This window comes from Paramormyrops kingsleyae, chromosome 12, assembly GCF_048594095.1.
Source record: "Paramormyrops kingsleyae isolate MSU_618 chromosome 12, PKINGS_0.4, whole genome shotgun sequence".
In the NCBI taxonomy this organism is placed as follows: Eukaryota; Metazoa; Chordata; class Actinopteri; order Osteoglossiformes; family Mormyridae; genus Paramormyrops; species Paramormyrops kingsleyae.
Window position 1 is genome coordinate 4,853,881 of NC_132808.1, and position 71,922 is coordinate 4,925,802.

Below are 71,922 nucleotides of genomic sequence, written 5' to 3' on the forward strand. Positions count from 1 at the left end.
CAATATATACACGTACCTGTAGCCCATCCTTTTATACACCCAATGTAAGAAATGCATCAGTAACTGACTTCAGTATCCATTTTCCATATAGGCCTACGTATATTTATTTACCGTTGTTTTCATCGCCTTTAACCAACAAACATTATCAAATGTAATCAAGGAAGCACTAATAATTTGGGGGGAAATGAAAGAAATACTTACAAGTAAGGCACCTACGTTAAAGACAATGGAATAAAAGACGGGAATGATTCCTCGGTGATAGGTAAAGGGTTAAAATTTTACAAGACAAATTAAGTGCCTTGACATACTATTAGTTAGCAGTCGTGCAGCCGACCAATCAGAAAACAACATTTTTATTTCTTATCCAATAGAAAATCGCAAGGGATTCCTGTCAGTCACAGGTGAGGGACGTTAGCAGAACTGGGTGAAAAGGGGCAGGAAACGGCTAAGGGTTTTGACTAGAGAGCAGTTTGGCAAAGGGGAGGGATCGCGCAGAAGTAAGCATTGCTCAGCACGTTGTCTGAAAGATTCGGGGACGCAATGAAACCCCGAACCCCGGCAGTGAAAAAGTAGGATCCAGGGTTTGATGAGGAATAAAATGCTCTTGAACTAATCTGTGAAATATCGCTGGTTTAAAAAAGAAAAGACTTGTAATAAAATGGCCGTTCGCAGCAACACTTTAACGCCTTTCTCCATCCAAGCTATATTGAACAAAAAAGAGGAGAGTCGGCACTTGAAAGATCTGGACGTATACTTTCCCAAGGCGACGTGGAAAATATTTGGGGACATGGACAGCACGTCCGAGGACTTTCCATCTCCATGTAAGAACGAAGACGGAACTTGCATGGCAAGCGACAGGAAAGGTTACGACTCAGACTCAGGTCTGAGCGATGAGAATGACAGCAAGAAAATGACGGTGTGTAAATCTGAAAAGGACCTGGATCTGTCGGCTTCGGACGCTCTGGATGGCAGCGTGCAGGACGACATGGATGAGTCCGCCGCCGGAGACATGGCGAAAGGTCTTAGCGACTGTGAACTTTCTGCGAGCGTCTCCGGTGAGTTGGCTGTGCATGATGAAATCGTATATTACAGTGCAAGAGTACCAAATTAAAATAAAGAAATCGACACAAATAATATACACATATATTTATGTTATTGTGTTAAAATACCTACCAGTATTGTTTATACATTTTGGATGCATTCTGGTTTGTAGATGGAGCATTATTAGGTACAATGCCTGACGTGTTATCAGATAAAACAATCAATTCTCAAAATAACCCCTTATCATAAGTGATTAAATGTAACAGTGTATAAATAACTGCTGTGTTTGATGATTAGTTTCCTAGCCATTTTCCAATTTGATATGCAAGACAGTTAAAGTTTTATAAAGAGACAAACATTTTTGCAGAGGCCTTGCAGAGAAAGTCGGTGTTATTCTGTCGTTTTTGAAGTTTTTAATTTTAATTTAATTTGTTGAAATAAAACATAATTCATACAGTAATGTATTTGCATATATATTTTTTAGATTCCAACAATCTAGACGATTCCACTTGCGATAAAAGCGTTGATCAGCCGAAACAGAGGAAAAAACGCTCCAGGGCCGCTTTCTCTCATGCGCAAGTATTCGAGCTGGAAAGACGCTTCAATCACCAGCGGTACTTATCCGGACCAGAGAGAGCAGACCTGGCGGCCTCCTTGAAGCTGACAGAGACGCAGGTTAAAATCTGGTTCCAGAACCGCAGATACAAAACCAAGCGTCGTCAGATGGCCGCAGATTTACTTGCTTCGGCCCCGGCCGCGAAGAAAGTAGCGGTGAAAGTTTTAGTGCGGGACGACCAAAGACAATATAACCCCGGAGAGCTGCTGCGGCCCCCGCTCCTGTCTCTGCAGCCGTCGTATTACTACCCCTACGCATACTGCCTTCCCGCATGGACGCTCTCTGCCTGCGCTGGAAATCAATGAGCTAATGGGACATCATGAGAATATTTATTTTTCACACAATAAAATAATTACAAGAGACTATAGTTTGTTTTAAATAAAAAAACGAACATGACTGCTCAATGGATCGATGTAAACTGCCTCATGGTATCCCTGTTTTACAAAGTCTCGGTGTTGGACTATTGTTGAAAATAGCCTGTTGTTTCTGAATGTATGGACTGCTATACACGTATTTCAAATTGTTTTCGTTACCCAATGAGTTTTGTGTTCCAACATACAAGCCATCTGTTACTAGAGCTCCCGGTGATGACCCAGGTAACAAATTCTACTGTTATTGGGATTGAGCTGTCGGAATGTTTATACACGCACGTTATCTTCAGGACAGTAAGAGCTAACACCAAATAACACGTGGGCGAAACATTGCCTGAATGTTCCCCAAACATTGTATTTCTAACTAATTCAAAGAAAACAAGGATTAAAAAATAGCGTTATCAAAAGTATGACGAAGAAAGAGGAGCATTGCTGATTTACAAAAATAAATGCAACTTTTTACGTGAAACATTTCAAGATCATTGGGCGTTAATTTTTCAGGAAACATGCAAGAACCTTGACTGAGCTGAGGAGGGAGATTCTGGTGGGGTTCGGTGTTACCTGTTAACAAGCGTTATTGCTTTCTCTTCTTCCTGATGTTGTATGGTACCGAAAATCTATATTTGGCACTTTCCCACGCCTAGAGGTAGTTTATATTTTGTCTAATTTCAAAGCTGATATGTTTATCGTTTTGAAAGTGTGTAAAGTTGGATCATCCTGTAGTGATCAGCAGAATTATTTGCGATTTAACTCTTAAAATTTACTTTTCTATAGTTGTGAATTATTCTGTTAACTGAAATAACACATTAAAACTAAATATATTACAACATCGAAATACTCGTATTTTCAGCGTTTTGTTTATTTAATTGATGGTATGTAAAGTATATGAACATTTTGTTTTTGTAACAAGGAAGCATTTCAATCATTTCCATTTGGGATTAAGGATATACCGATTGGGAGACAGTGATAATATATCGGCCTAACATTAAGAAAACCTAAGTATAAAGTGAATTTGCATTAATTACTGAGAATCACTTCACCTATTAAACAAAAGCAATGAAAAAGTAGTCTTCTATTTCATGTTTAGTTTCTCAGTCATACTTATTCTATTTTAGCTTGCAAAGCGATTAATAATACATATTTCGAAAAATCAGCCAATGTTGAGAGAGAAACAGTAACATCAAGTTCTCAAACACCTGTGTTTGAAAATTCACTGATTTATTGAAAGATCATTGCAACTACATTGATGATGTACTGCGTCAGTTATTTTACACAGTTAAACTCCATTTGCACCGCAGGTCTGCAGAGCAGAAAAATCGTATACATGTGACATGCGTTTAACATGTGTGTAACATACGTTGCCATGACATTTTAAAGACACATCTCCAAAAGCCTTGTCTGAATGCCACTTAGCGCCCATGCTAGCCTACAGTGAATGTTATTATGGATAAAGGCGGACATTTTTTAAGAATAGGTCCTGTATGTGCATTAAGCCTTATATGTTTTATTGATCTTTTGTGTTTATTAAATTTCAGTCCATAATTATAAATAATATTATTTGGATAAAATGAACTTGACCGTATCATAGATCCTGCTACGCTATATAAGAAAAACATCCATAACATAACATTAAGAATAATTTTAATAGGAATCCCTCATATGTCTTGTGTATCACAAAGACCGAAAGTGCACTCACTATTTTTCACTGAATTTATTAAAAAAATTATAGAATTCTGTGAAATATCAATAGTTTTAGTAATAAAAAGTCTCTAACTGATATGTCGTAGAAATAGTAACACAGCCTAATTCCCAGTACTTGATAAAAGATCCACTGATACTTATATGTATTTTTAAATGTTTTTTTAATTTAAAAAGGAAAGTTTATTTTAATGATACTTAAAATGCGCCAGTAGCGTGCCACGTTGTAACTATCACATTGAGTGTTAAATATAAGATACGTTTTAGTGCATGTTATTTACATGCTATATTTTACCTTTAATCAAATTATTTTCATTTCTAGCTTTTCATACATTTTGCACTGACAGTGGCAGCCAAAGTGGATTTCAAGACGTGGTTCAATATATCTGAGAAACTTCAAGATAAAGCCTTCAAGGGTAAATTACGGCCGTTTGACTTTGGGCATTCTAATTTGTTTAGTTCTGTGTTAAGTTATAAATGTATATATAACGCGATACTGTTTATATTTTGGATAATTCCTGCATTCAGCAGATTATATTTCAACAGATTTTGTAACTAGTGGTGACATACTAACATCTTGATATAGCTGATTTTACGATCAAAGTGGTGCGCAGCCTAGCTATGGCGCACGTGACGAAATAATTTGAAATAGTTAATGGGATCGTAAATATCAACAACAAACAGCCAGTATTAAGACTACAGAGCGATTTCAAACATGACTTTTTACATTGTAATTTTATGAATGGGACAATGAGATCACAGAGTTTTGCTGATCCACTGGCAGGAGAATACCTGCCTGTACCTGATCAGGCAGTAAAGCTTAGCAGTTAGTTTTCACATACATTCTTATAGGCTACTAAACAAAGCATTTTAACATCACACCTCTTAAAAGCTTTGATACAACCTTGATACAACAAGCGTTGACCGTCAGTACTGCATAATATACATGCAATAATTTCGTTTACATATAATAAATGTAATATGTTTTATACTTTACAGAACAAGCCCGATTACGCAAATATTTAAGATACTGGCTGTTTTCACATTTTAAAAATACATTTTCCATGCTTAGTTCCACTGTGTCCTTTTTTTTGGTTTTGTATAACAGTCCCGTTTTTTTATGCAAAAGTGTTGTTTCTTATAGGCATAACTCTTATTATTTTGAGTGATACATTAACACATGTAATTCATCTGTAATTAAAATTTAAAAATCAAAGAAAAAATTATATGTTCCGTTCAAATAATTATTAGCGACTTTTTAAAGACGCAATGAATAACAGAAAATATGGCCGCGTAACATTAAAATCACACCTAAATGTAGACCATGCCTGCGATTCCAGTCGTGTTGTTTGGGCGCTGTTAAATGCTTTCTGACTACCTCCTATTCTTCCAAGATAGATATTCATTCTGTAAGCCGGCTATCTAGTTCTCCAACGATGTTTCCATTGTTCATCAAAGTCAATTGCAGGACAAGAATCCTTTCACGGAAGAATTTGTCGAGTTTCAGTAAAGACCGACTCCAGTGCCCTGCCACTGCAATGCCTCCATAAAGACACATCTGGTTTAACTCGCTTGATGAAATTATATATTAAAATGTGCTTTTTATAACACCAGTACTTAGGCCTACATGAGTGCATACATACATAAATAGCCTATCACACAACGTGTGATAAAATATTCACGCACCAGTGACACATAGTTATTTTCAATAACAAATGTCAGTGATTAGGATGCACGGAGCATATAGAAATATTTTGCAGGTGTAAAATGAAATCTTACACGTTTAGTCTTCAGTTTGTTTATTACGCATTTTCATAGTACTGCGACCGCTGGAAATAACACATCTTAATTTCTGTGGGGGTACGTCCGTCCTTCGCTCAGACGGAACAGTCTGTACTTGATTATTACATTTTAATCGACTTCATGCTCTTCGTTGCATACAAAGAAAAAATATGAGTGAACCAGGCTATAATTTGGGCAGGAGGGAGGCTTCCGGGTTCAGCCTTGTAGCCGTGGGACTGTCGATTTCAGTCCCAGGATGTGGCTGATGATCTGCGCCTGTGAAGGTGCTTAGTGACTCGCAACTATTATGCATACAGGCGTGTGTCTTGGTAAAAAAATTTTTATCAATCTAAGTCGCGTTGAATGAAGTGCTGACTAAGCAAAATAATAATAGGCCTTTTATTTGAAGTTCAACCATGTTCGAATCTAGTTAAGGAATTGACAAAGGTATACTCCTTGTCATATTATTCAATTCATTTATTTGGTTTGTTTATTGGACAGGGACAGTGCTCATTGATCAATAGAAAAAAAGTCTGTAAATGGGCCAGAATAGGCCTATATGCAGGCCAATTTTCATCTTCTGTCTCTGGGCAGTTCTTAAAACGGCAGCCTAAAAATGGAATTAATTAGAATTAAGATCAGTGGTCATTGTCAACACACCACAACAAAGAAATGTGACCCATATGTGACTTTCGTGACATAGCAGGGGGCAGCTAATTCAGCTGCCCGGGGAGCAGTGCTTGAGGACGGTATCTTGCTCAGGGTACCTCAGTGGTGACTTGCTGGTGGGGGATTCGAACCTGCAATCTTTCAATTACAAGTGCGCCACCCTAACCATCAAGCCACCACTGCCCACGCATCACAAATGTTTAGTGTACTGCTTAAATTCTTACAATGACAAAACAATATGATGGACTTCAACTATTTTGTGCAATCAATGTAAAACTACAGCCATATGTTTTCTCTATTGTTTAGAATGATTTTCTAGCTGTTATTCTCTCTCATGGCGCGTTCAAATGACAGGAAGGAAGGAGAAGCACCTAGCAGGTGGATCCGCCTGCATGGGCAGGCTAAAGCCGCTCACTGACTGCGTGTCGGCATACGTCTGTTTTACCGGGGTTTCTTTCAAACCCCCATTTAAGCCTGATAGCAAAACTTTTACTGATTACACCAGAAATTATATGTCGATCAATTAAACATGGACGTTATTGAAAAAATGTGTCCAATATTGTGCAATTATACGCGTAGAATATAAATCATAACATTTTAACATTAATTTATCAAACGAAATTCTGGACCAATATTACGTGTGTTAAATAGCACTACATGCTGTTCTGAATTTAATTTCAATGATAATAGATTCCTCAGAAACTACATAGAAAGCATTGTGCTTCTGAGTGGTATTTGTGTGCCATGTGTAAGGTAACGTCACAGAGCACAGGTGCTCCTCAACCTTGAAACGCGCCAACATCATTAGTGGTTATATAGCCATATTCAGCCAGGTAAAAACGGCGGGCCCTGTCGTTAGCATGTGCTTGGTCAGACATATTACCACAGTATTTGCAGATTACAAGCCCCTTTCACGTAAACGAGAGACACCAATAGTATATGTCCAAGAGAACACACATACTGACCTTTTGGGCGAGTAAATGAATGGACGATTAAATGGCAATCCCTTAAATATTTATGCTTACTCTGACAGAACCTAACGGAGAGGTAAAGCTGGAGCACACTACTCCCAGGACAATAGCTACTGTTGCACGGCACGTGCCCTTTCACCTCAACACTGCAGCTAACTTTGGTGGCGCATGTAAATTGAATAAAATTTAATGACTATGGAATTCAGTCATTTGCCAGTACACATAATTTCAATTATAATTTAGGAATTGTGTTCATGCACTGTTTATTTAAATAGGAACACGTTTAAACGATTTGAAATACATGACTAATGGTTGGTGCTGAATCGGTTCCTTCTTAAATTGTCCCTTGTATATAGTCGTACAATAGAAATGTGATAATTTTCCTATAAAAAGCTATCCAAATTCACGTAGGCTATGTTGTGCTTAACCACAAAAATATTGCATATAAATTATTTTGACTATTGACAATGTTATTAATTTAAAAAATACAAATTGAACTAGCTCATCAAAAGGAAATTGTGAATGTTAAGTGGATTTGTTCAGGGGTGTGTTTACTGTCCTACTCCAGTCTGTGAATGAATTATTTTAAATCAATAAATATTAAACTGGACATTTATTAATGAGGTCGTCATCTAATGAAATTGAATTATATTTATAAACGTATTTGTATATTCGGGACATATTTAGTTTTAACAAGTAAAAAATCAGTATTATCCATAATTATCCAGTGTATTCTAGCCAATATTTATCCGATATCCTGAAATAAAAATTCCAATGGGAAACTAATCCAGTCTATTCCATGTCTATATGCGGATATACAACCAATAATAATATTATACTACCTGTACAGGTATTTAGGTGAATACCAAAAAGAGAAAATGTTACCTTTTACATTACAAAAGAAGGCGGGTAAAAGTTAAAACACACGCGGACAAATGCAGACTTTGTCCTCAGATCACTCAAACGCACCTGTGTGCTTCAGCGTCTTTAATATTTTTAAAATAAATGCTGAAAGGCATGGAAGTACATATTTATACAAGTATATTTACACATATTTTCCATTCGCTTTATTTATTGAACGTTTCGGTGTCATTTCGCATTCTAAAATCGAAATTATATTTGTAATTTTAATTTTCCAATTTTTTGCCATTTTGCTGATCGTCCTAAATAAGAAAGATAATTTAGGAGGGACCGTCTGCTGAAATACAATTTAAAAGTTCAGTGTTAAAAGCTGTAATTTATTCGCTGTGACTATTCTGTTTCACCATAGCCTAGTAAAGATGAATGTTCCATTTTATTTTCATAAGATTTACAACTTTAACATGGTATCGCAATTTACCGGTTTATAAGAACATCTTTACTATCATGTGAATGCCTGTATATTTTTGGTAAGATTTTGCACGTCAAAGACAATTTCTTTATACACGTTAATAGAGTGCGCTTGACACACATAATGGCACTTAATCAGTGAAATTATTTTCCCTAGCTTGGAGACATGTTCCAGTTGTTGTTCTAGATCACATTTCAGATTTAATGACAGAAAATTACCATTTCAAATGTTACATTTTTGACACTTAAACCCGTGGACCATATGTTTCCGCCAGTGCGGGATAAATCTATTCTAGAATATAAGATAATGAAATTATATTTAAAGATGTCAGGTTACGATGGCATAATTTCAAAGGACACATTGCTTAGTGTCGCCGGTGGGATTTTCACAAGACTATTTTTTTCTAATACTGTTGTTTTTAAGACAGCGGCAAAAATGAGCATTAATTCAGCCTTTCCTATTGCTTTTCTGTGGGCTACGGCATTGGATGACCACTGAATACTGAGTTCTAAGAAACCATCAAACGTAATTTAAATTTTCTGGAGCCCGGGACCCGGAAAGGTGAGTCAGTCAGTAGGCTACTACAGACTATGCGTCAAAACCGTATAATAAAAATGGTACAAAAAAAATACCGCCATATTTTTTTACCTCGTGTCGATTTAGATTTTTCATTTTGGAGGGTCTTTGGGTTCACATTTCCTTAAATTATAGTAAAATAAAGCAAGTAAACCAGTCAAAATTGGAATTAAATGAATAACCAAATTTCCGTTAGTAAAGTGTAACTAAAGGCCGTTCATAAATTAAAAAAATGAACATCAGTAAAGACGGTTGTGCACGGTTGTAATATAACGGAAATCCGTGTTACATGACACTAAACGAATGAAGTGGTGATATGATACATGTCATTACTTTTTTTCGTTGAACTGAGTACCGGACAGTCTAAATGGACAAGCAAAAATCGGTTGGTAACCGTTAAGACTGAACCGGAGAGCAGTTAGCGGTTAAGACCTTAGGGCCTCTATAGAAAAGTATCTCCCACTTACAAAGTGCCGGCTGTAGCCGAAGTGGCGCCCTAGGCGAGCGTCAGTGCCGGCGTCCCCGGGTGGCAAGTCGGCGCCCGCTCAGATGTCGGTGCCCTAGGCAGTTGCCTATGCCGCCCATAGCACCTGCAGGTGCCAAGATGTTGTCCTGTACCAAGACAGGACGGTATACACGTGTTTTGAACACTTTCATTGATGTCATCTGTGGTTGTGCATGCTTCTTATTAGTTTGGGTTAAATAATCTCGGTGATGAAAGATTATCCATTGGCAACACAATATCCACCATATTCATTCAGTTTCTTGGTTTGACCTGTTATATGACATTTATATTTAAACAATATGCTCTCCTTGTTCAGCATTACATTAACAAGAATGTATCTTTCACGATTGTTTTTGTTATTTTTAAACATTATATTTCGAGAAAAGAATTACTGAAGTACCCAATTTCATGTTATATTCAAGATAGTAATGTTGGAGTAAGCACTTCTAATTCATTCGGTCTATATTAATTATAGTCAAGATTTTTTTTGTCACATGTACATAGGGTATTAAGTCAATTATGTATGTTTTTATGAGAGAAGTATTTGAATGTCTCCTTATCGACATTCGAAACGATAAGCGCTTATAGTATAGATAACGTCACGTTTGACAGCAGTCCAATGTGTAGCAGCACAATACAGATCATTTTAAATTTCAGCCGTCGATCTAAACAAATCAGTGGATTGACGTTTGTATTTCCAGTGTCTTAAATAAAAAAAATCGCGATGATGTTGGTCAAGGAAAGGACTAAAAAAAGCTGGGTTTTGGGACAAATTGTTAAAAGCCTATAAAGTCTCATGCATATTACACACACACACACACACACACACACTAAAAAAGAAGCTGTGATTTTGTTGGGGAAATTTCCATCGAATCGAGGACTACACGTCAAATAGAGCAGAATAGTTACCTTCCATTATATCAAAACGAAATGCACCAAATTAGCTGTTTATTACATTTACACATTTTGGATTTCATTAGACAGAAGTACAAAGAAATAAAAATGTAAATACAAGATTATAAACTATGCAAAGGCGCCCCATTCGTCAATGCAGCGTTAGCTTCCCAGACCGATGCGGGTATCACGGACGTAGCTTTATATTGTCAGACGGATTTTAAAATGTCAAGGGGTTTGTCCGTTCACGCACCTCACTTAATCTGGTTTTTCACTGCACACAACACTGGGTGTTTAGTTTGTCGCATACATCTAGCCTGCTTATCTGTTAGAATACTGCGTGTGATGTCCTCGTTATCTCTAGGCCTGTGTTGCGCTGTCGCCTATATCGACTGCACTGGTTATCTGTGCGATATCCTGCAAAACAGTTAACATGCTATGAAAACAATGCTGCCCTTGCTGCAGGTGGGCTCATCGTCTCCAGTGGACGGCGAAAAACTAAACTGCGGCGCCTCGATTTTCACTGCATCATCTTGCTGTTTTGTGCCCGAGGTAAGACACGATCTCTGAATGGTTCAGATGTTTTTGCACAAAAAGGGACTCTTGTGCTTGGGTGGGGGTGGATGGGGCTGGGATGCCATTCCTGTTGCTTGCGGTGGAGGAGACGTTGTGGTGGTAAAGGTCTGAGTTCTTCATGCAGGAGTCAACGTGGCTCCTGAGCAATGAATGTTGTGTAGGACCACGCGCAGAGGTGGGTTGGGGGACAGAAAAAGGCCACAGATAACGCCACCTTTGCAGATACACGTGACTTCTGCGTGTTTGTCTAACATATATATATATATATATATATATATATATATATATATATATATATACACCATATCTACGGATCCATTTTATCCAAATAATTCCTGCTGCTTCAGACAAAGAACAAAGCCCTTTGATATAAACACTCAGTGACAACTTTAAGGTGATATTCTGTTTCGTTTGTCCAACCAGTTTTGTTTCGTTTAACTTGGTTGAACTTAAATTTGTTTTTCAAAACGAATGCTTCGCTTTAGGCTGAATTTATCCTGCATTTTTTTCAGCTTTTACTTTATGAATTACGGTAATGTTTGCTATCTGGCACTTCGCAGGCTAAAAAAAGAACGTGCGAGAATACGAATCGTTTTTATGTGTGTGTGTTTGTGTATAAATTAATCATTCACTTGCAAAAAGACTGATATAATTAACAAAACCCATATAAAATTATAACAAATAAAAATTAACCATTTGCCTCAAACGTAAATACAAAATTTGATACTTTTACAATTATTTGCACAACAGTCACACCAAAGCGCTTTACATGGGTGTGTATGATACATCGCAGCATCACTAAGACAGAATAATTCAAAAACAGAGAAAGGAGAAAGACAGAAATTATTTCCTGAAACTGTTTCACGAAAAGGCTATTCTAATAGAGGCAAATCCTAGAATTTCAATCGAAATAAATATCCCTGTAAACCCAAAATGTAACGTTAGGATAAAATTATACTTTTATCCAACTCTAGGCGATATTAAAGTAGCCTACGATAGATGATATTGTAAAGAGACAAAATCTGTGTAGTTGTTGATAATAAAAGCACATCATCTTCTCCTTTTGTATATCTGAAGGACTTTAAACATTTTATTTCACAGCTAAATTACAATCATCCTCAGCTGCAGTTCACATCGGCCGCATAGGAGCCAATCGCGGACCGTTCATCTTTAAAACATCGTGCTCTGAAACAACACAGAACACACTGTACAGCTATAAGTGATCTTATCTTGCAGCGTTCCCCCTCTTAATGTACCTAATTTTAAAAAAAAATCATAAACACACTGTTCGCAAAGTGCTTTCCTTGAGCCGTCAGGTTTTGTCTAGCTTTGGTTTCCCATTAATGCCCATTTATGCTCCCCAACCCCCTCAAATTAAAAACAAAACAGTCCAGCTATGTCCTCTGTTTGTCGTAACTGTCATTTCTGCTTTTATTTATTACTATTTTTTTTCTACATTTTTTGTGACTTAATAGCTTGTGCCTTGGCCTTCGTATAACTTTTAATAATCTGTGAAGCAAAAACATTTAGGCTAAGCCGTTTCCTTTTTCGGAATAACCTAAAGGTCTACATCACATGTCTAAATAGGCCTACCAAATAAATTATTCAGACAGTATAGAAAAAATACTTCCAAAATAAATAAATAAACGTATTCAAAGTTTTATTTGGCGTATGATGCTAACAGAACACACCTGTAGCACAAATACTGTTGTCTACATAGGGCGAAAAAAAAACAATTAGTAATTAATGTGTTTTTGTCTTCCGAGTTGTGTCGTTGCTGCTTGTCTCAAATATGTGTGAACATTTGATTTTTTAATTTTGGGTTTACTTTGATTCAAATCTGTATATGACTGAAAACCTACAGTCAGCGGAATATTTTGCAATATCAAACTTTCCTCGTCCTGTTTCCCGCAAGAGCGGTTCATTGCGGTTCAGCGCTCGTTCATAAATATACTCTCCCATTTGACCTGGACACCTCTATTTGGGTGGCCATGTTAGACATTTAATATATTTTCTGGAATCCTTACTGTCTCAGACGAGCCCTCTGATTCATCATGATTAACATAGCACATGGTAAGGTCATCATGTAATCCCTCCTATACGGTTAACGGAAGATCCAAAATAACAAACTACCAGAAATAAGAGCCACGAACACTGCCGTGGATTGTTATAAATCAAGATATGTATACACCCGGCAATCAAATTACACTTAACATATGCTTCTTTTTTGCTTTTAGTAGTTGTACATAATTCACAAATAAATGTAATCTGTCTATAATGACAATATAGTCACAATTACTCCGTTTCAATTACAAAAAAGGCTCACCTGATACGTAACTTTAAACTGTACTGAACTGCAATTATAAAACGGTCAACATTTGAGTAATTTAAACCCAATTAATGTTTTAGAAATATGCTTTTCAAATTTTAAAAACATTTTCTGTCTATTTTTCTACTAGTCATCCGTAATTCTAATGATCTTGTTAGGTGTTATTTTTAACGGCATATGTTACATTTATTACCAGCTCTGCATAATTTGAAGTAATTAGAAAGTGTATGAGGCATGTGGATAATTTATTTTCTTATGGATTAGCGCATGGTTAGAGGTAGGCCTGCGACTAGCGGACGTCGTTCTTATGCACCTTGATTGTTGTTCAGCCAGTCTCGCAAATGCACCTGCATTTTCCCGTTTCCAGGTGCAAGTTCCTACTGCTTCCAAAATACCCATTAGAGGTTTGGTGTGTGCAGGAAAAATGCATTGCGGTATTGTATTTGAGGCGATAAAGCCGCCGTGTTTCCACAGTAACACAACTGTTTAAGCTTGTAAAACATAAACCACCCACAAAATAGCAGGTATAATGTCTATCCAGCCTTCTGCACGCTGCATGGGCATAGATGGGGCGACGCTTGCTATAGGTGAGCAAAACTTTAACATGCCGATAAGATAATCAAGTAACTCGCAAATGACTAAGGAACCCATCTCTTCCTTTTTCCTGATTTGTCCCCAGATTATAGTCTCATTTCTGATTGTACTTACTGTCTGGGTACCAAAAACAGGCAAAGAGACACGACATAAATGGGAGAGTCTGAACTTTCTTTTTTTTGGGGGGGGGGAGGGGGCCTCTTTACCTCCGACCCCGTTTACCATAGCGACGGAGACGCGTCACAGCTAGACGCATCCATTTACCATGTTCACTAAAAATCACGGCATTCTTTAAGAAATTACACTTAAATGTACACTGGCATTATATTTGCGTTGATTTACATTTTTGCACGGCATTTCAAAAAATTGATCCGTCAGTTTATCGGTAAACTAAGTAATCGTCTCCCTGGGTGAATACAATGGTACATATCCAGCTCCAGCTCCAGGACGAACATGGCGCCTGGTTGCTTAGTGCTGGTCATTTTAATCTCTATCTGATCAGGTTCGTCTCCTGTCCGTATCACAGCCCTACGTCCCTCGGAGCGCTCCGCTCGGTATCTGTCGGCACCATGTCGGATTCAGAGGAAGACAGCCGTGATCGGCAGCTGAAAGTCGTGCTGATCGGAGACGGAGCCTCGGGAAAGGTGGGAGATTTTCTGGTTTACGGAGAGGGCGCATCCGGTCAGGCAGCTCCGGCTACACGCCAGCCAGCTTTTAAATACTGACTATGTGGTTTAAATGTAGTACTTCCCCTCTTGTCGGTTCATTGACCCAATCTGTCCCCATGGGCGGTGTAAGTGCTGGGTGATGGTCAGCCTATGCCGAGACAGCTGTCTATTCTAGTTTGCGTTATGAATTATTAGTAACGTCGCGACGTTGTTTAGTTTAGTTTATAAGTATGTACACATATATATATGCACGTGAGATGTCATTGTGCGAGACATCCTCTAAGTGCTTCATTTAAAGCACTCCTAAGAACTCTGAAAGATGGACATACTATGGACACATTATGCGAAACCGGGTGTTTTTGTTTTGATCTCCACTACACATAGTAGTATATGCTGCAAAAATCAAATTAATTTAATTTAAACAAAAAATGTCCCAAATTCAACTTTATAGAAATGTTGTTGGAAGGGGGATGAAAATCGATTTGGAAAATGCATCCTTGTGTTTTGAAACAGGGATGCTGTTTATGATATGATATACGGTGTCGTTTTTTATGTTCTGTTGTTTTATTTTAGAATGATCTGATTATACGAATTAAATCGCTTTGTTGCATAGCGGGTTCCCCTGGTTACGGTTCAAAGGCGGCGCTTACATTTGGGGCGGGGTTTATGAAGGCGGTGTAACTCATTTGCGTATGTGACTCGTTAACCGCTGGTGATTCGGCATCATCGTGGATTGTCAGTCACCAACTTCAAACTGTTCACCATAAGGGATCAAACTGGATTTGCAGTGGGGTAAATAGCACCCACCTAACAAGGCCTTAAAAACTCACTTTTCCATCTTACTTGGCGGAGTCTCTTAACCTCGGGAATCCTTACAGTTATCGGCGCTCAGATTTTGGCCATTCACTCCAACCACTGCCGTGCGATAGCTCTCATGTTCCGGTGTTCTATCGACCAGTGCTACCTATCGAAACGTGCTACCGAGCCTTTCTGCGCATGTGCAATTCCACCGTTTTGGGATTAGGTTTAGGTTTTAGGGTTAGGGTTAGGGTTAGGGCTACTGATTAGCGCTACAGTTGCCTAACTCGACAAAGTAGCTCAACTCATCAGAACACCGGAAGCCTGTATTTAATGAATACTTACTTGGGGCAATATATAAAACCCAGCAAGTTTGGTATTATCGGTAATCAGAACATTTTCCCAGAAGGTGAATTCAATAACTAGCATGATTAGAGAGATTATAAACATTTATTCATTAAATGCGAAATCCACCTTATTTAAACAGAAAAATAATCAGCAAATCTCCATTAGTTAATATTTTAATATTCTATTTCTGTTGATGTTTATTTAAAGTAATTAAAGTAAGCAAGTAGTTATTTTTTAACCCCTGGTTCTTACGCCCCTGCATTAAAAAAAAGTTCTATGAAATTTCAAATCACAGGAGAATAAATAGCTCTGGAACTTCCCAGGAGCGTACAGGGGTTGCTCTCCCTGCAGATTTCGGAGCTAGGTGTGGCCATGCTATGTCCACATCGCATTCATAAAACATGCAATTTTACAAGCAGAGCCTGTCCCAGTTTCCAGTAAAACCGCTACCTCCATCACGTACGGCAAATAAGACATTGATTGGTAATGTGGTGAATCTTGCTGTTCATGTTACTTTCTTATTATGCACAGGATCTGAGGATTAACATCCTTAGTCCTCCTATTCTGACCCTTATTTATGTATGCATGCGCAGCACTAAGAGCAAACATGGTGAAAAACCTCCACCAAAGTCCCTGCTTGCAGATTTTTTTAAAGAATCTACCTGTTTTTATGATGATTCATTTCCTGTAACTTAAGTTGTTAACTTTGCAAAATTATTTTTTTAATGTTCACAAGAGGGAAGATTAAACCGTTAATTCGTTAGTTTTCCCAGTTGTAGCTAAACCGTAAAATTTTATCGGGTAATTAATGAATTATGATTTGTTTTAAAGTCATGGTTGGAGCATTGCTGACTGTCCCTAATTGAATCCCAGGTGAGTTTGGGGGAGGCAGTTACAGGGTGGCTCTCAGGAGGCGAACAGCAAGCCCTGCGAAGAAATTTGCACCAGTGCAGTGCATGCTGTTTACAGCAAAGTGGGCCGGTTGTCATGACGACCCCAAGCAGTTTCCTTCAGAATGAACCTCCAAACCCTCAGCGGATATGAATGCACTACTATGGCTTAAGTGCTTTTGGTTCTATTTAACCCCCACCCCTACTCATTTTTTTCCCCAAAAAACCCAAATGTAATGTTATTTAAACATAAGAAGAAATAAATGGCTTCAGTATGAGGATCTCTGTTTTTCCCTTTTCTCTTTAAACAGTGAATTAGTGGCGTGGATTCCTGACTGAGCGCGTACAGAAGCCCTCATTCTCGTTGGATAAATCCGCCCCCGTGCCCCCCCCCCCACCCCACCCCCCATCACTATGGTATCATCCTGGATTCATGCCAGGTGCCAGCTTGCCTCTGAATGATTTACCTGCCTGCATGTTTAAAAAAAATTAAATAAAACCCTGGTTGCTGATGTTTGAATAGGTACATTGATTGACGTTTGGCCTGGAACTACCCCCCCCACCACCACCACCCTTTTTCTGCTTCTTCAAATACAAATTTACTCAGCAAATTGCAATCGGATGAGTTTTTCTTGGAGCGGCCCACTGTTGTAATTCCCCTCGCGGCTGTCAATTCGCAGACACTGGGAAATATTTAACTTTCCCCCCCCTACCTGAAGTGGAACCTTCATTTAAAAAAGAAAATAAATAAAGCATAGTGGTAGTAGGAGTAACAACAGTGTGCCAAATGTATATGTGTACACTGTGTGTGTGTGTGTGTGTGTGTGTGTGTGTGTGTATACACACATATATATAAAAAGGGCACGTTTATACCGCACGTCGGGCTGCCGGAGGTGTAGCGGCGGGTGTCTGGGGGGCTGGGTCTCCCTGTAGTGACATGCCCTCACTCTCAGCCCATCTCCCTGCCGCCCCTAATGGCTTCCACAGCTCCTCGCTGTCACAGCACAGGTGACGCTAATGTTTTGCCAGCAGCAAGCGACTTCCACATCCCCCTCCTTGTTTGCTTTTTTTTTTTTCTTTTCTGTTCGTCCCTTTTCTGATCCTTTGACGATCCCCTCCCCTCCCCCGAGTTACCGTGCTGCTTACATGCCCAGGTTGCTGCAGAGCTACCGGAAAGCTGTGAAAATGGGGCAGTTAAGCCGATGCGAGCATGTGGGAATGATTTTTCTGTCTTATTCCCTTATTCCAGTATTGTTAATGATCATTTGTGCTACTAGAACCAAGATCAAGAAGCACTTTTCCCTGTTGTGTCGGGCACTTGGAGTCCCATACATGCCACTCTGTTCCCATCTTTTTAAAATTTTTTGTTTTAGGCCAGCTGGATGGCAGATGGCTGTCAGCCGACAGGCTCCCTGCCGCCTCTCCTTGGCACGGTCATCTTTTCCTGCCGCTCTTATGTATTTTTTTTTTTAAAAGGACCTTTTCAGGAATGGTTTTGCGGCTGCCTGTGCTTCGGAGGGCTCGCTGTCTCTCCGTCTCCAGTGCCCTCCTCTAAAATTAGCTCCCGCGTGCTGTACTTTCTCCCGCTAAACGTTTGTCTCATTTTATCCATGTCTCATCCATCAGGGCGAATTAAACTTGGCAGTACCGCTCCGCGCTGTGAATTCCCGAGCTTTTACAAATCAATCATGTCTCCTTCTCTCTTTTTCTTTCTTCGTTTTCTTTGTGTGTGTGTGTGTGTGTGTCTGTCTGTGGGTAATAGCCATGTGTCTGTTTTTCCCGCGGCTCTGCTGCCCATCTTGTCTGAGATGTGGTTATACGTAAGTCCCAGAGTGATCTGCTTCTCTTTATTCCAAAAGTGTGATTGACCCCCAATCATTTAGGGTGCGTGATAAGACGGAGACGGCGTTTCCCAACAGAATAACATTTATTCACTGGAGGAACCTTGATTTTGGACGTTTATGTGCACGTGTGTGTTTTTAAGGCTGGAATTTGGTGCTTACTGTCCTCTTTCAGACATCACTTGCCACCAGATTTGCTCAGGAGGCCTTTGGGAAGCAGTACAAGCAAACAATAGGACTGGACTTCTTTCTGAAGAGAATCACTCTGCCAGGTGAGATGCCTTTGGGAGGGGGGGTGCTTATTTTCGCACCTGCAGTAAGGGTCCCACACCGAGGGATCCTCACCCCAAGCTCCCCCCTTACTCAGTGGAACAAAAAGACACTAGAAGCTGTCAAGTTCATAGTAATGGAGAGGGAGTAAATGAACACGCCCAGAGAGGCAGTAATCTCAGCAGAGAATGTTCAGATTAAATGCTTTAACACTGCGGTGAGGATCTGTGATAGTGATGGACAGACGGTCCCTGGGCCAGTGAGGAGCTGAGCTGTCAGTCACAGACAAGGGAAAGTACCTGCCGGGCCGCGTGTAATGCTGACGATGCAGTTAGCAAGACGTGAAAAGTACATTTCATATAGCTTTATTGAAGTTAACGCACCTAGAAATATTTCAAGCTTCAGTCATTTTTAAAATTGAAATTGTGTAAACTTTCTCCGTAACATAAAAAAAAAAAACTTGAATTATTCTCCTCACTGTTGCTGACTAATTTGTTTCGTTTGTTTTTGAAGCATTTTCTTTCTGCTGAAAGTTGTTTTGGGAAAATGCTACTTTCCTTTTTAAGGGAATTTTGTGAAATTTGATAGCCTGTAAAGTATTGATTACATCGAGAATGAGATGGAAGTTTAATGCCATAAAATATTCTTAATGATCATTTCAAATGCTTGAGCCTCTCAGTATCAAAAAACATAATTAACTCTAATAAAAATTTGGTCACAAAAAAAATCATGATTAAAACAATATTTAAGGCATCCAACTTTTTTTCTCAAAAACTAAAAAGTAACATTGTATTCAAACAGAATGAAGTGATTGACTCATTTTAGTAATATCAAAATCTAATTTGCATGCAAAAAAATACAAAAACAATTTGAAACTTAAAAAATCTGGCCGTGTGAATGAATTTAAATAACATTTTAAGAAGAATAAAGCACATTGCGTTTGTATAATTCTGGTCATTAATTTTTAGATTGATAATTGTATACATCACATTTTGGAGTAATTTTCTGTGAAGATGTTTTGCCAGGAGAATTTTTTGTGACACACTGCCACATAAAACGAGGGTCTCTGTACACCATCCCATAATAGTCTGTTCTATTTGTCTGAGCTGTGAACCTATGAAGAGCAGTTTGTCTGAGTGTGTTTAATATGGGGCATGGCATTTAAATGTGCTGAGGGTGAACCGCAACACGTCCTGACACTGCAATTCTTACTGTGATGTATGTGCAGGGCTGTGGCTGCACATACATCCACAGCCCTGCACATCACGAACGTGGGAGAGGTGTGGTTATGTCCTTTACTACTTTATGCTGCAGTACAGCAAAATGGCTGCCCTTACGGCGCCCCCTACTGCTCAGGAACTCCAACTGCATCTCAAGTCTCATTTTCTGCTCTCTCTCTTTCTCTCTCTCTCTCTCTCTCTCTCTCTCACTCTTTCACTCTCTTTTCCCTCTCCCTCTGTGCTGCTGTCATTCTTTATCTCGGCCTCTGTCGATTAAAATACCATATTGGCAAACTCTCTGTTTGCCCCGCCCCCTCATTCAGCACAAGGCTGAGAAAATGAAATCACCATTGAAATCAGCCAGCCAGACAGAAAAGGCCAGGACTAGTGGAGGTACTGACCCCGAAAATGTGCGAGGACACGACAAGAGCCTGAGGAGTAGCATTGGGTGGCCGGGTGACTTAGTGGGTTAAGATTCTGTGCCTATGATTGGAAGGTTGCTGGTTCAAATCCTAGGATTGGCAGAGTGATTTCACCATTGGGTCTTGAGCAAGGTCCTTAAGCCGCAGTTGTTCCAGGAACTGGCTGACCTGCTTCATGAATGTAATAATGGAGTTCTGTGGATCAAGGAACAGTCCTGGCTTTCGGACAGTCAGCCTCAGATTGTGTTTAAAATAAATGCTGTGTGTGTGTGTGTGTGTGTGTGCTTTTGCGGTAACGAGGCAGATTCTTCTACTGTATAGTCTGCAGTCACTGACTGTGAACATGCACATTCTTGCGTCTCAGCGAGTAAAAATACCAACGTGTGCCCAGTCACTCAGGGCCCCCCGGATGGCCTCCCAGTAGGGGCCCAGGCTGTGCCCCAGTCATGGCTGTGTGGCCCCCACTTACAGCGAAGCATCACTTCCCCAGCCAGACGTACACTGTACACCCCCCTCCAAATTGAGGTCTCTCTTCCAACCAGTATAAACTCTGCAGTGTGCAGTCCTCCTGGTTTTTTTCCGTAGGAAGAAAATATTTATTTTGATTTGGTTTTGTGCCTCTCTCCTACAAATTGGGGAAGAAATCCTAAACGGATTCTGTTATTTTCTGTTTAATTATCATTATTTTTCTTAACACCACATATATTTTTTCTCCCTCTCATTCCTTGGCCATAACTGGGCTCCCTGCTACCTTTCCTTCATCCTGTCTTTTTTTGTTCCTCCTCTCCGTCCGCCCGCTCGAGCTGTTTAAATTACAGGGTAGGGGTATCCTTTCGTCCCCTGGCTTCTGCCCCTCAGATATTCTTGGCTGGGAGGAGGGAGGAGCCATGCCAGCGGTCAGGAGTCGAAGTAAAAGATTAATCTCGCATTTATTATTCCTAAACCCTGCTCATGAACCCTTTCCAAAACACGGACCTCCACTCTCTGAGCTAAATCAGCACACTTTTCTTAATTCAAAGAATGCTCTGAAAGTCTCAGAACATGGGGAATAAAGATTAAAATGCGTCCGACGTGGTACTTTCTATGCCCCTGAAGTGTAGGGTGTGTTGGGTATCCAGTTTCTAGGGCCGATAAAATTAACAATGTAAGCTGGATGCAAGCTTAAAAACCATCTTTGGCTGATTAATCTGTTCTTATCAGAAAGTCACCGAAACTAAATGCTTGAAACACTCGGGCATGTAAAGGATTAGCTCAGGAGCTGTGTAGCTTGATTAGTGTGCAACTGAGGAGATTTGCATGGTAGATTTGGGGGGAGGCTCAAGACTGGCAAAACAGAAAAGATGTAACCCGCCAAGAACTTCATTTATTAAGCTAGTGTTGGATAATTCACTGGATGGATGTTCACTGACTGTAGGAAACTTAATTCTGCTATTTGCACCTCTTTGATATGTGGCACTGTTACCGTTCTGCACCATTCTGGAAATACTGTGCCCTGGTGGTCTCACATGATTCTCTGTGGTGCATGTGTGTCTGTCTGAGTGTCTGTCTGCCTCTGTGTGTCTGTCAGTCTGTGTGTCTATCTGTGTAGATATAAGCTGTGAGAATCTGGCAGTCAGTGAAAGTGATTTTTTTCCTCTGTCCTCCCATCAGGCAACCTAAACGTCACACTGCAGGTCTGGGACATTGGGGGCCAATCCATTGGAGGGAAGATGCTGGACAAGTACATTTATGGAGCTCAGGTAGAGGTTCCAGCCCTGACTCTCCTTGGTGGCAGAAACGATCCCGGCCTGGTCTCTCTTTGGTGGAGGACACGGTCCCAGCCCGGCCTGGTCTCTCTGTGGTAGTGGACATGGTCCCAGCCCGGCCTGGTCTCTCTCTGGTAGTGGACACGGTCCCAGCCCGGCCTGGTCTCTCCGTGGTAGTGGACACGGTCCCAGCCCGGCCTGGTCTCTCCGTGGTAGTGGACACGGTCCCAGCCCGGCCTGGTCTCTCCGTGGTAGTGGACACGGTCCCAGCCCGGCCTGGTCTCTCCGTGGTAGTGGACACGGTCCCAGCCTGGCCTGGTCTCTCCGTGGTAGTGGACACGGTCCCAGACCGGCCTGCTCTCTCCGTGGTAGTGGACACGGTCCCAGCCTGGCCTGCTCTCTCCGTGGTAGTGGACACGGTCCCAGACCGGCCTGCTCTCTCCGTGGTAGTGGACACGGTCCCAGCCTGGCCTGGTCTCTCCGTGGTAGTGGACACGGTCCCAGCCCGGCCTGGTCTCTCTTTGGTAAAGGACACGGTTCCGGCCCAGCCTCTCTGTGGTAGTGGACATGGTCCCCACCAGGAGTCTCCATGGTAGGAGACGTGGTCCTAGCCCAGCTTTTCCATGTAAGCAGATGTGGTCCCGGTCTCTCCGTGATAGTTAACACAGCCCAGCCCGGCCTGGTCTCTCCGTGGTAGTGGACACGGTCCCAGACCGGCCTGCTCTCTCCGTGGTAGTGGACACGGTCCCAGCCTGGCCTGCTCTCTCCGTGGTAGTGGACACGGTCCCAGACCAGCCTGCTCTCTCCGTGGTAGTGGACACGGTCCCAGCCTGGCCTGGTCTCTCCGTGGTAGTGGACACGGTCCCAGCCCGGCCTGGTCTCTCTTTGGTAAAGGACACGGTTCCGGCCCAGCCTGGTCTCTCCGTGGTAGTGGACATGGTTCCAGCCCGGCCTGGTCTCTCCGTGGTAGTGGACACGGTCCCAGCCCAGCCTGGTCTCTCTTTGGTGGAGGACACGGTCCCAGCCCGGCCTGGTCTCTCCGTGGTAGTGGACACGGTCCCAGCCCGGCCTGGTCTCTCCGTGGTAGTGGACACGGTCCCAGCCCGGCCTGGTCTCTCTTTGGTAATGGACACGGTTCCGGCCCAGCCTCTCTGTGGTAGTGGACATGGTCCCCACCAGGAGTCTCCATGGTAGGAGACGTGGTCCTAGCCCAGCTTTTCCATATAAGCAGATGTGGTCCCGGTCTCTCCGTGATAGTTAACACAGCCCAGCCTGGCCTGGTCTCTCTTTGGTAGTGGACCTGGTCCCAGCCCAGCCTCTCTGTGGTATCGGATGGGGTCCCACCCTGGCCCCCCCAGGCCTCTGGGCCTCTCTGTGGGAATTCTCAACATTTTTGCTGCCACTCACCCACAATCTGTTAGCATCTCCATTAGGCTGCGGGGTTAATTACCTTTAATACTAATATTAGTGTAACATGACTCAGTGGGAGCGTCCAAGTTTACGAAGCAGCTGCTAACACAGCCTGTGTGCGTGTGTCAGACATGGGGGGTGGGGTGGGGGGGGGCATGATGTCTCTAATGTAATCTGTGACATCGGCACTGTTTGAGGAGATGTCCATATATAAATGTATTGTTGAGGGGGGGGGGGGACTGTACCCAGAGACTAAAATCTGACTGGGAGAAATGAACCCCCCCCACTGCCAAATCGGAGGCGATCTTAGTGGGAGCTCAGCCCTGGCATTTGGAGATAAGTCTCCTTTCCCGCATCTGTGAATAGCTGAGAAGCGGAGTGAGCGTCCCACTCGCACAGCTCAGGCCGGCTCCGGCAGTCTGTCCCCGCTTCTGCTCAGGGCGGCCCGTAATCGCTGTGTCCTGCCACACACTCTCGCAGAGGTGGTCCAGCTGGCTTTTGGAACAGCAGTGCCACCTACTGTCCAGTCACACAAGCCCTGGTTTGCAGCGTACGACTACGGACTGAATTCCACAGATCTCTGACTTTGAATAAACTCCCACGTATCCCTGCGGTTTTTATCTCATCACGTGTCTGATATTTGTCGTCGTATTTTCGTCTTACATTGTTTGTCATCATGACAGGGTGTCCTGCTGGTCTATGACATCACAAACTACCAGAGCTTCGAGAACCTGGAGGACTGGCTGGGGATGGTGAAGAAGGTCAACGAGGATTCCGACGTGCAGCCCGTCGTCGCTCTGGTTGGCAATAAGAGTGAGTCATGACCCCAGTGCCCCCCGGTGTCCTCAGCACCTCTGTCGCTTGCGATCGCCCCCTGTGACCCTGCTGGCATCCCGGCCTTCCTCACCTCATGTGGGGCCGAACAGTGAGCCATCTGGAACCTTCCGTGAGGAAGGCCGCCAGAGCACGTTAAAGCTCCCCCAGAAGAATGGGGCGGCTGAGGGGGGCGGCGGCCGCCTTGTTTTCTGTCAGCTCCAGGGGGCTCATGGGAGCACAGATCCTGCTGGTTTATTGGTCTGGAAGCAGAGGGGAGCACTGAGCTTCAGCCTGACACACTGATGCCTTTGTGCTGCCGTGGCGTCTTTGGGCACTCGTCACTCTCCCTGTGTGTGTGTGTGTGTGTGTGTGTGTGTGTGGATGGGCGTGTGTGTGTCTCACTGCATGCCCTGATGTCGGGCACATGCATAAACGTACATTCATGTGGTCAAATGGTATCCTGTTTGTTTGCTTGTGTTGCTGGAGAGATGCTCCTCATTTCAGGGCATATGGTAGAGGTGTTGTGGGTGGGGGGGGGCGGTTGTGCATCCTCTGGCTGCAGGTGAAGGTGGAGGAGTGCCGCAGAGGTTGGGGTCCGGGGTCCGGGTTTCCTCGTTCTGGCCTGGCAGTTTGGCAGACTGGATTTCCCAGGGCTCTGTCCCGCTGTAACGGGGGCTGTCCTCAGACCGGCACGTAAGGGGTGCCCCCCTCCCCATACTTTCCCATGGAGCGAGCTGAGGGGGTGGTATCTGCATAAGAAAAACACCATCCTGATTAATGCTCTCCGATTATTTTGGGAAATCTCTAATCCCCCCAGCATGTGCTCCCCCCGCTTGTGAAATGTCAGCAGGCCTTGTTCTCCCTGGTACTCCTGCCTATTGATCTCCCGTAAGAGCGAAGGGCCAAAGCGAGCGCCTGTTTCGGAACCTGGGCACGCGCAGGTCGTCGCCATAGCGGTACCTGGTGCTGGTGTCTCCCTTGGCCTAACCCTGCCCCCCCCCCCACCACCCAGCCTCTTGTGCTGAATAATGGCACCTCCCAGAACAATTGGGAGAGGAAAGCAGTACAAGGTTTTACTGAAAACACACACAGAGTGGTCATTAAAAGTAAGGCAGGATTGATGTCTGTGAGTTATACAGCTGACCCTCACTATCCAATATCAGTGCTTAAAATACAGGCCACTGGTAAAATAATCACAGGCACGATGGGATATGCTGGGGAAATCACCTCCTTTGTCAGTCTCACTTCAACAGACATGTCTGTGTAACACCCTCATGGCCAGAATGATTCTGTAATGCTTTAAACACACACACACACACACACACAGACACACACACACACACACAGTTTCGTAATTATATCTTTGTGGGGGCTCTCCATTTATTTCTATGGGGAAAACTCTAATCCCAACATGACAACCTTAACCCTACCCAGCCCTAACCTTAACCATAAGTAACCAAGCTAAATGAGACATTTGGCATTTTTACTGCTCTGCCCCTCCCTGCCACCCGCTCTGCCTGGTGTCCTCCCTGCAGGCCCAGCGCAGCTCTTTATCGGTACCTGGCCCCCCCTTCACTCTCTGCCACGCTCCTCTGGCTTTTGTGTGTATTGAATAGTATGTTTTGGACAGTGTCCTTTAACAGTTACTAAGACGCTCACCTTGGAGCAGGACATGTGCAGTACCGCCATGCTGTTCTTAACGGACTCTCCGGGGGGGGGGGGGTTGTTATATGGTGTCTATGGCGACCACTCTGACCACGGCATGTCACAGTGCATTAGGGCTGCACGATACTGCAGATGTTTTAAAAAATGTTTACCATCGCTGGTTAAAAACATAAGAAATTTACAAACGAGAGGAGGCCATTCGGCCCATCAAGCTCATTTGGGGAGAACTTAACTAATAGCTCAGAGTTGTTAAGTTAATCGTAGCACCACCTCCCTTGACTTAAACTCCACACACCTAGAGATATAACCCAACATCCTATTGGCCTTTTTAATTGCTTCCCCACACTGGTCAGAGTGGGACATGGAAGCATCAATATACACACCGAGGTCTTTCTCATAGGCGTCATTTCTGCATGAGCCAATCATAAATCATATTCATTCTTGCTGTTTAAATCACTCATAGAAGTGTTTGTGAGAAATGTGTTTTGAAATCTTTGCTTTATAAAAATTGCAATGTTAGTCGCAAAAAAAAAAAAAAGAAAATCCCATCACATGTATAACGGCACAGACGTCCCTCTAACCTTCTGCCTTAGAAATTGTCAGAACCACTGCCATTAATTTCACAGGCGGTTTTCCTAGACTCTTTTCCAAAAGTCATGGCTGTTGAGTCTCTTCTGGAATGCTGTCAGGTGACTAAGGAACACTCTACTTAAAATATGCTGTATTTTAATGTTTTTTTGTGAGATTGTTGGGTATTTTTTTTTTTTCGAGAATCTAATCAGAAAGAATATTTAATATACTGAAGTATCTATGTCCACTTGTGTGGGTCTCGTGTTTATAGGTTTCTCGCGATGCGGCCCCCCCGGGCTGGTGTCACGCTCCCTGGGCCCAGAGGTGTTACCCATGCTGAGCCGAAACTGGGGGGCCGCACTGTTATCGCCTCATCGCAAACGGGTCGTCCGAAAGCCAGCTGCGCCCCACAAGTAGAACATGTCTTTCCTTGTGGGTGGGGGCAGGGGGGGGGGGGTGTCCATTGACATGTTCTCCTCTGAGTTTAAACAGCAACACACCCAGCCCCCCTGTCAGGGTCCCTGAAGCATCCATCACTGGTTGCCCAGACCCTTATTTGGTCTGACTTAAATGGGTTCAGTTCTCTTAACCTCAGGCCATTACTCAGGGCCCAGAGCCTGCCTTCGCTGTCAGGGGAAGCGTTTCCCACCGCAGATAAAGTCGTCCTTCTGCACTTTGCGTGGAACCCCCCCCACCCCGTGGGGTGTCCCTGCGGCCTGCGAGGAGCCCAGGCAGTCCCGCGCACTCCCCCGTCACCCTTGGTTCGGCCCGCTTGAAACCGTAGACGCTGTTTTCATGTTGCCGGGCTCTCATAGCGGGTCTCTGCCACCAGCATTGTTCTGGGGAATTTGCCCACTTGGCCGGACTGACAGAGGAGGTTTAAATGCCCCCCCCCCCCCAGCGTGTATATCTGCCATGCTTCCTGTCTGCTCAGTGTCGCCTGCACATTTCTTAATCCAGAGATGCTAATAATCCCGGAGCCTTGAGAGCTCAATGTGCTTCTGTTTTTGGTCTTGCTCAGAAATGTTTTCCCTGGCATGACCCCTCATAGCTTGGTCTTCTTATAACAAACTAGGAGCTTTTAATTGCCCTCGGGGGGACAGTAAGGCCACAATAGACATGTGGTGGACAAAGGCGAGGCCAGGGGATGGGCTGATCCAGCTATAAAGGGGAGACTCTCACGTCAGCAGCGGCCGCGCGCTCTGTGGCCAGAGGAACCGCCACCCGACTCTCTCTCCAGTGTGTGACGGCAGGGGCCTTTATGCACTCATTGCTTTATTTGTTTTGGGGCAAGCCGTTTGGCAAAAAAAAAAAAAACATAAATAAAATATTCGGTCCATGTCGGGCGCCCCATGTGGTCAGTGAAGGTATGGCATACTTGTGTGTTGCCGGCCATAAGCATGCATAGACACAGCTGCAGCTCCTCACTTAGTCGGCATATACAGCACTTCTGGCACTAATTAGCAGTGTGAGTGGGGGCAAAAGAGCGGCCCATAGTCAGAGGCTAAACGCGCTTAGCCGTGTTAGCCATCAGCCAGCTATGGTTTGACAGGTTCCTGCCGCGTTCACGCCTGGACCGTAGATCGCACACGCCCTTCCCCTTCACCCCGTCATCTGAGCCATGGCAAGATGGCTCACCCATTTGAAAAAAGAATGGGTTTGAGGGTTACCCGCAGGCCACCAGGGCGGCACCGAGGGGCACCCGGATGATTGGGGAGAAGCGCTCAAGATGGACACGCTTCTCGGGGAGGTTAAGTGCCGATGGAAAATGGCTGCCCCCGCAGGCGGCCGGTAGCCCGTCCCTCTCTGATTCCCTGGTGTACAGTAATGCTGAATGTCCTCATTCATTTAGCCATCCATAAAGCAAATATTGTTGCACATGTAGCGGATAATGAATCTTGTGATGCCTTCTTGTGTGGTATGTTCCAGCTCATTACTCCTGCACAGACACCTGCCCCGACCAACCGCTGTCTGGAAGCGTCATTACGTACGGCCTGGCCGCTGCTCCTCCCCGTCACTACAGAACATTGATCGGCAGGAATGCCCCCGTCCTCGGGTTGAAGCTGCCCCCCCCCCCCCCATTGGTGTGTTTATTTTCTGAAGAGCTGCCTGGAGAATTACAGCAGGACGGCATGCTCTCGGGGCACGTCCCGCGTCGGGGTTGGGTAACCGCCAGCAATGTGGCTCTCCTGCAGCCCCCCGCTCCTCCAAATGTGCATCTATTTACATGGACAGCTTGTTTTCCCACAGTGCATTTCATCTATGAAAAAACACTGGGTGCTCAACATTTAATCTGATTAATGGTATTGGAGGTGGCGGTTTTGGAAGGCAGATGAAAAATGGCTGTTCTACGGTAAAAGCCCACTGAAAGGCAGGTTTACTGATCTTTCAGAGGCCTGTTCCTTTTCAGAGCGTAAGGCTTCCCTTGTCAGAGGTGGCCAGTAAGCTGCATCCCCATTGGCTGGGCAGGGTAGAGCCGGCAGGATGTGTCCATCAACATGGCGCCGGTCTGATTGGCCTTTAGCTTAGCATCGATGTTTAAAGCAGAGACCTGACTGCTGTCCCTCAGCTGGCAGCGTGTGGGACGTCCCATAAACGTCCACTCTGCTTACCCATGACGGGAGGTTGGCACCTTCTGTGAGCCTCTCGCTCTGTCTGCTTCACCAGGCCTGGGATCTACCATCTGGCGGGGTGGGGGGGGGGGGCAGCGGTATACAGGAGCTGTGGGGGCCCTCAGGCGATGGTGTTACTCCCCTCTGCTTAGCCCCTGTCGGCCTGTTACTGCTTTATTTGCCCTCGCAGGAGGAGAGGGGGGCACACGAGGGCTTTTACAGGCCTGGTGAGAGTATCCTGTGTGCGTTTATGTGTGTGTGTGCATGTGTGTGTGTGCATGTGTGTGTGTGCGCCGCTGGAGAGATGAGCTGTGATCCACGGGCTGTTGACAGAACACTTCTGCCCATGAGGAAGCGGAGTCCCCCCACAGCCCGGCCCGTGTCAGGCCACCCGAGTCGGGCCACCGCCGCACAAAGGCCGCTCTGTCTCCCCAACGCCGGGCCGGGCCGCTGATGTCATCAGGGCGCGCTGGCTGACGGCGCGAGAGAAGACGGAGCGCGACAGCATGAGGTCAGCGATTTGACAAAGGCTTTGCCTTGTCTCAATGAACTGACTTTATTGTTTATAAATAGAGTATTATTAAGAAATATTACAAAATAAGGCATATAGGACTTAAAATCTACAAGAGTAGACAGGTGTTATTGGCAGAATGTTTTATGAACATAGTGTTCTGGCTGCTGTAATAATATTTTGGGCCTTTATAATGAGGGTCATTAGAATTCAGGGATCGTGCGTAAGATCTGGGACTTCCAACTGAAGGTGTCCATTCCGTGCCTGCGTGTCCCCCAAGAATGAATAAAATAAAATGGGACTGTCACTAAACTGAGAAACCAAGTTGGTTTGTTAGTATGAATCAGTATCTTTGTTTGCCACTTACTTTCTAAATTTGAAAGCACCTTTTCATAACAGCAGTTTTTTTAGCCAGATGTAACATGCATTATGAGTAGGATTTAATAATTACATCGTGTACTGGCTACAAGGTAGCGATTTTAAAAATTGTTGAATTATTGCATGCAGATGGTGCTCAAGATGGTGAAGGTGCTGTTTGTACTGTGAGGCATATTAATTGTATGACCATTAAATTGAAAGGTGCCATATTTGGCTTAGCTGGGCCTCAAACTCAGCCCCTACTGTCACTGCTGTGTTTGTGCTTGCACACCAGCCTTTTTCATCAGTCTTTTCCCGTAACTCTCCCACGGGGAGAGACCCAGCTCTCTCTGAGCTCTCGCCAGAGCTCTGGGGTTTCAGTCTGAGGGCAGGGGATGGTGAAGGTCTATGAAAGGGGAACTGGGTTCGCCGCCTTCCCAGAAGCACAGGGGCAGAGGGGCACACCCCCTACCCCAGCTGAGCCCAGCAGTGAGGTCACACAGCAGGCAGACAAGCCGCCCAAAGGGGTCTCATGGGTTTCATTTTAAAAGAAAGAGAGAAGAAATAACATCAGCCCCCTCCCTATTCCATCAGCCCCCTTGCCAACTGTAGCTCAGCTTAAGCAAGGCTGGCGGCAATTAACTGTGTTATGTCAAACGTGTTCCCTGGCAGTTACTCGCTCCGTTAAATATTACACTCCAGCCGAAGAACAGCGTTTACAGTACGTCTCAAAAAGGCGAAACGGCCGGGACCACACAGCAATCGCGGCCCGGACCGGACCGCACCGGGGACCCAAATGGACCCGTGGCTGTGTAGGAAAATCAAACGTGTATTAAGCAGTCTGTACTAAACTGGACATGAGCCGCCTTAGCATTAGATTAACTACCTGAAATTATGCAAGTCTGCTTCAAAACTCGAACACTAAAACTGCATATTAAACCGTCTGCAAATTAAATCGTTGATTTGTTGAAGTTATTGCGCATATTTCCCGAAATACATTCATTAGATGCGCTTTAATTAAGTTTAAAAATATTAAAAACCCATAAGGTCCAAGCATGATGGAAAAAAACTGCATTTGTTTTGCCGACGCAAATTTATTATAAAATATGATTACGGGTGCAAGCTTTAACGGTCCAGTTTGAGTTTATAACGCATGATGTCAGCGTTTCGGTTCATCAGATACACGCACAGAAGAAGCCGTTCAGATGTGGGTTCGCGGTGTAAACGCACACCAACCCGCGTACGGAGGGCTGCTCATTCCTGCGTGTTTCTGGGTCTGACGTGTCGTGGTGCATAGTGGCCGATCACAGGGGAAAAAAGATTTTTCTGGATCTTCGTTTCCTTTCCCCCATTTTTATTCCAACCCCGAGGTGAAGTATGGCTGCGCAGGCTCCGATTTTGGGGCGGCACGAATAATCCGTCATGCCGTCCGTGCAGGCATGTGCAGCCCTAAACAGTGTATTTAGTGTTTGCGCCCCCATCCTGGGCGTGTGCAACGTGCTGCACAGGTTTGTCAGCGCTGAGGGAAACCAGGTCGACTCAGATCACTTTTACCCGATAACTGGGAAACTGCTGGAGCTAGATTAATGAAAAAAGCGACGATTACATAAACTGAAGAAAAGGAGCGAAACCTATAATCTATGGAGGGATTAGTGTGTTATAGCGAGGAGTTCCGGTGCAGCGGGGTCTTTTAGATACGCTGTCCTGGGAGTTTCTGCCCTGACAGGGGTTTAGGACTCTTAGTGTGGGCAGTTAATTTTGGGATGTATGTGCATGTGTAAATTCCAGGAGGGGACAAGCCATTGTGCTTTTAAAATTGGGTTTCTAATTAAATTACTGAATTACTGATGTACACTTGTGGTGTGTAGTTTAAAAGAGTAGTTATTCAAGGTTAACGTCCTATTTTCACAGACGAATACGAATGTATTAAAGTTATGATGGTGAGTGATCAGATCACTGGCGAATAAGCCCCTGCATCCTCTCTGAGGTAATTCTACTCCACTCTGCAGCCAGCCGCCATCATCATTGTCTCACCGCCTTTTGTCCCACATTTTGGCCGGGCCCAAAGTTGGATTTTTAAAACATAAAATGAAGTACCATTAAATGCTTTAGTGTCTCCTGGATGGCTGTGAATGGCTTCTTCTCCCCCCATTGTTAGTGGCATGGATGTTGTTTCGTCAGGTGTGCCGCTATGGACACCAGAGCGGTGGTGTTGGGTTTCTGCCCACCAAGTCATGTCATAGTGCGTATAATGGGCCCGCGATACGTTCACTTCCCTCTGCTGTCCTAAGTGTGTATTTACCTCAGTGTTTCACTGCTGGGGGGTTAGGTATCATTGTGCAGGTGTACATTACACATCTGCCAGCTCCCACAAAGCGTCCTTTTGAGTGGACCGGACCAAAGAGTGGATTATAATCTGCAGGATGCCTCATCAGAATGTGTTCTCTTTTAATATGAGCCAAGTTTTAATCAGGTCTTCACCCTGGAGGATGGAATGGTCAAACTGCTGTCTTATTTCCAATGGAGATGGAGATATGTGTCTCTGGATGATTGCTCCGTGTGTGTGTGTGTGTGTGTGTGTGTGTGCTCTCCTGCCCATGTGTGTGTGTGTGTGTGTGTGTGCTCTCCTGCCCATGTGTGTGTGTGTATGTGTGTGCTCTCCTGCCTGTCTGTGTGCGTGTGTGTGTGCGTGCTCTCCTGCCTGTCTGTGTGTGTGTGTGTGCGTGTGTGTGTGTGCATGCTCTCCTGCCTGTCTGTGTGTGTGTGTGTGCTCTCCTGCCAGTCTGTGTGTGTGTGTGTGTGCGTGTGTGTGTGTGCTCTCCTGCCAGTCTCTGTGTGTGTGTGTGTGTGTGCATGCTCTCCTGCCTGTCTGTGTGTGTGTGTGCGCTCTCCTGCCAGTCTGTGTGTGCGTGTGTGTGTTCATGCTCTCCTGCCCGTCTGTGTGTGTCCTCCCGCACAGCGCTTCCAGGGAGAGCCCCCTAATGCTTTGGTTGAGGCTTCTAATGGCAGAAGGTTTACGTTACCGCTCCCCCCTGCCACGCCGGCAGCCCCCCCGCCCCGTCTGGCTATCGGCCCTGGCAGGTGATGAATGCCTTGTGCCAAGTGTGCAGGATCTAAAGGATTAGCCGTGTTTACGTCTGGTAGCACATGGAGTAACTCTGCTCTTAATTGCGGGGATAAATAGGAACCCCCCCCCCTCCCCACCCTGGCTGAAGTGCCAGGTTTACCCGTAGTGTGAGAAGCAGACACGCTGGAGGTGTGGGTCAGGGTGCATTGTGGGTACATGTTTCTACAGGCACTGAGGCTATCAGCTTTATGGATCCTATGTAAATAGGACTGGTATATTTTCCCAGTGCTTTAATACCTTTTTGGGGGGTGCTCTGATTTTAGATTGTCCACGAGTCTCCCATCTAGTGTGGGTGAGGGGTGGGGGGGCTCCCTACCTCCGTCCCTCCCCAGCCTGAATTGCAGCACCCTCATGTGCTCGGTGTGTCCGCTTTGGATGCTACTACAATCCCGGTGACCCCATGCTGACCTCTTCTGGTGACCCCGGGATGACCTCCCCGGGTGACTTCACCTCTTGGAAGCAGAGAAACAGGCGTGTGCACTGACCGTCAGGGCTCTAGGGCAGATGGGAAGGGCCTGTGGAAGTTGCCTGGCAGAGAGACTTTTTGGGGTTTGGGGGCTGCTAGGGTAGCCGTTCCTGGGGCGCCTGGGGGAGCCAGATGTGGACGGAGCAGTGTGGGGACCTGCCGGTGCTCACTGGGCCTCATCTGCACATCCCTGCAGCTGACCTGGAGCACATGCGGACCGTCAAGGCGGACCGGCACCAGCGCTTCTGCCAGGAGAACGGGACCCTCAGCCTCTTCGTCTCTGCCAAGACCGGTGACTCGGTGGGTAGGCGTCAGCGTGTGGGCTATGGGGGGGGGACTGCTGTATGGAAAGTGAGCAGGCAGCTTATCCTGCCGCTCTGTAATTCTGCCCTCCCTCTTGTCCCCAAGGTGTCCCTCTGCTTCCAGCGGGTGGCGGCGGACATCCTGGGTGTGAAGCTCACCAAGGCCGAGATGGAGCAGTCTCAGGTGAGGGAGGCTGCCTTCAATGCCCCCCCCCCAATAATGGGGAGTACTCCAAGCCCTGCTGCCAGGCTGGGAGGGTGATGCACAGATGGGCTGTGAAAAGCAGCAGGTTAATGGTGCAAGAATGTGCAAGTGTAGCCTTTGGGGTTCCAGTGCCCCCCCCTCACCCCACTATTACCAGGCTGGGGGGTGGCTGGTTTGAAACGATAAGATTAGAGCTTGTTCCTGAATAGCTATTAATCCTGCCTGTGATATGACTTGGTGGAGACAAGCTGACTGGGGAGATTCTGAGGGGGGTGAATTGGGGATGACCCTTTCCTGGAGGCGTGGGGGCAGCCCAGGTGACGGATAATCCTCACGCCGACACGGCACCCAGTTCCCCTCTTATCAGCACACCCCCCCCCCAATAAAGACCTCCATCATCACTGGCTACCCATCAGCTTCCTCGCCCCCCCCGCGCGCTTGGGCGAAGTGGTCAGATCCAAGCCAAACAAATAGCAAGCAGCCGAGGGCTCTGATTTACGGCGCGGCGGAATGCGAGGTGTGACACGGGCGCGGTGGCGCCGTGATGGAGACCATGTGAGGCGTGATGGATCCCCGGCGGAGTGTGTCCGCTAATGTAAATATCAGGCTAGGCTAATTACGCTACATTAGCCGGCAGGGAGGACCCATAGTGGATGCTGCTGTAGCTTTCCGGTGGTGGGGGCGGGGGGCATCTCCACTCGGCCGGCCTCCTGGCGCCGAGCGTCTTTTTGGTGAGCTCAGGGGGGGGGCTCAGAGTCATTTTGCGCAAGGAGTTTAAATACTCCTGCGGGTCTGTTCCCCCCCCCCAGCTCGGTGTACCCAGAGCAGATGGTGACAGGGGTTAATTAGCTGCCATGCCAGAGCAGGGGAATCTTGTCTCCCCATGGCAAAGGGAGGGGGGCAGGTGACCTTTGTTAACACTCCTGACTCAGAGGGCCCTACATGCACCCCCCCCAGATAAGACGGTCCTGAGGTCTCCCTCCATCTTGGTCTGCCGTCGGCCTGATAAGATAGTGGGGGAGCTGAACAGTCAAGACTCACGCATGACGTATGGGGGACGCGGGGTGGGGCACTTGTTTATCCCCAGGGGGGGCGGGCTAGCCAACGATGCTATGCGGGGGGGGGGGGGCGTCCACCATTTTGGCCCGGTCTCCTGGTACTGGGTCTCGGGGAGAGTGAGCAGCCAGACCTATTATATACCCAGGCAACCTTTATTTTTATAGCGTGAGTTCTGCCCTTTACAGACAAGCACCATGATGTCTTCTCCAGACGACCTCTCCGGGATCATGCTGTCAGCCGGGTCTCCTCTGCCTTCAGTTCATTTGCACTCTCCCTGTCCTTTTAGTTAAAGTTGTTCTCTTGGTCTCATTTCATGCTTAATTTCTCTCATTCTTGTCTCTCAACTCCTGTCTGCCCCCCCCCCCTATTTCTGCCTTTCATCCTCTCACTTTCCCTTTCTCTCTGTGGGTGTCCCATATCCATTCTCCCTGTTCTCCATCTCTCTTTTCCTCCTGTCTTCCTCTCTCCATGTCTCTCCTTTTCTTCCCGCCCGTTGCGTCTCTTCCGCCGGACTTGACGCCATCCGGCTCCGTTGTCAGAAAGTCGTTCGGGCGGAGTTGGTGGACTATCCCCACGACGAAGACCCCAGTAGACAGGAGGCCAATCACAGCAAAGTGTGCTGTGTTCAGTAGTCAAAGCAGGTGGGGAGGGACTTCGAGTCAAACCAGCAAATGTGTTTAGAAGTAGCCTTCGATCTGTTTTGATGGTCAGTTTCTCTCAGATGCCTCTTGTTTCTGGGAGTGACTGTGTCGCCCTTGTCCCCCCTGGTCAGCATTTGAAAGACCGTAGTCACCTCCTGATTCGTGCTACTGTTTCACAGTGAATGTAAAAAGCTGACTTGGGCCTCCATGTTGCTTTTTAAAAAACTGCCACGTTTCACGTCGACATATGAGCTCTGTTCGACCTTTTTAGTTATAAAGTTAAAGTTAGTTCCTAGTCCTTAATTATGCTATTTGTGGGCCATATTATTTATAGTTGTACAAGACGTTTACTCTACATGTGCATGTCATATAGATCATCATTAATCATCATGAAAATCATTATCATCAATCATCTTCATTTTGCTTTTTTTATTTTATTAATGTTCATTCTTTGTCAGTTGTGTATTTAGTGTGGGCTGCTGGGAATGAATGGGGCAGTAATTTAAATCCCTGGATGGTCATATGTCACTGAGTGGATATTTCTCCTGAACAAGAGGGGCAAACTTGCCTCTTCAAAGTCACATGACAGTTTTGCGGTGGGGGCCTTACTGCCCCGGGTGTGTAATGCAGCGTCTCCTCTGTCTGTGTGTGTCTGTGTGTGTGGGTCTCTCTCTCTCTCTTTCTCTCTGTCTGTGTGTGTCTCTCTCTATGTGTCACTTTCTTTCTGTCTGTCTGTGTCTCTCTCTGTCTGTGTGTGTCTTTGTCTCTTTATGTCACTCTCTGTCTGTGTCTCTATCTCATTCTGTCTGTCTGTCTGTGTCTTTCTCTATGTGTCACTCTTTCTGTCTGTCTGTTTCTCTGTCTATCCGTGCATCTCTCTCTCTGTCACTCTCTGTCTGTGTCTTTCCCTGTGTGGGTGTGTCTTGTCTCTGTCTGTGGGTGTGTCTGTCTGTCTGTGTCTCGCTCTCTCTGTATGTGTGTGTCTGTCTCTGTCTGCCCCTCTGTCTCTGTGTCTGTCTGTCTCTGTCTCTCTCTGTCTGTGTGTTTGTGTCTGTCTGTCTGTGTCTCGCTCTCTCTGTATGTGTCTGTCTGTCTCTGTCTGCCCCTCTGTCTTTGTGTCTGTCTGTCTCTCTCTCTGTCTGTGTGTTTGTGTCTGTCTGTCTGTGTCTCTCTCTTTGTGTCTGCAGCACGTGGTGAAGGCCGACATTGTGAACTACAGTCAGGAGCCCGTCACTCGGACAGTGAACCCCCCACGCAGCTCCATGTGTGCGGTGCAGTGAGTCCCCCAGCCCAACCAGGCCTCAGAAAAGTGACTACAGAAGAAGCCCCCCTGGCCCCAACTCTGCAAGAGGACAAAGGGGGGGGGGGGGACAACAGGAAGGAGAGCTGTCTACAATGTCCTGCTCTCTGCGGTGTCTACACACACACACACACGTTTACGCAGTCCTGCCTGCCTCTGTCTACAGTGTCCACACATACGTACACACACAGTGTGATGCGCAAATGTGTGACTGCCCACACCAGTCTGCTGTTTAGAGCCTGACGTGCTCTTTCTCTGGCTCGTGATTTCGGCTGTTTGACACCAGTACTCTGTATATATGTAAGAATTTCTTTCTCTTCTGATATATGAATCATGTAAACGTGGATACACTCTGTCCTTATGGTGTTACCCAGGCAACCATGCCTAATATTTTGGGCAACCTGTTTGTTGCTGGTACTGTGCACGTTTTAAGTGTGGTCATTATCTCAGAGACGAGTCATTGCCTGTCTTTTCAATAAAATGAAATCAAGTGTTTTTTGTTGCTGAAAGACACAATCGATTTTACATCACTGTGGTAAATATTTCACTTGTAAGGGACCAAGCGTTGCTTGCTTTACTTTGATGCTGTCTGGCTTAAATGTCTGGTATTTAAACTTAATACCAAAAAAGTTTTCTTTTCCTTTCAATTTTAGTCATGAGTTTATCCATTGTCTAGGACCACCGTGAATAAGAATTAAAACAAACATTAAGAAATATATAATGTTTTATAGTCCTCTCTCTGTATGAGCACGGGTAGTCCTGTGTGCTGCAGACCTAGTTGTCCCCCGGGAGGCGTTTTACAGTATTATTTCACGTGATGAGCCTTGAGAGCCTGAGCTGCAGACGGACTGCGCAGCTGTGACGTGCCCCCAGGTGCTGCCATGGAGAAATGCGTTTGTCACAGCCGGACCCTTATATGGACTTCTGACGTCATGATAGAGGAAGGGTGTTGTGTAGCAAGAACAGAGAGGGAGAGAGCAGGTAGATTGCATATCAACTTTAGTAACTCATGTAATGCTCATTTTTAAATCTGCCGAATCCTGTGGTTTTCTGGGATAAATGTAATAAATACATAACCGTTGATGACGTATAATTGATATATAGTTATTGAATGTATTGTTTTGGGACAATCTGATATTATTTTCAAGAAGTAAATTTTGGTCCATTGTGTGTTTTAGGCATAAAATATATATTTCTAAATGATGTTATGCCATTTTAAAGTGCTTCAGTCGTATTTCCAATCTCATTTTTCACCTGTTTAACTTGGATAAACGGATTTGTGTAATCGGACGAATCCCACCCCTGTATGACGAAACACTGAAATGTACGTTAAAATGTTACTGCGTTTAATTGTAATGAGATTAAAATGTTTCATTCAGCACGTCGCTCGTGTGGATGTTTTAACGTAGGGCTTCCCAACCTTATGATGGCTGCGGACTGGTTTATGTTGTACAGAAAATTCACAGACCTGGTTCCGTATTCACAAAAGATCTTAGGGCTAAAATTAACTCCTAACTTAACGATTTAGGAAAAACTCTTAAAAATTTTTTTGAGTAAGAGCAATTCACGGACCCCCATAGCCCTAAAAGTAGCATCTACGGCTGGCAGAAGTAAAAAGTAGTCGAGAGGACAACAAAGTCACTGAGACAGATTCAAAAACCGTCGCAAAACGGCTGCTGTCAATCCACGTCGCAATGTCTTGGAATCATTAAACGAACGCTGAATTACTTAAATAATACCACCTCAATCAGGAGGGAATAATCATATTGTTGTGGAGCTTGCGAAGGATGCAATAACATCTTTAACAAACCGAAACAACCCAATCATATATACAGTGGAGACCGCTTGCAGTGATCATTATAACCCATTTTTTAAAATTTATGTCTCCGGTAGATTACCAGCTAATTGACATTTATTACACCAATATAAAGTAATAAAACGGACATCGCCGCTATATACTGAATTTTATTGACTCAGTCGTTCAAAATACAGTACAGCTGTCCCAAAATTTAGCTCTTCAAATGACTGAACTGTGTATGAATCAAATAGGCCTACGCTATAATACAGTACAGTAGTTTCGTTGCTGCTTCTCGTTGGCTCGGTTTTGCCAGTTTATCATAACCTTTGATGAGTCCAGATTTGTCATCATGTTTTATACGCGCGCAGCAAACGGGTTACTGCAAGGCAAAACAGGGTGATCAAATTAAAGTAAAAAAAAAACGTTTAAATTTTTTCCCATATGTTGTCATATTTAAAAAGACCGGAAATGAACACTGTATGCAAACTGCTTGATTACTGTAAGCGAATTATCTAAACGGTATTTGTACCGGAAAAATTCTGTCTCAAACGTTTTGATCCATGTAAGTGGTTGATCTATAACCGTGATCACTATAAGTGGTTTCCACTATATTTGTGTTTATGGGACATTGCACGTATATATTCACCAGTACATACTGGCCTCTCATTGACCAGTCCCCGTTATTGCAGGATAGCTTGTGCATGTTCTGTGGCATGCTGGAATATTGACCACGTACCGGTATCAGGGGTGGGATCCCCTATTTTAACAGATGTTATACATGTTTCATGAAATATCAAGAATTGTGCAACAAATTTTGATAAAACCTGCTTTGGTTTATGATGGAGATCTTGCATATCTCATTCCTGTGTTTTTTAGGCAATAAGGATGACATTTCGGTATGAACCTGCTTTTCCACACTGTCAGAAGCAGCCCTCTGTGTTTGTCTCTCCGTGGCTTTGTCTCATTTTTCCCAGGGTGGTGCTGTGACCTCTCCCGACTGGAGCGTGTATTCACCTCCAGCTGCTCACCACAAGAATGACCCAGACACACCAAGCGGAAACAGCTTGACTGCCCCAGGCACAGGGACATGGAGGATAAGGGATACAAACCCATCACACTCAGTGAGGGGAAATGGTCCATCTGACCTGGGTACAGAGAAACAGAGGATAAGGGATACAAACCCATCACACTCAGTAAAAGGAGACAGTCTGTCTGCCCTCGGTATAGAGAAACAGAGGATAAGGATACAAACCCATCACACTCAGTGAGGGGAAATGGTCCATCTGACCTGGGTATAGAGAAACAGAGGATAAGGATACAAACCCATCACACTCAGTGAAAGGAGACAGTCCGTCTGCCCTCGGTATAGAGAAACAGAGGATAAGGGATACAAACCTATCACACTCAGTGAAAGGAGACAGTCCGTCTGCCCTCGGTATAGAGAAACAGAGGATAAGGATACAAACCCATCACACTCAGTGAAAGGAGACAGTCCGTCTGCCCTCGGTATAGAGAAACAGAGGATAAGGGATACAAACCTATCACACTCAGTGCGGAGAAACGACTGTATGTCTGGAGTAGAGGCACATACAGAGAATAAAATGTAAGGTGGTCCACACATTATCCTTTCCTGTTCTGCTGCTTATTATGCTATTTTAAATTCAGTGCTTCACAGAGCTGGGGTCATGCTTCACCTGGAAGGCCACGCCTCACTGCCACCATCCGTAGGTATAAAGTGAAGGATCTCCATCTGTCTATAATCAGCCATTTGTTCTTCATGTCTGTCTTTGTCTTTCTCTCAGTCTGACGCTCCTTTGGGACTTGACTGAGGACATTTGGGGCAGTGTGGAGGGAGGCTGCATGCCTCATTAGGAGCGACGTGTGGTCCGGACCCATCTCAGCGTGCGCCGCTGCCAGACGGACTGTGGGCCGGGGGCTGCGTCCAGTGCACTGCTGGGGAGTTAACTGTCAGACCCTCTCCCAGATAGAAATGCATACCTACAGCAGGAAAATATCTAAATACACACACAATGTACACTGAGACACACTCGAAGCTCTGTTCAAATGTATAGAGAAGTATGAGTAACACAAATACAAAGCCCTCTCCATGATGGGCTGGTGCCCCATCCTGGGTTACTCCCTGCCTTGTTTCCATAGCTTCCCTGATAGGCTTCAAACCCCTGCAATCCTGCATAGGGCAAGCAGGTATAGAAATTGGATGGATGGATGGACACAGTCCTCCTTGAAGAGGTTATGCTGACAGAATAGAATACATTTTCTGTAATCTGCTGTCTTGGAGTTGCCCCAAAGTCATGCTTGGGGTAAATGGCTTCTGGCTGCATATATGGGACTCTGGGGAGGGCTGTTATACTGCGTCGGATCTTTCTAGACTACAACATGGATTACTGTATGTAGGTCAGCAGGTGTAGCAATGATTAAAGAATAGTTTGTCAGGTACTTAAACCTAAACCAAACTGCTTCAGTAAATATTAATAGTTCCTTCAGCAATAATCCTATGTTCTGGGTGTGGCTATTTAAAGCCAGATAAGAATCGTCCCATAGGAGGTGTGTAGGTGAGAGGGGTTGCTGGCATGAACACCGTGAAGATTCATGTGTTTGAAATTTAAGCTTAAGCGCTGCAATTCCATCTCGGCTGCTGCGTTGGAGCACAAATCCATCGCAAAACTACATGCGGCAAAAAATGAAAACCTAATTAAGGATTTCGCCATTGTGCTTTAATCTGCATTTAAAGAGGCTGGGAAACACAGGCGATACAAATTCTTTGGTGTGTGTTTGTAAGTTCCTATTAATGAATCGCTTAATGCAGGGGTGTCCAAATCCAGTCCTGGGGGGCCAGAGCCCTGTGTAGCTTAGTTCTTTCCCTGTTCCACCATAAATGATTCAGTTCAAGAGCTGTGTGGTAATTAGCACAAGGAGTTGAATCAGGTGTGTTAAACGAGGGGAAACCCAAAAATGTGCAGGGGTCTGGCCCCCCAGGACTGGAGTTGGGCACCCCTGGCTTAATGAATAAACGGGGGGGGGGGGGGGCGACTTCAGTTTTGAGTGACAGTGTTGATGTTAGTTTTTTGTGTTTTTCTTGAATAAACCAGAATAAAGAGGGTTGAGGTAAAAGAGGAGAGAGCTTTTCGGGGTGGGGGCTGTTTTTTGGATTGGTGTGCTCCTGTATAATTGCCCAGCGGCAGGGGGGTTTAAGGGCGATGCCACGCAGCCACCTTGCCACTCGCTGAGGGCATAGGGGCCCGTGGGGCAATTTACGATGTGCCAGAATTCGCTCTATGAGGATGCACCCCCCCCGCCGGCGAGTGGCACACACTGACAGGCCGAAATGCTGCTGGCTTTGGCCATTATTTGGACAGGTGTTTGAGTAAAGAAAACAAGCCCGGCTCCATTCCAGGGCAAACAGCTCGCACCCTCGCAAGCACCGGCCCCCCCAGCCAACCGCAGGGGCAAGATGGATCTCTGGCAGAAAGCAGAGCCGTGAAAAGCTCACTGAGGAGGAGGTGGGGCTGCCTGACCCACCAATGTTTTTAATTAAACCAGCGCCGGACTATTTGAGACGTTATTAAACACTTCATTTAGCGTGTCAGTCATTTATTCAAATCAAAAGTTGTGTTTTGGACTCTGCTCAACGGAGGCTTATAGTGAAGCTTTCTGGGGCGAAAAAGACATAGTTAAAAATGTTCTCTTGGGTTTTCAGTCATTAAAAGCTGAGTAAACAAACAGGAATAATATCACCCGAGCCTTTTGCTGCACCCTATGCCACTGAAACCTAGAAAACTGGGCTTTTCTGTTCAGCTCCCTCATATAAAATGTGTTAAAATGTAGAGTTTATGAGGAACATGCATCAGGCTTTAGGACCCTGAGGTCAACCAGTGAGAGGCACATATTGGGAGGTGTGGCTTCCACTTGGAGTGACACCACTGATGTTTCGGAGTTCGGAGGTGACCAGGTTTTATTGGCCTGTAAACGGAATAGTAGAGGTGTACCGTGTCGCGCTGTGGCCTGTTAAAAGCCTTCACACTTGGGCGGTGGCAGGACCTGCAGTATCCCAGGGTCACCAGCCATCATTTTATACTCTAGCAAATTTACCGCTATAATGTTACCGTGGCAGCAGTGGTGATGCTGAGGTTTACAGGATTGAATCCTGCCCTGGATCACAGTAGCTGCCTGCTTCATGTGGACTGGTGAATGTTCATATACAGTGACTTCCGGACTCATACATTGCAAAGGACTACAGCAGCCTTACCAGATAAACATTCCCTTAAGATGGGTAAACTGGCTAATCTGTACGATAACTAATCGGTTATGCAGGTTTGGTTGGTCGGTTAGTGACAGTTGTTTAGCCTCACAGCGCAGCAAAGACAACAAGCATAACCATAACTTCAAATGATCCACTGTAACTCCATATGGTCCATCTCTCAGCATAACGTCGTGTCCCTCAGTAAGGAAGCGATTACCACCCAACTGCTCCTTAGCAAACGTAGCTCTGGGATGGCAGAGGTCAGCCAGACAGGAAATGAGTGAAAGACGTGCACCCGAGGTGCTGCCAACACCCTGCTGTTTCCAGATTGGTCACCCAGGGTGGAAGAGGGATTATTGACAGCCACGCGCTCCAACAAGCTACCTGAGCTCATTTTTGTGGGCTCTAGTGTCAAGGGGGGCTGTGGGGGGGAGGGACTTTATTGCAAGCACCCTCCCCTCCTCTAATTTCTGACAATCACACCCCGACCCTATCCTCCAGTTAAACGGGGCAGCAGGGAGGACTGAGAGACTCGGTCTGTGGGAAAAACAACTAGGCCAGAAGCAGTGGTCCAGAAAAGAATTGCCAGGGTTCGGCTGGCTTCCTGTGGGTCTTGGACCAGCAGTGGGCCTAACTGCAACTCAAAGGGTGCTTTAAAGAGGGTACCTGTGTGTGTCTGCTCATGTGTGTGAGGGGGGAGTGATGACAGGCTTTTTTTTTTAAGCACCTAGAATCCTGGCTGCGTGTTCTGGCTGCGTTTAGTCCTGGCAACTCAGGTTTTATACTTGAGTATAATGACGGCTTGCATTTGGAGCCCATTCTATGTTTACGGGACCTGGACCTGCACATGGTCCAATGGCAGGAATCACTAGTGAGAAATTCACAGCTCAGCAGATATCAGCAGAACAGACACAGTGAATTTGCCGCCTTTTACTTTACTATGTCTGCGAAACGCGTATGTGAGTGTGTGCTCTCCTGGTTGGTGTTACGCATTATGTGAGTGTGCACTCTACTGGGTGATGTTACAGAGTATGTAAGTATGCGCCTTCCTGTGTGGTGCTACACAGTGTGTCAGTGTGTGCTCTCCTGGGTGGTGTTACACGGTGTGTGAGTGTGTGCTCTCCTGGGTGGTGTTACACGGTGTGTGAGTGTGTGCTCTGCTGGGTGGTGTTACACGGTGTGCGAGTGTGTGCTCTGCTGGGTGGTGTTACACGGTGTGTGAGGGTGTGCTCTCCTGGGTGGTGTTACACGGTGTGCGAGTGTGTGCTCTCCTGGGTGGTGTTACACGGTGTATGAGTGTGTGCTCTCCTGGGTGGTGTTACACGGTGTGTGAGTGTGTGCTCTGCTGGGTGGTGTTACACGGTGTGTGAGTGTGTGCTCTTCTGGGTGGTGTTACACGGTGTGTGAGTGTGTGCTCTGCTGGGTGGTGTTACACGGTGTGAGTGTGTGCTCTGCTGGGTGGTGTTACACGGTGTGTGAGTGTATGCTCTCCTGTGTGGTGTTACACGGTGTGTGAGTGTGTGCTCTGCTGGGTGGTGTTACACGGTGTGTGAGTGTGTGCTCTGCTGGGTGGTGTTACATAGTGTGTGCTGTCCTGGGAGGTGTTACACAGTGTGGGAGTATGTTCTCTTCTGGGTGGTGTTACACGGTGTGTGAGTATGTGCTCTCCTGGGTGGTGTTACACGGTGTGCGAGTGTGTGCTCTCCTGGGTGGTGTTACACGTTGTGCGAGTGTGTGCTCTCCTGGGTGGTGTTACACGGTGTGCGAGTGTGTGCTCTCCTGGGTGGTGTTACACGGTGTGCGAGTGTGTGCTCTCCTGGGTGGTGTTACACGGTGTGTGAGTGTGTGCTCTCCTGGGTGGTGTTACACGGTGTGTGAGTGTGTGCTCTTCTGGGTGGTGTTACACGGTGTGTGAGTGTGTGCTCTGCTGGGTGGTGTTACACGGTGTGTGAGTGTGTGCTCTGCTGGGTGGTTTTACACGGTGTGTGAGTGTGTGCGCTGCTGGGTGGTGTTACACGGTGTGTGAGTGTGTGCTCTGCTGGGTGGTGTTACACGGTGTGTGAGTGTGTGCGCTGCTGGGTGGTGTAACACGGTGTGTGAGTGTGTGCTCTGCTGGGTGGTGTTACACGGTGTGTGAGTGTGTGCTTTGCTGGGAGGTGTTACACGGTGTATGAGTGTGTGCTCTTCTGGGTGGTGTTACACGGTGTGTGAGTGTGTGCGCTGCTGGGTGGTGTTACACGGTGTGTGAGTGTGTGCGCTGCTGGGTGGTGTTACACGTGTGTGAGTGTGTGCGCTGCTGGGTGGTGTTACACGGTGTGTGAGTGTGTGCTCTGCTGGTGTTACACGGTGTGTGAGTGTGTGCTCTGCTGGGTGGTGTTACACGGTGTTAGTGTGTGCGCAGCTGGGTGGTGTTACACGGTGTGTGAGTGTGTGTTCTCCTGTGTGGTGTTACACGGTGTGTGAGTGTGTGCTCTGCTGGGTGGTGTTACACGGTGTGTGAGTGTGTGCTCTGCTGGGTGGTGTTACATAGTGTGTGCTGTCCTGGGAGGTGTTACACAGTGTGGGAGTATGTGCTCTTCTGGGTGGTGTTACATGGTGTGTGAGTGTGTGCTCTGCTGGGTGGTGTTACATAGTGTGTGAGTATGTTCTCTTCTGGGTGGTGTTACACGGTGTGTGAGTATGTGCTCTTCTGGGTGGTGTTACATGGTGTGCGAGTGTGTGCTCTGCTGGGTGGTGTTACACGGTGTGTGAGTATGTGCTCTGCTGGGTGGTGTTACACGGTGTGTGAGTGTGTGCTCTGCTGGGTGGTGTTACACGGTGTGTGAGTGTGTGCTCTTCTGGGTGGTGTTACACGGTGTGTGAGTGTGTGCTCTGCTGGGTGGTGTTACACGGCGTGTGAGTGTGTGCTCTGCTGGGTGGTGTTACATAGTGTGTGCTGTCCTGGGAGGTGTTACACAGTGTGGGAGTATGTGCTCTTCTGTGTGGTGTTACACGGTGTGCGAGTGTGTGCTCTGCTGGGTGGTGTTACACGGTGTGTGAGTATGTGCTCTGCTGGGTGGTGTTACACGGTGTGTGAGTGTGTGCTCTTCTGGGTGGTGTTACACGGTGTGTGAGTGTGTGCTCTGCTGGGTGGTGTTACATAGTGTGTGCTGTCCTGGGAGGTGTTACACAGTGTGGGAGTATGTGCTCTTCTGGGTGCTGTTACACGGTGTGTGAGTGTGTGCTCTGCTGGGTGGTGTTACACGGTGTGTGAGTGTGTGCTCTGCTGGTGTTACACGGTGTGTGAGTGTGTGCTCTCCTGGGTGGTGTTACACAGTGTGTGAGTATGTTCTCTTCTGGGTGGTGTTACACGGTGTGTGAGTGTGTGCTCTGCTGGGTGGTGTTACATAGTGTGTGCTGTCCTGGGAGGTGTTACACAGTGTGTGAGTATGTGCTCTTCTGGGTGGTGTTACACGGTGTGTGAGTATGTGCTCTTCTGGGTGGTTTTACATGGTGTGCGAGTGTGTGCTCTTCTGGGTGGTGTTACACAGTGTGTCAGTGTGTGCTCTCCTGGGTGGTGTTACAAGGTGTGTGAGTGTGTGCTCTCCTGGGTGGTGTTACACGGTGTGTGAGTATGTGCTCTCCTGGGTGGTGTTAGACGGTGTGTGAGTATGTGCTCTGCTGGGTGGTGTTACACAGTGTGTAAGTGTGTGCTCTGCTGGGTGGTGTTACACAGTGTGTGAGTATGTGCTCTCCTGGGTGGTGTTAGACGGTGTGTGAGTATGTGCTCTGCTGGGTGGTGTTACACAGTGTGTAAGTGTGTGCTCTGCTGGGTGGTGTTAGACGGTGTGTGAGTATGTGCTCTCCTGGGTGGTGTTAGACGGTGTGTGAGTATGTGCTCTGCTGGGTGGTGTTACACAGTGTGTAAGTGTGTGCTCTGCTGGGTGGTGTTACACGGTGTGTGAGTATGTGCTCTCCTGGGTGGTGTTAGACGGTGTGTGAGTATGTGCTCTGCTGGGTGGTGTTACTTCTTATAGTCGATGTTTTAATATTACAGGCGTAATATTGTAAATATGATAAATACACAATTTTATCCATGCCGGAAGGCATCCGTCTCCTGTCTTCTTCCTGACTCCTTTAAGAATTACTTTGTAAACCCATCTTGTATGAATGATGACGCATGACCGCTGAGAAGGACTAGAACTTGAGCTGAGGCTCCTCTCACACCAACAAGTTGTTGTCGTTGTGTTGGGTAATCTATGCCTGAATATCAGCCAGCAAGAAAGAAACATACAAGAAAGGATAAAAGTACCTCACACATTGTTCAGGAATTAGTATCACCAAATTGTGGCACAAATAACAATGCTGATTGGGGAAAGGATTTCAGTTCAGGCAACTACAAAACATGCACATTGTATTCTCAGGCCCCTCAGTACAGGAGCCCAATGGACACACAACACGCTCCCATTGTCACAGGACTTTCACCGGGTATCCGGGGCACATTCTCTTTTTGGACCCCTGTCCGGGCGTCCGCGCAGTTTTTCAAAAAACGGTGGTTAGCCTGAGTTTAGTGCTGCAACCCATATGACCCAGTGTTGCAAGTTACAGTGGAGTACAAAGTGAAGGAAAAGGCACTAATTTTCAATATATGGCAGCTACTCGATATCATCACACAATGTTTGCAAGACTTGTGCACACGATTACTTTCAAAGCTAATTGATAAGTACATCCCTGCATGACACGCTGAGTGACGTCGGCTTCCTGAAACCATTGACACTTTGTTTTCGTGTGAAGAGTCAATTGCATCGTTTGCTTAAAGTTTAACAAACTTTAGTTTAGGATTTTGTCATTTTTGTAGAAAAACAATTGTATGCACGTATATTGTGTCACTTGTGTGTACATTGTAAAACTAAGTTCATTCTAAGGTTACCATATGGCCGGGTTTCCCTGGACACAAATTTTCATTTTACAGCGTGATTAGATAAAACTAGTTCAAATTCATGAGAGAAGCCCTACCTGATTGGTCGGTGAACGTGAAATTAATATCCTGATCCTTAATATTCTGATAATTACTTATAGTCTTTGTCAAAGCAGTTTACTTTGGGAATGGTGCGTTCTAAATCCTCTTGCATCACCAGTTGCTCTGTGTCCAACTTGGACATTCCTGTGTGTAAACAGCTAACAAACACAGATGAGTTCTAAAAAGGTCCATGATATGAGATTACCAGCATTCTGCGCTAGTTTACCTGGTGGTTACAGTCTTATATACTAGTCTGAGCTTGACTGGCAGACTCACTGCTGTGTATCTGTAGAGGAGACTGTGTTCTCTATACTCCTGCTTTACAGAGAACTGAAAAGCAGGTAAACCTTTTTTTTGAATATACATTCATACTCAGGTCCCGGTTTTGTCAGATACGCCAGAATTATGGCCCCAAATGAAAAACTATACTTGTCGCCCGTGGCTGTTGCCACCTAATACACGAGACGACTTCCTTAGTGGCGTCAGCACACCCCGTGTCAGGAGTAGCGTGTGGCGTCCGTTGTGAGTCTGCCCTGGGCAGCGAGCCTCAGACGCCGGCGAACAGGCCCATGGCGGGAACTGCGTGCCACGACAGCTGCACACCTCCGGAAAGGCCCTAGCCTCTGCGCGCAATAAAGGCGATTAAAACTGTCACGGCCAAGAAAGATTACACGTTAATTACTCAAAACCACTACCAAGGTGTCACCCGCTCATTATTCCCGTTCCATCTTCATGATTCCCGAATATTATAGCAACAAAACAGGATACCCACTGCGTAGCCTGGAGCGCTGCTCCCTGCCCTTCCTCGCTGAATGGAACACTTAGCCACTCAGCCTTTTCTCTGATACATTTTTTTTACGGCATTCATAACATATCGTGTGTCGGATAATTTTTGTAGGTGCGTGTGTCTGTAGGTGTGTTGAGTCTCACACGCCTATCCATCAGGAACCTAAGCTTTGACACGATCGTTTCATTCACCGTGATACCTGCTTCCAGTCATTACGGCATAAAGATTCTTATAATTACTTTAATAGCCGTGTTTCCTTTTAAGGCAGCTCAAGTTTACAGTGGCAGAGGGGACATAACCGACATTTTAAAAACTATTAGATGGACTGGAAAACCTAAAGGAAAATTTACTTATATTACAGACCACCTAATGAAGTATCGCTTTTTTTGAGGACGTGTCTTTTGAGAATAATAGTAGTCGATTTGAAATGTTGAATGTGGCTTAGTAGAGTGTTATCTCAGCCTCATGAATGTATCTATCCAGCCTGCCCTCTTTACCACTTGCCACGGACGCTTGAGAGCGCAGCAACAGCGTGGAATCTGAGAATGACAGAAAGCAGGAGTCTGGACGCCCACCAGACACGGACACTGGACAGACCTTATGTGGCGCAAAAGTGCTTTGCTGGATTTTTCCACTTTGTCCTCGGAATTGTACTTCTGATCTTTACTTTCTGAGACAATGGTCTGAGCTCATATATGGATAAAAATAAGTGCAGACTAGTTCAAAACAACTATTTTGCATCCAAATTTTTCAGTGAAGCTTCAGCAGCTCTGAACTGTTGAAGAGACCCCAGTGATCCATACAGATACAGTGTTATACAGTTCGGGCTTAAAATGGCAGTGGGCAGTGTTGAGTTGACATGCAGTGTACGGCATGACACTAAGTCCGTTTTCCCGCACCCCACAAGGCAGGTAGTGTAAGAAGTAGGGAGCTGTACCGTGTCATGGAGCGAAACTCTCCCAGGCTTTGGACCACCAACAAACAGGGTAACCTCACTTTGGCCCGCCACACTGGTCAGGAACCTGTGTGCCAACAGAAAGTCATGGTAACAGAGCAGGCGTCAGAAACCGGCGACCAGCCCTGAAGGACCTGTCAGCGAGAAGCGTGATTAGTTGAGGGCTCGTAAGCACGTGTTAGAAATAACACCAAGCTCCTCAAGACTTGATTTAAGATTTGCTTTGTTGAAGAAGAGAGCCAGAGGGTGTTTATTTTCCAGTCATTAACATTTGTGGTATTTTTATGACCTAGATTTAACCTCTTGTCTTGTGTTTTCTCCTACACGTGCTAGACTAACCAGCTGTCTAATGAAAGCAGAACAGCAATAAAGCACACAGTGGTGGCATCAAGTGGACATCAGAGGAGGACCAGTGTGGAATTTTGGCAAGTTTCTTGGAGGATCAGCGTGAAGTGTAGAGTGAGTTTGAGGACTTAGCGCGGTAGTATCACCAAGGGTAGCAGCAGCCTAGGGCATTATTGTGGGTTTTCACGAGTGGGTATCTGTGTAGGTCATTATCAAGGGGAATTATTGATGGAGTATCCATGCAGGTCATTACCCTGGGATCTCTGAGTGGGTATCTGTGTGTACACAGGTATAAAGTAACAAACTACAAATGCTCTCCTTACTGTAACTTTAGTAGATTTTTCAGTATTTGTACTTTTACTAAGTGGTTTAAAATTGATGTACTTTTACCTGTACTTGAGTACACATGAGTGCTGTAACGATAAGTTTACTCCACCATTCATCCCCCCAAGTGTGTCTGCTACTACCATATTGTAACCTACTGACATACTTTATTCATGTTGATTCTGACTAGATCCATGGTGATTGGACTGTTCAGTTTCCATAGGCGATTATATCAAAGTGCACCTAAAGTTGGTGCTTGTTTAAATAAGGGTTAATGCATTACAGGGGCACAAATACAATTGTATTATACTATTATTTCTGTATTAATTTACTACAAACCAAGTCTTAGTTATATACTGATGTCATGTTAATTCATCATTAATGAATCGTGACGCATAATTTATCTCAGATAGTTGCTATATTTCTTTGATAAATCTTTGTGAACTACTAAAGGAACTATTGAAGAAACAAGTAATGAGTAACACAAGTGAAATACTGATTTCATGTTCGTTCAACGCTAATGAATTGTGATGCATCTTTTATCTCAAGTAGCATGATTGTTAATGATTTGTCCATAATTTGTATTTCAGAAGTAACTGAGTTATTAGTAAGTATTTATTCCCCATCAAGTATAGTGTTACAGATAATGCCATTGACTCAAGCTGTTAAGTTGCTGTGATGTCATGAGAACCCGCTACATGTTATTATATTACTTATTAACCCATACAGAAAAACATATTTTGAATAGAATCGTGATACACTATATGGACAAAAGTATTGGGACACCTGGCCATCACACCCACAGGAACTTCCATGACATCCCATTCTAAATCCATAGGCATGAGTATGGAGTTGGTCCCCCCTTTGCAGCTATAACAGCTGCCGCTCTTCTGGGAAGGCTGTCCACAAGATATTGGGGTGTGTCTGTAGAATTTTTTCCCCCTTACATCCGGAAGAGCATTTGTGAGGTCAGGCACTGCTGTCTAGCCCCAACTCTCTGTTCTAGTTGACTCAGACTCTGATTGTGAAGATCGGTGCACACATTTCAGATCGCATCTTCTCAACACATGCTCCCAATGTTACCCTGCAATTCTAAATCCTTAGGCATCAACATCTGCAATGTTAGCCTGCTGCTGTGCTACGTGAGGAAAATGAAGAGATAATAAAATATAATAACACATTATTTATTTAGCTGCATGCAGGACAGAAATGCCTGTGGCAACAACCAAAAGTGGTGTGCGATTTAATCCATCAAATGATTGACATTATACTGCTGACATAGATTTACATACATAAAGTAGCTTAAAACTTTAAAAACGACATTATGTCATCAAATTCTGCCTTTGATTTACACTATGTGGAAGCATGCTTTGGGCAGTACTTAATTTTTCATGCTGTTATACTGTCCATAGATGACAGAGGTATTTGCAAAGTATTTTCCAAAGCAACAATATTCCGGTATTCGGAAATATTGCGATAAAATTCACCAAGCTGGAGATGGGGTCCCCATGAAAAAACCTGCTGGGCAAAATCCAAAAGAGTTTCCATACTGTACGTTTCAGGTTTTTGGAAGATAGTATATCATCGCATTCTTCTTCTGATTGACATATGGTTACATAACAAAACTGTTGAAGAGGCATGGGAATTTTTTAAAAGCACATTATTGCAAGTACAAGAGGACTTCATACCTGTTTCTAGCAAGAATAAATCTAGGAAATTCCAACCTAGGTGGTTTAATAGGGACATAAAGTATAAAGTAAGGAGGAAAAGGGCTTTGTTCCAGAGATGGAAAATAACTGATGATGACATAATAAAGCAAGAGTATCTAAATCTACAGGCTGAATTAAAAAATGACATTAGACGAGCTAAAAGGAATGTCGAAAGGAAGATCGCATTGGAGGCTAAGGATGACGTTAAAAGTTTCTTCCAGTATTTTAACTCTAAAAGAGCTCTAAAAGCTGAAATTACTAATCTGCAGGATAGTAAGGGTCTTATAATTGAAAACGACATTGACATAGTAAATGAGTTCAATGATAGTTTTGCACGGGTATTCACTGTCGAGGACACTAGTAACTTACCAGTTCTTATTACTAATTCAACATCGTCTATAACTAATATATATATAACTGAAGCTGATGTTTTGCAAAGCCTAGCTAAGCTCAAAATAAATAAATCACAGGGCCCTGATGGCATCTTACCTATAGTGTTAAAAGAGATGAGGGATATTATTTGCCGACCCTTAACATTACTGTTTCAAAAATCCTTATCTGAAGGTGTGGTACCTTCTGATTGGAAGCATGCCAACATAACGCCCATTTTCAAAAAAGGGGATAGAAGTAATTTGTCAAACTATAGGCCAATCAGTCTAACTTGTATAACTGGTAAAGTTATGGAGGCTATAATCAAAGAGAAAATGGTAGATTACCTGGACTCAAATAACATTTTGAGGGATAGCCAGCATGGATTTAGGAGAGGTAGATCCTGTTTAACAAATCTGTTGGAGTTTTTTGAGGAAGCTACTCAGGAAGTTGATGATAAGAAGGCCTATGATGTCATCTATTTAGATTTCCAAAAGGCTTTTGATGTTGTTCCCCACAAGAGGCTCTCACTTAAACTCAAAGCGACAGGTATTTTAGGAACTGTAGCGACTTGGATTGATAACTGGTTAACGGATAGGAAGCAGCGAGTAGTTATAAGAGGCTCGATGTCACAGTGGGCCTGCGTTCATAGTGGGGTACCGCAGGGTTCAATTTTAGGACCACTTTTGTTCCTAATTTACATAAATGATATAGACACCAATATATACAGTAAACTGGTGAAATTTGCAGATGACACCAAGGTGGGTGGTGTAGCAGATACTGAACTAGCGGCTCAGCAGCTACAGCGGGATCTTAATTTAATTAGTGACTGGGCTGACACCTGGCAGATGAAATTTAACATAGACAAATGTAAGGTACTCCATGTAGGGAGCAGAAATATAAAGTACAGGTATTTTATGGGACCTACTGAAATAAAGGTAGCTGATTATGAGAAAGACCTTGGTGTGTATGTTGATGCTTCCATGTCTCATTCTCGCCAGTGTGGGGAAGCAATAAAAAAGGCCAATAGGATGTTGGGGTACATCTCCAGGTGTGTGGAGTTTAAGTCAAGGGAGGTAATGCTAAGATTATACAATTCCTTGGTGAGACCTCACCTAGAATATTGTGTACAGGTTTGGTCACCATATCTTAAAAAGGACATAGCGGCCTTAGAAAAGGTGCAGCGTAGGGCCACAAGAATGATTCCTGGTCTTAGAGGAATGTCATACGAGGAAAGGTTATTTGAGCTAAATCTGTTCAGCCTCAAGCAAAGGAGACTGAGGGGGGACATGATCCAGGTCTATAAGATTCTAACAGGTTTGGATGCTGTTCAACCGAATAGTTACTTCAGCATTAGTTCAAATACAAGAACTCGTGGCCATAGGTGGAAATTAGCGGGAGAACATTTCAAACTGGATTTAAGGAAGCACTTCTTTACACAGCGTGTAGTCAGAGTATGGAATAGTCTTCCTGATAACGTAGTGCAAGCTGAATCCTTGGGTTCCTTTAAATCAGAGCTAGATAAGATTTTAACAACTCTGAGCTATTAGTTAAGTTCTCCCCAAGCGAGCTCGATGGGCCGAATGGCCTCCTCTCGTTTGTATAGTTCTTATGTTCTTATGTTCTTATTAGCTTCCTTGCTGGATAGTTTCAGCCATTCTGAATAGCCGAGTTAATTTACAGAAATCTGCCCCTAATGGGCAGTATTCTACATTAAGTGACAGGGTCCATTAGGCAACACAAAGTTGAGGAAACACATGTTAGATGATCAGTAGTAGCCAACATAATTCTTCAAAAATTTGACTGCAGATTTTTGCTGTCGAATACGTAAAGATTTTTAAAATTTTGAATTTTACTTGAAAAATCAAGTTTGACCTCCCAGTCCTAGTACCTATACTTTGTAGGAGGTGTAGTTAGTTGTGTACAGGAATACCAGTAAAGAGCTGTATGATGTTGAGCTCCTAAAATAAAGGAGCTCATTCCTGCTGTATGTGATATGCATCATATCACTGTGAAACTGTACAACAAAGAAAATGCCCCAGCCAGGACTGTAACAGTACGCTTGTTTATTGCATTGCAGAAGATGACATCATTTTCATTTTATAACACAAAATGAATAAATGCATCTCTTGACACAGGCAGAACCTAAATTTACAAGTAGATGTTCAACATGGAAAACATTTTGCTAATTGTACCTCTGAGTTGGTTACAGCTAATTAAGGCTGTAATGGTATGCATATGCGTCGTGTTACATTTAGTACATCATTTCTGATTTGGTGCGTACAGTGCAAATAATGAATACATTTATTGACATGGTTGCAATGTAAACTGACAAGTAGATGTTCCAGATGGAAAACATTATGTTAATTGTGCCTAAGATTTGGGTATGACTAATGCTGGCTACAGTCAGGCATTGTTGGTGGTTTCGTAACGTTCGCACATCCATCCATCCATCTATCTATCTATCTATCATTAATGTATTTATGGTGATCCTGTTCAGCATCTCAGTCAACAAATGTTGCTTATAATCATGCTTTATCAAATTTGATTTCAGAGAGAGAAAAGTTAAGAACAAGACTGTCTGTCAGCATTGTTATACCGAACTTGGATATGGTGCTGGAAACAGATCCAACACACATATCCAACCACATCTGAATGTGCGTATGATCGGAGCAAGTCAGAACCAGTCCCTGCAAGTTATTCTCCCCGTGGCATTTAAGGTGTAAGGTGTTTTGTTCCCTCATGGACAAAATCAATTTTAACATCAGTAAAACATTCCCAATATCCAAACTGATGTTACCCTTTGAATCCAGGTCAACAGACACATTAACCCTCCTCCTCTCCTCTCTCTCGTCTCCCTCACACCATCCACGATTCTTTTCAAAGGTAAAGTGCAGGTTAATTTGTTTTATGTATTTTTACTTTATATTTTGTATTAATCATTTTTATATGAATTTTATTGGGTTGTGGAACGAATCATCTGAGTTTCCATTATTTCTAATGGGAAAATTCGCTTTGATATATGAGTGTTTTGAATTACGAGCACGTTTACGGAACGAATTATGCTCGCAAACCAAGGTACCACTGTAATGTCATTATAAGACAGACATGCACAAAGAAATATAGGTAACCACCTAATAGTTGGGGAAAGATTCTGCAAACTGACATATAAGTGACACATGCAATAAGTGAATAGGTGCACTTTCAGAGTCGAAAATGTTGTGCTTCTTGATCTAAAGGCTTTTCCGGGCCAGCATATTACCCTGGGTGACCAGGCAAGTTGCTATAATCCAGACAGATAGGATTCTGATGTTCTTCACAAGTCTCCTCATCTCTCTCAAGAAGATGAAAGCAGCTTCCAGCTTTATTTGGGAGATTCAGTTCAAAACCAAAACAGCGTGATACTACAAACACTTTCAGTAAAATACACCACTGTTTAAAAGTTTGGGGTCACTTAGAAATTTCCTTGCTTTTTAAAAAAGCACATTTGTTGTCCATGAAAATAACATCAGATTGATCAGAAATACTGTGTAGACATTGTTAATGTTGTAAATGAGTATCACAGCTGGAAATGGCTTTTTAATGCAATATCTACATAGAGGTACAGAGGCCCATTAGCAACAATCAGTCCTGTATTCCAGTAGAATGTTCTGTTTGCTAATGCAAGTTTATCATTTTAAAGGGTTAATTGATCATTAGAAAACCTTTTTGCCCTTATGTTAGCACTGAGGAAAATTGTTCTGCTGATTAAAATGAAGTAAAACTGACCTTCTTTGGACTAGTTGAGTTTGATTACAAGCTCAAAATGATCATAAACAAAGAACTTTCTTCTGCAACTCGTCAATCTATTCTTGTTCTGAGAAATGAAGGTGATTCCATGCAAGAAATTGCCAGGAGACTGAAGATCTTGTATAAGGCTGCATATTACTGCCTTTGCTGAGCAGCACAAACTAGCTCTAACCACAGTTTAAAGAGGAGAAGGAGGCCCTGGTGCACAAATGAGCGAAAGGATAATTATATTACAGTGTGTAGTTTGAGAAGCAAGCGCTTTATATGTCTTCAACTGGCAGCTTCATTAAATAGTACCTGCAAAAGACCAGTCTCAGTGTCAACAGTGACGAGGCAGTTCCGGGATGCTGGTCGTCTAGGCAGAATTGCAAAGAAAAAGCTGCATCTCAGAATGGCCAATAAAAAGAAAAGACTGAGAGGGGCAAATGAATAGAGACACTCGACTGAGGAAGATTGGAAAAAAGTGCTATGGATAGACGAATCTAAGTTTGAGGTGTTCGGATCACAAAGAAATTTTGTGAGACGCAGATCAAATGAAAAGACGCTGGAGGAGAGCTTGACGACATCTGTCAAGTATGGTGGAGGCGATGTGATGGTCTGGGGCTGCTTTGGTGACGGTGAAGTGGGAGATTTGTACAGAGTAAAAGGGAAGCAGGAAGGCTATCACTCCATTTTGCAAAGCTATGCCATACCCTGTGGATGGCGCTTGGAGCCAATTTCGTCCTACCACAAGACAAAGATCCAAACACAGCTCCAAACTATGCAGGAACTATTCAGGGAAGTAGCATTCAGCTGGTATGCCGTGTATAATGGAGTGGCCAATACAGTCACCAGATCTCAGCTCTATTGAGCTGTTATGGGAGCAGCTTGACCAAAAGTTACGTAAGAAGTGTCCATCAAGCCAACCCAACGTGGGAGATACTTCAGGAAGCACAGGGTGAAATCTCATCCGATTACCTTAACAAACTGACATCTAGAATGCCCGAGGTCTACAAGACTGTAATTGCTGCAAATTGAGGACTCTTTGACAAAAGCAAAGTTTGAAGAACACAATTATTTTAATTCCGAAAACGATTATTTCTAACTTTATCAATGACTATCTCCTATTTATTTAGCTATATGTCCTATTCAAACTCATTTCATGCATGTTTTCATTTAAAACAAGCAAATTTCTAAGTGACCCCAAACTTTTCAACAGTGGTGTATGATTAGGGGCAGCAGGATTTGGGTTTATAATGAATATTGACCAGAAGGGCACCTGTACCACGGACACGGAATCTGAAATTTGCTCCGAATTCCAAGAAAGCTTGCTGTATAATCTAGGGAGGTTCTTAAAATAACTAACTATAAAAAATGGATAAAATAAAAAAAAAAAACAGCATCTGACCTCCTCAGTTCCCAAACGTTAGTGTAGTTAAAAGAAAAGGTGAAGCAGCACAGTATAAACACGCCCCTGTACTACCTTTTTTGAAACATGTTGCTGCCATCAAATTCAAATTAAGCACATATTTTTTTTCATAAAACAGCATTTCGCAGTTTCAGCCTTTGACATGTTATCTTTGTTAAATTTTCTATTAAATATGGGTTGATATCATTTGAAAATGATTGAATTCTGTTTTTATTTACATCTTTTTTACGTTTTGCCCAACGTTTTTGGAAACGGGGTTGTAAAAAGACTGTAAAGTGCTTATTGTTATGTTTAAGTTCCATTTTCAAAGGGAGAAGAAAAGAGTGAGACCAACAGCAGCTGGTTTAGTAGTTTCTGGTTGTGTGACATCCTGTCCAGCAATGTCTGAGAGGGCAGAGATGCTGAAACTTATAAAAAGTGCCATTAAATGTTTGTATATCTTCAAGCAGTTGGATAAGCAGATGGAGACGTTTATTTTCAATGTAATAAGGCCCCTCAGAAAAGGACTTATTTTGTGAGTTCATTACGGAAATGAACAGCTGTTTCCTTCCACAAATATCTCAATATACGACTAAGGAGCTGAAATAAGTATGTTCAAATTATTAGGTCATTAGGAGGAGAAACACTCAAATCAGTCAGCTAACAAAGAAATTGTGTCTGCGTGAGCATCCCATTAGTGTGTTTAATTTCCACAAGGCTTTCTGGTTTTGCAGATATTTCTGAAATGCTGTTTTTCAGAGCTAATTGTGCCGTTAGTGATTAAGAGCTTATTAACGACGACAAATGTTGAAAATAATAAATGCTTTCCTTCTTGGTGTGTCTTGCACTCCTGAGGCAATTAACCCTTCGTTGTGTTGCGTTCATAAATTAAATGAGTTGGCTGGTTTCTCCCCGAGGACATCGTTTCAATGGGGTGAAGTTAAGGAGGGAAAATTAATGACCATAAGCCTGGCCTCAGTTTTCTTCATTTTGGTGAGAACGCCAGTGTCACTGGTGGTGGAAACTAGCAAGTTATTTTGGCTGCTCACGCTTGTTAACAGGGCTAACCTTCACAGTTCCCAGTAGGTGATGTCATTGGGCAATTTAGGGCTCATTTGTGTGCATGGGTAGAGTAGGCGAACATGAAGTCAGCCTTACAGAGCACAGCTCTCTGCTCCTGTTCCGACGAACACACACTTAAGGGATGGCATAGGACAGGAGAAGTACATGTTTGACTTGTTGATTCCTTAGGTGGATCACGTCACCCAGTGCAGCTCTTTGATCATTTTCCTTAAATTCATTCATGCCGAATAATCTGCATTTGTGTTTTAATGCATTTGGGTTTTAATGGAAGAAGTGCTACACAGTTTTGATGTTGAGATCATCTACAGTATTTATTTGATATCATTAATTATTATAATTTTCCTCAGGATGAATGAAGTTTTATTCTATCTTTGGCCTTTCCAGACTTATGCTGATGTGACTGTTTTATTAAAAAAAAATTTGTGCACAATAAATGCATAGGGAATATGCAAGGCAATTTTGATTTATAGCATTCTGTGTTTGGTGAGATGACCCTTGATAGAGGGTCACGACTGAGCTGCCATGGTAAAAATTGGGTCACGGTGCAAAAAGGTTGAGAGCCACTGTGGTAGCGGCATCCGGCTCATAACTGTGCAGTGAAAAGGGCCAACTGTGTGGGAATAAAACGTCAGTAATTCACTGCACAAGCATGAATGACACTGCATGAGAAACCTAAGTTGAGCAGCTAAGAAAAGTGAAAAGGCTGAAATGAGAGGGGAGCTGGGATAAGGGCGGCGGGGGGGGGGGAGGGTGGGGGATGGGGGGGGGGATTACCAGGCACCTCAATAATTCAAAAAGACGTCACCTGTCGCAGTGCATAAAGCCACAGCGCCATTGTGCCCAGTGTGGCTAACGTGATCTCATCGCACGGGGAAGTGTGAGTATAAGAAAGCCTCGCGCGACACTCAATCTAACAAACGGCCATCTGCCGTCATTATAAGAGGGAGCACTGGGCTACGCGCGCTTAAGAAGCCCTGTGAATCTTTCATGTTCCACAAGCAATTAAGCACCACAATTATCTCGTCAATAATTGAGTCAATTTTGGAAACCCGATTACTTATTCATGGCCTTTTGCGGATTGTCTTACGCTGCCAAAGTTTTGGGACTCTTGGAGATGCTGCTGTTTTTTATTTATTTAATTTGATAATGTAACCCATTCTTTTGTTGGGCAATGTTGTCCTTTTTTTTGTTGCCAGCTGCTTGTCTATTCATATTGGTGAGCGGTAACAAAGGGGACTCCATTATGAGCAATCTTCTTCCACAAAAGTCACCCGTCTCGGGTGTGACAGGGGAGAATGTCACCTGAAACATTATCATTGTAATACACGATGAAAAAACATACACTTTTTCCCCTTTGTGTGCCTGACAGGATGTAACGCCACTTACAGCATTTTTGGCTACGTTTTCCATATCGTGTCCTAATGCGCGGAAATTAAACCAAGCGGCGAGGGGAATTTAGTGACATGCAATATTCATTAAAATGGCTTTATGAACTTTGCAAACCACAGTATCTAATGATGATCTGAAACCTACAAAAGGGGAGGAACCACAAACCACTGAATAGGGGTGGTCCAGATTCAGCTGGCTTATGCCTGCTTTCCTGTTCTCCACAGTGTGATGGTCTTAGGACACGGACCTCTTTTTGCTTGATAAGGACCTACCACTTTGCTGGACTGAAAACCCCATCCAGCTTGAGGCTTCAGCAACTGGAGCAGGTGACCAGGCTGAGCCTGACCCAGGAAAATGGGCCGTGTGACGTGTCTTTTTTGGACTGAAGACTTCGGAGCTTGTCACCGAAGGCATGTGAGGACATGCAGCAGTGTGAGGCCAGTGAGGTAGACATAGACCCTGCTTCGAAGAGCCAGCTGTCCTGTCGTGTGATAGAGTGAGATTTGCAGCTCATAATTCAATAATTGAATGCGTAATAAACCGCTGCAGATTGACTTCTTGTTGCCGAGGCTTGTTACCAGTTCCTCTTCATAACCAATCTGGAACTGAAACCTACCACCTTCTGGGGTTTAATCTATATATCACCCTTTTGACCAAAGCAACCTGCCATATTCAAGAACAGTTCCCTAAGCTGTCTGCATCTAAAATAGCTGAGCTGGACTGCAGCCATATTACTGCACTCTATGTAAATGATAATTATATTAGAGTAGTGTAATGTATAAAGGCCTTCACTGTGATATTACATATATAATAGTTTTTGTCCATTTATTTTTCATTTATTGTATGATGTTGTTCCTTTAACTGGATGTGGTTAAAATTACTGCTTGTACACAGGCAACCAAACATCTTGAATCTTGAATCTCCAGCTTTCCCGCCTACATGGGGACTGTTTGCTGTGTCTGATTTCCCAGCATGCCTGTACTGTCACCCCCCACTGTCAGACCTGGCCCATGATGCTCCTTGGGCCAGTGAGTCTGTTACGCTGTGCTGATCAACATGACCTTAATATTTGATGAGAGAGTCAAGTTAATAAATATTTACAGCAAAGGTTTGCCTCCCTAAGCCTGCTATGGGGAACACCCAGAACTGTACTCTTTGTTCATGGTGTCCAGAAAGGGCAGATTGGGTTCTGGATGTATGATCACCTAACAGCCTTTGGCTCAAGCATTTATCATGAATGAGAATTAGAATATAGAAAAACGCAAACAAACACATTTGTATAGCAAACGTTTCTGGGCTGGTTCAAGTCCCCAGAGGAAAAAAAAAAGAAAAAACGTGACTTCAACTTGAGTTGAAGATACTGCTTAATATATGACAGAATCATTAGGTTTCTTGTATAAAACTATTGCCAAATAGTTCATAGACGGAATCAAAAACACTGACACAACTCTGTTTTTTGAAATAGACAGCTTAAGAGAATTTGTGACCATAATGTTGGCGGTTCACACTGCAGCAAAATTGTCCATATGCTTCTGTAGTTTCTTAATGATCCTCTTTTGTGCTGTCCAGAGCAGGATTGACGTTTGCTGGTCCCTGTGACTGTAAGTGCTTGCATTCTGTATGCGGGTGCTAATGCTTTCATGAGGTGAAATATGTTCACAGTATATCCAGTTTTATGCATGTTGCATGTTGGACTTTAATTAGCCAAAGTACAGCCACACCACCACCATCATTTTACCTTGTTTATCCATAATATCTTTTTCTAAAAGATGTTCTGGCTCCTGAGCTGTTGCTTTCATCACCGACACCTGAAGTTTCCTGTGAGGGTGCGCTTCTCTCTTCCATGATATTACCAAAATAGTATCATGTGGCTCCGCTAACTCAAGCAACCTTGCAGTGCGTTTGCTGAGCACAGGTTGTTCATTCTTAAGACTACCATATGATTGGTTGAAATTGTATTCATTTCTGTGATATGATGTGCTACCAAGCAATATTCCTTATTGATAGTTTATGAAAGTTTTCCAATTTATTATTGTTTATTTTATATCATGATAAGCGTGTACAATGTTTATATGAGTCTTATGGCCGGTTCTGACCCGGGTTGCTGCGGCTCCTGGTGCAAGACCACCTGGGACTCCAGATCTTGGAGGGTTTGCGGTCCCGCCCCTCAGCTCACAGCCGGTGGTATGAAAACAAACTAGACCCCGTTAGTATGTCATCCTTTCAGGTCTCTCCCCTGGAATTCTTGGCATGCACAGTTAACAAAGAGCAATCGTAGTCCCCTTTGCAGTGTGGCTTAAGAGTGCAGTGAATGTCCCTGACTGGTATCAGCCGGTGCTGTGGACACAGCTTCAGCTTTACGCTGTTAACTGAGGCGTGTCTCAGCCTAGCCTCTTCCTATGTTCTATGCTTATGAATTTTATAACCGCTGCCCAACACCTGTCTGATGAGCAAAGATACAGGTTACGGCAATTAAGTCATTCATCAGTGTAAAAAAAGAGACTTCACTGCCCTTGAATAATGAAATGCTTAATGAAAAATTTAAGGTAAACGTTTTATTGTGCTCAATCAACAAGTGACTTATTAAACTCCACCAGTGATATGCAAGCTCCTTGTGAGGATGCTGTATGGATCCCGAGCTGCTTGCTGTGGGGAATCAGCGTAGCTTCTCTCACAGATGAGGTCCAATCGGACCCGACGCTTTGTGGCGGGTTGGGAGCAGACATCAAAACAAGTAGCCATATTTTCTTTTGCGGTCCTTAATCCTGTAGGCATGTTCCAACCTCTGCCGCCATCTGTTCAGCCTCCCCCCACGATGAAATTGAAGTGAACCACCTCCCTGCTCCAGATCCAGGGGACTTTTATCAAATCAGAACTGGGCCTGATGCACTTCCTACTCTTTCAGCTGTCCGGATGGCCTGACCTTTAATTAATACACATAGAAAGAAAAAAAAAAATATATATATATATATAAAATAATAATAAAAAAAAATATATATAGAAGTCTTTCAATGCAGTAGCTTCCTGGTAGGAAGTAAATTGCCCTTTCCGGGACCATGAAGAAAACGATAGACTTGGCAGGATGAATGGAGCGCTGTGGTTCCCGCCGCGGCGGAGACCCGGCGGCACAGCTCCTGTGGCTCCCGCCGCGGCGGAGACCCGGCGGCACAGCTCCTGTGGCTCCCGCCGCGGCGGAGGCCCGCCGGCACAGCTCCTGTGGTTCCTGCCGCGGCGGAGACCCGCCGGCACAGCTCCTGTGGCTCCCGCCGCGGCGGAGGCCCGCCGGCACACCCCGCTCATGAGCACTTATCTGCACCGTGGCTTATTTTCCTCTCGGAGGAAGCGGACGCGAGGGGCCGGGGCCATCGGCGCTTGGGCGTGAGTCATGGCTGGAGCCCGGCGTGAGGTCAGGGACCCCCCCCCCCCCCCCGCGGCCCATGTCTCCGCTGGTGTTTACTCAGCGCTGGAGCACCGGGGCCCCCCCGACATGTTTGAGAATCCGTTCACACCTGCGCATTAAATTACTGACACCAATGTTACTAGTGATCCTTGGAGCGGTTCCCGGGTTCTGAAGCCGTAAAGCTACAGAGGTGGTATGAGGGAAAAGGGGCAGATTCAGGCATGGAGACACAGGGCTGTTCTTAACATCAGCACATGCATGCCCTGTTTTTTTTCCCTGTTTGTGTTTCTGTGTGTGCCCCCTCACCAGGGCTGGATCCCTGCCTGCCGCTGTCCCTGAGCGCCTCCGGAGAGCCATGCACACGAAGGACTTCGTTTGGGATACCTGTGCATTGGTGCGAGTGTGTCTTTGCAAACGCTTCCGTGCTCCCCAATCGACACGTCAGTGTGCAAGTTCTTTTGAGGAAAAGCCCCCCCCCCCCCCCCCCCAAAAAAAGCAAAAACTCAGGAAAACAAACATGGCTGGGATGTTCCTGCAAAGCAAACACATTTTCACTTGTTTTTTCCAAAGAGCCTTAGACATCCATCCATCTATCTTCCTGTCATTTATCCAAAGCCTGAAACAGCCTAATCGTTTGGTTTGTTTTGAGTTCTGCTGGGGAGGGTTAGGGATTAATTCATTGTCAGTATGAGTCAATGGGAATTCCCCAGCAGATACTACCTGGTGCGTCTGTAAGGGAGGGATTTCAGAATGAGAGTGTTATAAACAACAGGTTGTGTCTGCGTGTGCCTGAGACGTTTATATCATTGAGGTGATTAGTGTGTTATGCTGCGCCTCTGTATCTTGTGTGTGCGTGAGAGGGTGATACAGCAGGGTGACTAGGGTAGCACTCTGCTCCTGGCTCACCTGGCCGAGAGACCGACCTCTGCCCGCGTTCCTCAGCTGACAGCTCCCAGCCAAAGGCGAGCTCTCTCTCCCTCCACAACTCTCTTTGTTCGATTGTTCCCTGGTAGTCGGGGACTCAATGGCTTTTGAACTTGAGAGGTGTCAGGCATGAACACCTGTGCTCGGCCCTGGCTCCCCCCCCCCCTCCGGATACCTTTCACCCTGTCTCTTTGAGCAGTGCTCACCAGCCACAGAGGAGAAGAGAAAAGAGATTGCAAAGAAAAGGCTATCCGGGAGATGTCACTCAGGGGGGTCGGGGGTCAGAGGTCAACGCATAGAAGGTGTGTCAGCTGTTAAGTGCGGCAGACAGCCTCTTTTGTCTGGAAAGCTTGTTATCTGCTGGTTACTGGCTTCTTACTTGGGCCAGGGTGGTTCACCACTTAACCGTCACATGGTCATGGATTCAAACAGGTAAACAGAGGACAATGCGAGAGCTTCTGTTGGGTTTGTCAGCTGTTTGCTGGCCACCAATCCCTTAATTCCTAGGCTAATATCTGGAGTGAATCCAGTGGCTTGTAGCAGTTTCCCAACCCGGACCTTGGTGACCCCCAGTGGGCCCCCGCTTTTGCTCTCCCCCAGCTCCTGGCCAGACAGTCTGGGGGGTCCCCGAAGACCAGGTTGGGAAACACCGGCTTTTGTTAATCTAAGGGGTGTTAATAAAGATGCAGAGATTAGTAAAAACCAGAGCATTGCTGTTCAGGGTGACTCCCAGACGTTGAGACACGTAGGTATATAACCAGACTGGGTGACTTGGGCTTTCATGCTGAAACATACCCCAGAGCCACTGAAATACTCCAGGTCCTCAAAGTTACAGGTATTGTGAACTTCTCACTTTCACTGTTTGCGCTTGCATTGAATTTGTATTTGTAATAGAAACCAATCTAGAGTGTAGTAATTAAGATATTACGTGACAACATTTTTATTTATATTTGTGTTACATTTATTTATTTAGCAGGTAATTTTGTCCAAAGCAATGTGCAAGTGAGGCAGGTAGCAGAGTGCAGGCATCAGGGGGCAGCTGGGTATGAATGCAGAGTCCAGTGAATGCCATTACGTGTGGTTTCAGAGCAAGATCTATACAACAAACATAGCAAGAACCTAGTAAGACAACCATTCAAATCAAAAGACAGAAGAATGTTCCAGAAACCAGTGACCAGGTAAAGGTTCAAAGAGTGGTGCCAATAAAGGTTTTCCCATATTATTATTATTATTATGAATAATAATAATAATAATAATAATAATAATTGCTATAAAGTTGATATTGATGGCATTTCTCCAACTCCCTGTCTTCTGTCCAGGCTATCAGGCCTCCCCCAATGCAAGTGCATATTTATTGCTGTGATATATCATGCATTATGTGCACAGCTTACTCAGACACGCTCACATGCACATATGTATGCATATTAGACAAGGTAAGCGCACATAAACAAGTAGGGAGTCCTGCCACCCCCCTCCCGCTACTCCGTTAATTTTCACAAATAGGACATTCCTTCTTAGTGCCAGTTCACCTCCAACCTTTGAACTGGTCTCCAGTGAGCTTGTCTGACCACGTCTTGCTCCACGCAGTGCAGCACATGTCTGCAGCCAGTCAGCTACAGAGCTAAAGGCACGTCAGCCATCACAGCGTGTTAAAACGTTGCCACTCATCAGAAGCGACCCGTCTGTGGCTCATGTGTTCCCATTGAAGACCATACCGAGCTGCGTTCAATCTGTTATTGATTTTGGAGGCTTCACTGTGAGTTTTTGTTCTATGATTCTGTCACGAATTATGCTATTGGTCGATACACAATCATCCTATTAAGCAATTAGGGTGGCTGTCGTACAATTACAATTACGAGTCATTACGGCATAAACGGCCATAATTGTTGTATCATGGAGCAGTTTGGTATGGCCTGTAGCTGGCCTGTGTTTCGCTAGCTTGCCGTCTGGATTTGCCTGCTGATGGTATCACCTGCAGTAGGACGGAATACAAGATCACTGCTCTACCCTGCAGTGCTCTGTAATCCCAGCATAGGGTTAAAGGTGCTAATGAGCCTTGGGGGGTGGCAGGGGGGGCAGGGCGCCATCATCATCCACCTCTATCCCCCGTGGCTTATTGATAGAGCCGTTTACATCATTATTTAGAAACAGCAAAATAATATACCTTTAAGAAGCGGCTGCTGTGAAGTCGCACGGCCGTAAAGTGCCACCAAAGGCTCTCATGACAGCGAGAGAGCTGTCAGTCAGCGTGGGATGTTCCCTCTCATGACAGCGAGAGAACTGTCAGTCAGCGTGGGATGTTCCCTCTCATGACAGCGAGAGAGCTGTCAGTCAGCATGGGATGTTCCCTCTCATGACAGTGAGAGAACTGTCAGTCAGCGTGGGATGTTTCCTCTCATGACAGCGAGAGAGCTGTCAGTCAGCGTGGGATGTTCCCTCTCATAAGAAAGCACGGTGTCTTATTAGTTGTTAATGAGCATCGTCAAGGTCAGAAAAGCATACTGTGACTTGGGGTGTCATCCTTAAAATCTTTAAGTTTAAAGGTTTAAACCGCTTTAAATGTATTTCTATCACTCTGGCCATGCCATCAGACTCAGTAAGGAGTGGTGTGCCATCCACGCTGCTCCATGTGGTTCCGTTTTCACCCTCAGTGATCTCACTTAAACGTTACCAATAGGCAAGGCCGTCCGCGGGGGGCGCTCTCTGAACCGCCATTGTGCAGCTGATTGTGACCTGCTCTTTAAGTTCTTAAAACCAGGAAATAGTTAACAGGGCTAATTACCCATGGCCTGGCCCTGCCGAAACACCCTGCCTGGCCGTCACTCGGGCTGATCTGACAGGGGTCGTGCCCCCCTGGGCCCTGGATGCCAATTACGGACCCGCTACAGTTAGTCATTTTGGAAACATTAGATGGTTTGAATCCTGGGTTTTTATTCAGGGATTCAGAGCCCCGCATTTCCCTGTTGGTGCCGAGATGTCAGACACTCCTTAAAACACACAAGCACTCGTGATGCATGCAGAGCGAAAATGCGGAACGATAAATGAACTATTCTGCATTAACCTCCTCCGACACGGAGGACAGCCTGCATCCGATGCCTGGACAGAGAGTTTAGAATTCTATAATAGACGTTCAATAAATTTTATTTTTAGTTATAAAATGTTCTGCTGTAAGTCCGGTTATAGAATGGCGTGCAAGGTGCACGCCCTGAGGTGCAGAATGGTGATCAGCATAGGAATATGTGAAGTGCGAGCAGTAGGATGATTTTCCTGTGTGTTCTGCGTGAGTATTTGAGCGTGAACGGGAGCAGCCCCACGCAGCCCCCCAGGCAGAATGAAAGGGGGATGTTTAGCTCTCCTGCGAGCTCCGCACACATGTGGGGTTAATGTCACACACGGTTTGTGCGTGTGTGTGGGGTCGGGGGTTCGGTGATGTTGTTTCACGATGTGGGTTTGGTACGCGGACCAGGAATGTTGGGGGAAAATGGAGGCAGGGTGAATGGGTACGGGATGTAAGGGTATTCGCTCACTGCGTCAGAGACCCAGCCTGCCCATGGGGACGATGCGCCCCCTGCTGGTGACTCACTGTAAGCACGGCCTATGAGTGCTGTATTCTCACTGGGCAGTGTATGTAAATGATCATGTCATGGTGTTTTATTCTGCAATGGTACGGTGTATAAAACAGAAATATTACCCAGCACCTCATGTAATATGAGGGGCTAATCATGCCTGGTTATGATGGGCAGGCTGTTGTGTCCCTAAAAGACACGTGAAGGCACACTGTAACCACACAGATATTTTATGTTCTAACAAACTTCTGGAAATGTAATCACATTCAATTATTTTTATCTTTATTTTCTCAGTGCAGGTTTTACTGAAGTTGTTTCCAAGAGATCCACAAGCTGGCAGAACGTTAAAAGGCTGTCTAACACCATGCGTTAAAATAAAAACTCAGACGAAATGACTTTTATCTGGACTAATTACATGCAGAACTTCTTAGATATGGTCTCAGTGTGTGAGGAGCTCTCAGTTTAGTATTTTGGGAGGAAAGGATGAGACATTTCCTGTCAAGAACTACCCGGGACGTATTCACACAAATGAGGTCATTCTGTAGGCCTCCTGACTTATTCATTCTGTCTATTATTACTTAAACACCCAGTCAGGACCGTATGACGGTCTCTAAAGAATAGTCTATCTTGGCTTGAAAGGAAAATGATACTTTGTTTAAGGGTATTTTTGTAAGTTGTCTGCCCGGTGACTTTTGCTGTTGTTTTTCCAACGGCTTTTCCTCTTTGGTGAGAGCTGCCTACTCAGCCTCTCAGGTTTGTGAAGTCTGACAGTTAATTAAATAATCAGTGGTGACTTACTACCCCCTTAATAAATGTTACATGTCAGAGTAAAAAATAAGACATTTGTCTGCTGGGCAGTCAGACCATTGCTAGAATGTCACCTTAAATCCCACACATTCTGCTATTTTTCTCCAGGAGCCAAATTGAGCTCAGGATTTGGTGTAGTGTTCGATTATAATTCGGCGGACTGGCAGTTATTAAGAGGCTTCCTTGGCGCGGAGCGGAGCGCAGGGTCAGGACAGCGCTCACCCCGCCTGTGACATGCGCCTATTAGGCATGATTTGAGGACTTGCTCAAAGGTGGAAATTAGTGTAGTTTGTTCTTTTGGGTTTGTCGAAACACCTGGTTCTGGCAGCCTGTGGTGGATGCAGTGGGTTCACTCACACATAGGAGGGGAAATGCAACTTTACAGCCATTGTTTTATTAAGACATGTTTAAAACACCATATATATAAATATTACAAAGTATTATTATCTCTTTGTTTTTGTGCCGTATAATAAAGCAATTTCTCTAATAGTCTGGAGCAGGTCCACTTTCCCTCATTCCCATATGTGTCCTCGACAGGCAGGTCACCGCCATCCTGCAGCTGAGCCAGATGTGCGAGGGCTGGGGGAGGGGCTGCCCCCACAGGTCAGCTGAAGAATAGGACCCATTCTGTGCTACCTTTACCTGTTTCTAATGGCAATGGGCACATCACGAAGAAAAAGGGCTGGGGGGCGGGGGTCCTACCTGCTTTAAAAAAGCACTAACAGATTGCAGCCTCAAAGTGTAGGGCGGGTCAGGGAGAGGAATCACACCGAACAGGCGGCAAAAGACGGTTTTCCTGACGGCCTTTACGCAGCGCTGGTAGGGAGTAAAAGCACTTGGATAAAGAGGTTGATGAAAGCCGGCTCAGGGTGCTGTCACGACGTGGCCTGTTTCCCTGCCTTTTCTCCTCTTTCATCGCCTCAGCCTTTGTGCTGATCTGAGCTGCGATTTAAGGCGGGCGGATGAGAAGCCCTGGGCGCTGACAGAGACGTTCACCCCGGGCTTCCCGCTATCTGTGCTTCCCTTCCTCCGTCTGTGTATGAGCGGCCTCTCCATCTCCCCCTCCCCTGCCACGCCGCACCCTGCGGGCCCCACCACGATCGGTCTGTCCTGGCAGCGTGAGTTCAGGCACGAGATTTCTCCGCGGGCGGCCCCGTTACGCTTTCGAGCGAGAAACAGTTTTCCTCAGAAAGGCGGGCTCATACATTTACATAAATTTCAGACTGCCTCACATGACCTTCAGAATATCGCAGGGCAGGAACAAGAGCCCTCATTCTAGCCAGGGGAGGGGGCGTGTGAGGCCACCTGCTGGCCGCTAAGGCTGATCGTTTCATTAATGTGGGCCGAATCTGTCCCATCTGTTTATATCTCTGTCAGGACTCCAGCGTTTCTTAAGTCATCACCTGAATGCGGGCGGGAGCAGCAGCATAGGATCTCTTACCCATCAGCCAGTCCCGCTTCTACATGGACACTCTTACCGATCGCTTCTTGTCAAATCTCCCCTTCCTTCAATCGATATGTGCTGTCTAACAATACATCTGAGCCATATGAGAAATGGGACTTATATACTATATAAGATTAAACATCCATCCATCTACACATCTTCTAGCCGTTTATTTTGGTGCTCAGGGCCTCGGAACCTATACCAAGTAGCAAAGGGCACACAAGGCATGGGGGACACCCATTCACAGATGTAAAGCAACAGCTATATTAATATTATAAAAACACCCAACACCCTCCACATCACTGCAAAACAAATATTTCTCTTTAACTGTATCTGACTATAAATATTTTTTTTTTTTGCCTTTACAACATTCTGCAGCTTTTTGGCCTGACTGGCTAATCCCTGCAGTCCTTGGAGCTCGGTCCCCATGTACGGGGGCTGGAGTGTGTGCGTGAGGGGAATTAGGAGAACTGCAAGGTAACAGGGTAAGTGGGTGTCAGAAAAAAAAATCACACAAATAAACTCAACACTCTGGGGACACGTGCTGGTTAAATTAGAGCTTTAAATCAACATTCTGGCTTCTTCAGGGCCTGTGACTGAGCACAGAGACCGGGATACCCTGTGACAGCTCACTCGAGAGGTCCGGTAACAGGGTATACTGACACAGACTCACTGTGACTCTGTATCGGGGCCTGTGACCGAGCACAGAGACCGGGATACCCTGTGACAGCTCACTCGAGAGGTCCGGTAACAGGGTATACTGACACAGACTCACTGTGACTCTGTATCGGGGCCTGTGACCGAGCACAGAGACCGGGATACCCTGTGACAGCTCACTCGAGAGGTCCGGTAACAGGGTATACTGACACAGACTCACTGTGACTCTGTATCGGGGCCTGTGACCGAGCACAGAGACCGGGATACCCTGTGACAGCTCACTCGAGAGGTCCGGTAACAGGGTATACTGACACAGACTCACTGTGACTCTGTATCGGGGCCTGTGACCGAGCACAGAGACCGGGATACCCTGTGACAGCTCACTCGAGAGGTCCGGTAACAGGGTATACTGACACAGACTCACTGTGACTCTGTATCGGGGCCTGTGACCGAGCACAGAGACCGGGATACCCTGTGACAGCTCACTCGAGAGGTCCGGTAACAGGGTATACTGACACAGACTCACTTTGTAAGGAATGAGAATGGGGAAAAGTACATGCCTGTCAGCATAATGAGCTTCTGAGAAGCCACCAGTGCGCTTACGGAGGTTGGAAGAGAATAAAAAACAATCCAAAAAACCTGAATGGCGAAGTTCTCATCTGCTTATTTTATGAATATTTTTGAAATTTTGAGCTCGCAAAATTTCTCTAGGATTAGGCCATGTGACATTGCAT

At 45.0% G+C, this 71,922-nt stretch overlaps 2 protein-coding genes across 3 annotated transcripts; both read left to right on the forward strand.

Annotated features, from left to right (window-relative positions):
- Positions 1-412: 412 nt before the first annotated feature.
- Positions 413-3,040, forward strand: nkx3-2 (NK3 homeobox 2). The gene is made up of 2 exons (XM_023822755.2): positions 413-1,055; positions 1,526-3,040. Exons 1-2 carry the CDS (start codon positions 659-661, stop codon positions 1,960-1,962), a joined length of 834 nt encoding a protein of 277 aa, XP_023678523.1. The 5' UTR covers positions 413-658; the 3' UTR covers positions 1,963-3,040.
- An 11,159-nt stretch (positions 3,041-14,199) lies between these two features.
- Positions 14,200-38,576, forward strand: rab28 (RAB28, member RAS oncogene family). Of its 2 annotated transcripts, XM_023822750.2 has the most exons (8): positions 14,200-14,596; positions 18,673-18,769; positions 22,060-22,148; positions 24,248-24,377; positions 33,885-33,988; positions 34,097-34,174; positions 35,794-35,895; positions 37,083-38,576. In XM_023822750.2, exons 1-7 carry the CDS (start codon positions 14,372-14,374, stop codon positions 35,884-35,886), a joined length of 816 nt encoding a protein of 271 aa, XP_023678518.1. In that variant the 5' UTR covers positions 14,200-14,371; the 3' UTR covers positions 35,887-35,895; positions 37,083-38,576. The 2 variants fall into 2 exon arrangements, with proteins under 2 accessions (XP_023678518.1, XP_023678517.1); XM_023822749.2 differs by lacking the exon at positions 35,794-35,895 and having other exon boundaries at positions 14,206-14,596.
- The last annotated feature ends 33,346 nt before the right edge of the window (positions 38,577-71,922 follow it).

What these genes read in the sequence shown, in the direction of transcription:
- nkx3-2 (XM_023822755.2), top strand. Translation starts at nt 659, where the DNA reads ATGGCCGTTCGCAGCAACACTTTAACGCCTTTCTCCATCCAAGCTATA. An exon ending in ACTTTCTGCGAGCGTCTCCG is followed by an intron (nt 1,056 to 1,525) that starts GTGAGTTGGCTG and finishes TATATTTTTTAG; the next exon opens with ATTCCAACAATCTAGACGAT.
- rab28 (XM_023822750.2), top strand. Translation starts at nt 14,372, where the DNA reads ATGGTACATATCCAGCTCCAGCTCCAGGACGAACATGGCGCCTGGTTG. An exon ending in GAGACGGAGCCTCGGGAAAG is followed by an intron (nt 14,597 to 18,672) that starts GTGGGAGATTTT and finishes GTCCTCTTTCAG; the next exon opens with ACATCACTTGCCACCAGATT. An exon ending in CGCTCTGGTTGGCAATAAGA is followed by an intron (nt 24,378 to 33,884) that starts GTGAGTCATGAC and finishes ACATCCCTGCAG; the next exon opens with CTGACCTGGAGCACATGCGG.